The following is a 71,221-nucleotide window of genomic DNA, read 5'->3' on the forward strand; positions in this document are numbered from 1 at the left end:
TTACTAGTCTTAAGAACCTTGATATGAGTCGTAATAACCTCCAAGGCAATATTTCTGAGGTGGGATTCTTGACAAACATTGTTTCTATACAACTCTTTATGAACCAGTTCACAGGGGAGGTACCTGAAGAGATCGGGGAGTTCAAGAACCTCAGTAATTTTTCGCTCTACAGGAACAAGTTCACTGGTCCTTTACCTCAAAAGCTTGGCTCTTTGGGGGAATTTTTTTACATTGATGTTGCAGAGAATTTTTTGACGGGTCCTATACCTCCTGACATGTGCAAGAATGGTATATTGGATGCCCTGATTGTGATGCAGAACAAGTTCACTGGTGGAATCCCAGAAAGCTATGCTAATTGCTTGTCTTTGAGACGTGTAAGAGTAAGTAACAACTCTCTTTCGGGTGTTGTTCCGGCTGGGATATGGGGCTTGCCGAAGTTATCCACATTTGATCTTTCTATGAATCAATTTGAAGGTCCTGTGGCATCTAATGTAGGTAATGCTAAATCTCTTGCACAATTATTTCTAAATAACAATCGCTTCTCTGGTGAATTACCATTGGCAATTTCTGAAGCTTCATCATTAGTATCAATTTTGCTGAGTTCAAATCAATTTTCGGGTCAAATTCCAGAAACAATTGGTGGATTGAAGACACTAGGCAGTATTTATTTAGATGAAAACATGTTCTCTGGTTATATACCGGACTCATTAGGCTCATGTGTTTCCCTCAGTGAAATAAACCTGTCTGGCAATAAACTTTCAGGCAACATTCCAGCAAGTCTTGGACATTTGCCTAATCTCAATTCCTTAAACTTGTCCAATAACGAACTTTCTGGTGAAATTCCTACCAGTTTGTCATCACTGACATTAAGCCTTCTTGACCTATCAAACAACCAGTTGATTGGCCATATTCCCGACTCTCTATCCATCCTAGCCTTCAGTACCAGCTTTAATGGAAATCCAGGCTTATGTAGTCAGAATTTAAAGCATTTCCAGCCATGTTCATCAGGGTCCCGCTCACGGAGCCACCTCGGGACGATGGTATCCTGTTTAATTGCTGGAGCTGTGATTCTGCTTCTTGTACTAGTGTGTTGCCTATGTGTCAAGCTAAGACATAAAAATCTTGATAGCCCATTGAAGCCTAATTCTTGGGATATGAAGCCTTATCACATACTTACCTTCACAGAGAAAGAGATCATTGATGGCATCAAAAAGGAGAATCAGATTGGTAAAGGAGGGTCAGGGAATGTGTACAGGGTTGAATTAACTGATGGTAAAGAACTTGCTGTAAAGCACATTTGGATGTCAGATTCAGGTGACCGGAAAAACTGGCAAAGCAGCTCGGCTATGCTAACAAAAAGGAATATCCGGTCTGCTGAATATGAGGCCGAGGTGGCAACATTGAGCTCTGTGAGGCACATCAATGTGGTGAAGCTATACTGTAGTATCACAAGTGAGGACAGTAATCTTCTGGTATATGAGTACCTGCCCAATGGGAGCTTGTGGGATCGGCTGCACAATTGTAGTAGGAAGATGGAGATGGGATGGGAGGTGAGGTATGAGATTGCATTGGGGTCTGCTAGAGGATTGGAGTATCTTCATCATGGGTGTGATAGACCGGTGATACACCGTGATGTGAAATCCAGCAATATTTTGCTGGATGGGGATTGGAAGCCAAAGATTGCTGATTTTGGGTTGGCTAAGATTGTGCAGGCTACTGGAGGGGACTGGACCCATGTCATTGCTGGGACACTTGGATACATGGCTCCTGGTAAGTTTCTTCTGTCCTTTGTTGCATTCTCCCAATAATCAAAAGAGAATGAGAAAGGAAAACATACAAATGCTCATTGCTCAAGAAACAAGCAAATTTTTTAGGGAAAGGTAGTTTTTTTAAAAAGATACTAGTTTCTTAAGCAGTGTGTCCATTTTTCTTTGCCCCTTCCTCTTGATGATTAATACCAAAGTCTAGCTAGCTCTTCCATAGTCCTTTACTTTTTTAATTCTTGTATCATGAACTCCTAGTGGCTTGAAAACTTAAGATGGCTAATACAATATGAGATCTCCAAAAACACATTAGCTCTAGCATTGGCCAAATTTCTGTTCATATGAAAACTGATTGTTTTTATTCTTATTTTGGTGGTGAAGAATATGCATACACATACAAGGTAACTGAGAAGAGTGATGTCTACAGCTTTGGGATAGTCCTATTGGAGCTGGTCGTGGGAAAGAGGCCGATTGAACCTGAGTTTGGAGAAAACAAGGACATAGTCTACTGGGTACGCAGCAAAATCAGTAATAAAGAGAGTTTGCTTGACTTAGTAGACTCAACCATCTCAGAAGCCCTCAAGGAAGATGCAATCAAGGTGATGAGAATAGCAGTCCACTGCACATCAAAACTTCCAAGTCTAAGGCCCTCCATGAGAATGGTAGTTCAGATGCTGGAAGAGGCTAAGCCTTGTAAACTTACCAACATTACTGTCAACAAAGAATGCCAAAACAGTTCAAATGAGAGTCTGAAGAATACTGGCAAGATTGGAGCACTTGAATTTGAAAGTAAAATTTACTGACACCCAGGCCTTGGAGCAATGGTCTAGTACATTGGATATCATCTTGTTAGAGTCCAAATAAACTAGGTAAGAAAGTCATAGCAAAAAGGGAAATTATCATTTTGATCTCTGCTCGTAAGGGACAGAGGTACATATTTTCATTGTATTTTATATGCAATAGTCATCCTCACATTAAGCAAGTTACATCATGAAGGTTTTATTTTTTCTGCTTCTACTTTATTCAAAAATAATTTGTCAACCAGAATCACTTGCTTGTACAAAATTTTGTTTGGCATAAAATTATAGAGTATATAATATAGATTAGATTAATATAAGACAAAAGGTGGTTATAAGAGAGGCTGGAGCAATAAGTATCCTATTATCTTGTCCATAGATTCCTCCATCCTACATTGACTTTAATACTTTAATGCAGGGCTTACATATGTTGCTTCATAATAATTTTTCTTTTATTATCATGCCAAAAAACCAAATTGATTTTTGGTATTGATGGGTTTGAACCCTAAATCTCTTATTCAATAGCAAAAAACTTCACAAGTTAAATTAACTACCCCCGATTTCATCAGAACATGAGACTCACTAAACTAATCCCTTTGGATTGTTTAAAATAAATAGATAAGCTTTAGTAAATGAATTGAACTCTAGGATGTAGTAGTAAAATATAAAATGGACGCTAACGGATACTACAAGCAATATGGAAGACCTTTTTGTAAGCACTAAGCACGAATCTGGTGCATCTTAGCTTTATAATGTTGGATATGGTAAATTACTGAATTATATTGCACGCTAACAGTGACTACAAGCACTACGATGACCATTGAAATTTTTAGTGTAATCTGAATGTAAAGAATAAAGATACATATCAGATATGATCCGTGTGTCACAACTCACATGCATTGATTGATTCACAAAACATATAGAAGGCTGATTTTAGGGTGATATGGATAGATTAAAGAACCCTTAGAAATATACAGGCACGCATGTGATATGTTGATACTTAAATAATCATCACCTAATTGTTATTCCTTTTTTCATTATTTTTTTTTATTTACTTTTGTAAATTTTAATTTTCTTAGTACAACTTGGAAATGTCTATGTTGAAGGGGAAAAACAAAAAACAGGAAATGTCTACTTTGAATCACCACCTAGCCTTTTTTTTCTTTTCTTTTCTTTTTTTGAAATTTTAATTTTCATAATATAAGGTATTCAGAGGTTTTGGGAAAGAAAAGCAGGAGCCTAATTTATTGCCAAAAATGATTCACCAAGAACAATGGAAATTAGAAAGAATCTTTAAGATTGGCTCATATCCCAAAAAAAATCAACAACTCGTTTTTTAAAAGGAAAAAAAACAACTAATTGTAATGGGCTTTTTTGTTATATTGGGTTGGAATGTCTCTTGCGGCAATAGGCCTGAGTATTCTAAGTAAAGAGAGTTGAGACCAATCCAACTGTAACTTAATTTGAACTAGCTTGTGCACAAATTATGTCTCGTTTGCCAGGAGTGTGCTTATGGCAAGCAGAGCTGTTTCAAATGAGTTATGGCAGACAGATATAATAACAACAAAATAAAGCACTCTGGCTCTTTAATAGAAAATGACCAAATAATCCCTATTAATGAATTATAATCACAATAACAACAATGGCTTTTACAGAGAAAAGCAAAAGAACAAGTGGTAATATATGGGTTAATCAGAAAAGAAAGAAATTAAATTAAGTCTAATCCGCAGGAGTAAGACCAAAGAGGGAAGAATGCCTCTTCTCAATGCAGCTAATCTCCTAGGGAAATTCCTGCCATAGAAATTAATTGCTTTGAAGGAAGTGGACTTGAATGGTTGGTGCCCAAAGGAAAATTCTTTTATTTTTTCGACAGAGAGCTGGATTTAGAGAGAGAAAGAGAGGGAATCAACCTATCGGTGCATGCCTGCCGGTCTCACTCTCTATTCTATTCCTTTCTTTCTTAATTTTTTTACTCTGATCTTTTCTTTCTTTCTTTCCTTTTGTTTTTTCTACTTCCTGGTTTTTTTTCTTAAAGATTCTTGTTACTCAGGTTATGATTTTTCCTCCCCCTTTAGTACACGGCAAGGATCCCCTTTTATAGTGCCTTTCGTGACCGAATTTTACTATTTTAGCCCTTAACCGCATTTCTCTGGTCTGGTTGTACTGGTCGACCACCACTGGACCATCTGCGTGCCATTCCCCCTCACTAGACAAAGAAGAATATTTTGTTTGTTTGTCTGTCGTGGCACCCTTTCCTGCTACAGTCTGGGTTCTCTCTCATTCTCTGCTCTCATGGCATGCACCTAGTGGTTCCAGCTCAACTTGCTTCTTTTGGGCGGTATGTCATCCTAGCAAGACACTTCCCCCAAAAGAGCCTCAACAGGAACCTCAAAAATAGGTTTTTTCTCTCTCCCCATCGCCAAACTATACCCTCTTACCTCTAACCCATGACCTCACCATGTCCTGTATTGGCTGAGTACAAGCTAGTGGTGTCTGAGCCTTGCGCATGCCTTTCTTCCACATGTGTCCAAAATCTACCTGCTGCTTATTCGTCCGCCGTGGTCTGGAGGTTTTTCTACACAGTCTGCCGCCCGTTTTGACCCTTTTATGTGAGCTGCTTTTTGATTTCCCGCTCCCCTTAGAGGGTTGGGTTTTATTTGATACTGGATTTTACATTTCTTTTGGCCCATTTCTTGATTGCTCTTATTTTCTGCCATATCACTCTGTCATTCCTGCTGTAATGACTCAATCCTGCTGGGCCTCTTTACGCTTGCCGTTTATTATTTTCCTAGTGGCTTAGCATAGCCATGGGTTTTCTTACTTATGGGCTCATGTGTCCCTTTGGTTTTCCCTTAGGCATCCTCGGCCCATTTGCTTGTCTTGGGCTTTCTCGGCCCTTTTTCTAACTTTGTGTTTCCATGAGCTTTTACTAACTTCATTGAGCTTTTCCAGCCCAATTACCTCATACTCATTTTTGGGATTTGTGGGCCTGCCATCAATCCCTTACTCTCTTTGCTTGCATTACTTTGAGCCTGCCGCGGCCCATTCTTACTTTTCTACATCATACACTGCCCATAGGTTTGCTATTTGCTATTTCTCTCTTTCCGGGCTCTTTTGAGCCCATTTGCTTTCTCAAGACCCATTATTTTATGGACCTGTGATCCATTATTCCTGCCACTTGGACTTAATGGTTCTTTTTTCTATCTTTTTGCCAACTTCTTTTCGGTCTATGTTGTTGGGCTCCTTTCCTTCTCTATGACTTCTCAAAAATGACCCTCAACACAAGTTAAAGGCTTGCTTGGATTTTTTTTTTTGTCATCATTCATCACTCCTCACTCAATTTTCATCACTCATTACTCATCACTCATCACTTAAAATACCCCAATTTCTCCAACCCCACATGTTTGGCACTCATCACTCAGTTCTACCGTTACTTTTTGTTTCCAAAAAAAAAAAAAAAAGTCAAGATATGCGGCTAGGCTTTGTTTCAAAAGAAAAAAAAATTCAAAAAAAATAAAACCCAAAAGTCAAACATTGCGGCTGAACAGTGAGAGAGTTGTGAGTTTAATTACAAAACTCATCACTCAAAAATCAGAGAATTGAGTGATGGAAACAAAAACTGGAAACAAAATCCAAATAGACTTCTTAGCCATGAGTCCCACCATTTTTGAGTTATGAGTTATGAAAATAGCAAATCCAAACGGCCCCTAATAATGCTAATTGAGTTCTTAACGAGCCTCCTATTTCACTAAGAGACTAATTGATTTTTTTTCCCCTTTCAATTTGACACAATACAAACTTCTTCCATATAAAGGAATTGAGAATTGAATTTATTAAAATAATTTGAAGCAAACTATAGTTCACGGTTTATGTCGAAAGAAATAATTGTCATTCATGTAATTGCTAATTAGCTTCTTTTCATATGGGAAAAAAAATATAACTACTTTATGATAAGGAAAATTATAGAATACTTTAAGATTATCATAAATGTGTAGTACTCCCTCTCATATGAATTGTAGGTCCTACTATGAATATAATTAATAAGACCCACTATTATGTTTTTTTTTTTAGTGAAAAAAATATGCATTTTCGATACTCTTGAAGTATTCTATAACTACTTAAAGCCAAATGACACCAAAAAATGTACAAGCCATTCTCTAAAATGGACAAAATTATATCCATCCAACCAATGCACATCTTATTTTACAAATAAAAATAATATTCCTATAACACACACATATATTACACTTGTTTTCATCAAAAGAATAATTCTGAAAAATCCATATAAATCATTAGAGGTGTCCATGAGTAAGTTAGATTTGGGTTTGGGGTAAAACCGATGATCAACCCAATGCAATTGGTTTTTAAGATGCTAGAACCATTGTTGATTGTAAATATACAAGTTGTTTGCCGATTTGATGACAATACATTGGTAATTGAATTGGTCAAACTCATGAGTTGACATTGCGCTAGCGATCTCATTGTTGTTGACTCGAATTGTTGGGGCATGGGCGTTGTGATCTAGTGGAGATCTCGAAATTCCGTCAAAGGGGAATGGTGAATGGTGCAATCTAGTTATGATGACGAAGTCCAAACCTAGTGAGAGCAATTGAGTGAGATGGTAATACATTAAATGAGAGAGAGAGAGAGAGACTCTCTCTCTCTCTCTCTCTCTCTCTCTCTCTCTCTCTCTCTCTCTCTCAGAGAGTGTGTGTGTACTATTTATCAATCAAATCAATTTTGTATTTTAATGTCATAAATTATGCTGTGTGGATGGAAGATATTCCACCACAATTTTATTTTGTTTTTAGGCTATTATAGCAGGTCTTCTTTAATAAAGCTTTCAGGTTTTCTTCTAAAAAAAAATCAATTTTATATTTTGACAGGTAAAAAAAAAAAACGTTTGTATGCAATAAACACAACCTTTTTATAAAAAAAACATGACACAGATTCATCCACCTACCTAGTCATTCGAAATGATTAGTGTGTTAACGAGTTGGTCTGAGTCAAACCGCTTGGTTTCTATGGGTTTTTGGATACTCCTATAAATCATGCATGTTAGAAAATAAATAAAAATATTTTGATAAAAATAAAAATAAGATAAATAATAATAATGCAAATGACATGAAATGGAAATATTCATAAAATCAACATTATAGATATTTTCTTAGAATAATTTTAGAGATACAAATTTTTTTACAAAAAAATTTACAAACTACTAATGTAGTGAGTGATTATTAATAAATAAATAAAATGATATTAATGATGAGTCTAAATAAAAAAAAATAATCACATCAATATTTTATAAAAATATTATAAAATAGTTTAATTAGTCATCTTCTTGAAAAACATGAAAAAACATGATGGATGTATAGATAAGATTGTGAATAATATAATACGAAGAGACAGTCACAGATAGATAGACACACAAAAACGCAAGTCTGCAATTGGGCACGGAATCCATATTTTCAGCTACATTTGAGAAGTGGGTACCCTACTTTTAGCAGTAGCAATGAACAATGAATTCATTAGGGCTCTTTATTCCAACTAACACCACCATTGGCATTGCCATAAATACAACAAATACTCTCTCTTCACTCTCCCATCTTCAACTCCTCCACTTTCCCATTCCTTCATTTTCCAACAATTTCACCTCCTCAGGTCACTCTTTTTCTCTGAGTGTGTTCAATTTTTTAAAAAAAAATTTGGTTGTTTTCTATGCATGATTAATTAAAAGAATTATCTTGGTTTAGTTAATCTCAATTTCTCCTTTGATTACTGTTTTCTGTTCTTAATTAATCAATACCTGTCAGAAAAAGTATCTATCTTTATATACACACATAGGCACACATGTATGTATGAAGCAGCATGGTTTTCAAAATTTGTTTTTTTCAAATGGGTTTGCTGGAAAAGGCTAGATTTCAATTTGGTTTTGTGCAGGAAGGAAGAAATTGGTGCTACGTGCGCATAGTCTTGGTTATAAGAGTGACTGTGATCATCAGCTAATTGATTCGATGGAGTCTGAGAAGGAGGTTGTGGAGTTGAACAGAAACCTCTATCCGAATATTGAGCTGTATAGTACTGGCTTTTTGAAGGTTTCTGACATTCACACAATCTATTGGGAGCAATCTGGAAACCCCAGTGGGCATGTGAGTGGCAATTGCCAATATGGGTCCTTTTTCTCTTTACTTGTCTGACTTCACCGTTAGTTTATACATATTGGATAATTCAATGTTTATCGCGGCAAAGTTTTCATCCAAACCAGTCTGGAGGAATCTCCTTGGACTCATTATATGACAATTCAAAAGATCATTCACTTGTACTTTTAGTTGGATCATCCATTTAAGCCTTTTAAACAAGTTGCAAGTTGCATGACCATTAGATAGGTTATGAGACTAAAAGCATGTATGGACGGTCAAGTTTTGTCTAAACTGGTTTGGAGGAAAATCTTGTCCGTATTTTATCAGACATATGTGCATTCCCAAATGGTTAATCAAATATATTATCGTTCTGATATATAGAGTTATGAGGCTTGCTGTGTGTTCAAATTGTTGTGATAAATATTGCGTGTTTCAACGGAAAATGCCTGTTGGCCAGCTGATAGAGTGTATTGGTTGTACAATCACAATACTTGTGGCTGAAAAATTCAAGGAAAAGACTATCTTTGGCCTTTTTTTTTTTTGATAAGCGAAGGACCATCTTTGGCCTTTGAAGGGGACCATAGTTGGGAATTTTGTTTCTCTTAACATGAGTTCAATCTATGGCACCGTTTAGAATAAATATTATTGTGAATGTTTGACCTTTATTTTTAGCACTTAACTAGCAAGGTTGTACAAGGAGTATTGTCTCAAAGAGCTTCGTTGTCTAGCTCGTATCTCTCTACATTTCTGTGCTGATTTTTTTTTTACCTAACAAAAGAAATAAAGAAAAAGTTTTGGTTAATCTTCTTGTGAACCTTATCTTGCAGCCAGTTGTCTTTCTTCATGGGGGCCCAGGAGGAGGAACCACGCCGAGTAATCGAAGATTCTTTGATCCTGAGTTTTACCGGATCATTCTATTTGATCAGGTTATTTTGTGAATGTTTATTCTAAATTATTTGCTCCATTGCATTTGAAGTCATGTTTTAATCAAGAAATATATACTTTCTTTCAGAGAGGTTCAGGACAAAGTACTCCTCATGCTTGCTTGGAAGAAAACACGACACAGCACCTCATTGATGATATTGAAAAGCTAAGAGAACACTTGGAAATTCCTGAATGGCAGGTCAATATTTCACATCTGGTTTTTAACCTAAAAGAAAATTTTTAATTTTTAGTGTTTGTAACTGTTTGGGACAAAGCTTGGTTGTTGTTGCTGTAGATGGTGGTGGTTGTAACTATGGATAACGTTATTATTGTTATGCAGGTGTTTGGTGGGTCATGGGGAAGTACACTAGCTCTTGCATACAGCCAAGCACACCCTGACAAGGTGCGTAAGCTTATTTCATTGACCATTATTTCTTTTGTTGAAAATGGTAACATGCCATCTGTAATTAAGAAATTTCTTCCCTTATATACACATTTTGACAATCTCTGTATTTCTTTATCAGGTCACTGGCATTGTCCTTAGAGGGATCTTTCTTGTACGAAAGAAAGAGATTGATTGGTTTTATGAGGGTGGTGCTGCTGCCATATTCCCTGATGGTATGTTTTTTTTTATATAATTCTTTGCTGGTCTACTAGATTTATTGCGATTGTGCGGTATAAGCAATATAAGTTTCCTGTCAGATCTTTTCTGGAAAGTATATGTGAGCTTTAGGATTCAATCTATCCTAAGTTTATGTATTTAAATATTTTTTTTTAACTTTTAAAAAACTTATCAAAAAAGTTATATGCATTTAAAATTAAGACTGTCATCAGCACATCTGTGGAATTACTTTCATGCATTTGGAAAAATCCTTCACATTAGTTATGATAACTTTGCTCGTATTTGGTTATTCTTTTAAACATTACAAGAAATTGATATTTGCAACACCTTCCAATTATAAGATATTACATAATATTGTATGAGGTTTGGCTAATGACTATGAGGCATACTAAATCATCCTGTTTTAAAAATGATAAACCATGAGGGAGTTTTTAATTTGCTGATGAACTATACTGGGTAGTTTCATGAAAACCAAATTTGATTTGACAAAAAAAATCCGTCCATACCCTCCAAAAAAAAAAAAAAAAATTTTTGTTAATTAATTGATTTGGTGTTTTTCTTTTTGCTGGTTAAACCATTGAGAAAATATTTAATTGGTTGAATGCTTCTGCATTTTGTCTCAATGTACAGCTTGGGAGCCATTTAGAGATCTCATTCCAGAAAATGAAAGGGAAAGCTTCATTCATGCCTACAAAAAGAGATTAAACTCTGATGATTTGGAAACACAAGTAAGAGTTTCCTTTTACTTTATTGAAAATTTTATCTTTAAAGATTTATTAGCTGTGAGATCTGTGTCCTATCTCTCAGACCACAAGAATCTATCAAATATTGGTTTGCTGGGAATGGAAGTTTCAGAATTATCTAAAATCACAATAGAGGCAGGTCCTGCCCAGTGAGTGAGGCATGTATTGAGGCTTGGTTGGACATGTGAAATTTACTATTTGCTACTGTTGTGTCTATTGAGACCTTGAGCTTCCTTTAATTATCTATTTGGAGGCTTGTACCACATTGCTTGATGTGGTGTATTTGGCAAGAACCAAATGCTAGAAGTTTTGAGGGATGTGAATAGTCTATGCTTGAGCTCAAGTCTTTTTTCTTTAAAACTCTCCTACAATGGAGTTTGGTTCTGCCTTTTGTTTCTTGTTTTTCCCTACCTGTTTTACTTGATCTTTGTAATTTTGGTTTCTGACTTTTGCCCCTTTAGTACATTCTAGTGTACTATGGTTGGCTATGATTTTTAATACAATTTTATGTTACCTATCAAAAACAATTATCTATTTAGAAAAATTGTCTTTTACCTATATTTAAAAGTATGTAGCTTTGAAGGTTTCTGCAAGATGGAAAATATTTTTAGACTCCTAGGCTATTTAGGATATGTTTGATTGAAAGGATGGAAAAATTGGGGGATGGAAAATATAGGGAGATTAGAAAAGTGGGAGGAAAAAAAAAGATTTTTGTTTTTCCTTTGTGTTTGGTAAGAGCAATGGAAAAGTGGAGGGATAGACTATTATGCCCTTATTGTAGTTTGAAATACTGGGGTAATGGGGATACTTTTGTAATTTTATTTTTCATGGCCATTTTCTCCTCAGTTTGGAAGGAACAAAATTGGTGGGCCTGGGAAAATCCCCACCATCCCCATTTTCTTTCCTCTACCTTTTCTGTTTTCACCCCAATCAAATGATGGAAAATCATAAATTCCTCTTTCTTTTTCTTCCCCCATTTTCCATCCCCTCACTTTTCAACCAAACCAAACATAGCATGAAGGTGATCCTATCTTGCAGTTATGAACTTATGATTGTGAACCTGTTACCCACGTGGTTCAAAGAGGAATTATAATTGATAACCTTTCCTAACTCAATAAGTTTGGGATATGTTGCAAAGAAGGATCAAACTCAGTGACAATTCATATTACATCCAATAATCTTTCATAATTTCACGATATAATATGCCCTTCCTCAAACATGATTGTAATGGGTTGGGCATGCTGTACATTCTCTATCTACTTCTGTCTTAAAGTGAAGTTATTACTTATTTTCAATTAGTAATAATGTATTAAACAAGAAAATAATTAATTAAAAAAAAATGATTGGAATGTGATTCTGTTGTGGTATGTTGGCATAATTGTTGAATCCTAGACACTGAATCCTAGATGTAAAAGTAGTCTTAGCTACCTTGCCTTCAATGAACCAACAAACTGTAAATTTCCCAATAATTATATATTTTTATGTTGTTTTGGTTGAATGGACCTTAAAATAACAGCGAATATAAAACATGTGTAGCCAATTTTTTATTTTATTTTTTTAAATTACTAACTTGCAACAGAAACAATTCAATGAAGAGCTAATGAACTGCCTTGAAACTGAAGAAAGCACACCTAGAACTGTTTTCCTATAAAAATTGAGTTGCAGTTAAACTATGTGGATAAGCCTAAATAGCCAAAGTAAAGATCTGCGTAGAAATCCTGAACACTTTTGATTCTGCTGTTGCATATAAATGAACTGGACTCTGGAGCAAATCTTTTAAATGAAAACTCTTTTAACCCAACTATGATGTGGCATACAGACTACAGTCAATATGACATTTTGGCCTCACTAGATAAATGCTGAAAATTATGGCCAGAACTAAAAATTAAACTAATATTCATTTTTGCACAATTACTTAAAGATCTTATCTGTTTGATGGGGAAACGAACACAAGAAAAATTTGCAACTCATGTTAATGATGTTAAATAAGGTATGTCAGATCGTTACATGTTATCTTCAAAGGCCTCCCTCCTTCAAATATTTGAATTAAATATTTTGTGTGTGACACACGTGGGATAAACATATCTAGCATATGTTCTGAAGGTAGAACCTTTATTTTTATATAGATTGAAAGTCAATTAAAAGATCCTCTTCATAACAAGGTAGCACTCTCTATGTGCAGCATTCTTGGTGGGGCAGTTTCGAACTCTTCCTGGTTTGAGTTTCCATAGGCCTAAATGCTACAAAAGAGTGTGTGTCTGTTTATTGTGGAGGAAATAGGTCTTCCCATGCGCCTAAAAAAAAAATGGGTCTACATTTTTTTATTGAATGGTTGCAATTCTGTCTTGGCTGTTATACTTGAAAAATCATATAGCTCTCTTAACCCTTTCCTATTCTCTTAGTATGCAGCTGCTAGAGCTTGGACCAAATGGGAAATGATGACAGCCCATCTACTCCCAAATGAAGAGAACATCAAGAGAGGTGATGATGATAAATTTTCATTGGTAAGTTGATTCAATGATAATTATTGTCTTTTATATTTTTCTTTGCAAACAGAAAAAGGGCAAATGCCAATTTTAGTTCTTAAAGTTTGGCCCATTATTGAATTTGGTCCTAAAGTTACAAAGTAGCACGTTTACAGGATAATCCATGTTTTTCCTTAAAGTTTGACCCATTTTCCAATTTGGTCTCTAGAGTTTCAAAATTTTGTAAAATGATTGCCTTCATTTTATTTTTTTTGGTATTTTCCTGACATTTTCGCTATGGAATAGAGAATTAACGAGTTAAAGTTCAGCAATTAGAAACTTTTTTTTTTTTTTAACAATTCCATGTGACAATAATGAGCTGTCATGATGGCCATTTGATACTTTTAGACCACATTCACCTTTTCTTTATTATAAATGTGCTTGTACACATGATTTATTAGTGTCCAGAAGGGCTTCTACACTTGGGAAAGTATTAGAAGCAACCAAGTATGTCACGAATAAGTTGTTTCTCAACCTCAGTGGCATGGGATGATAATTATTCTGATGTAGTTAAAAGAATATTTTCGATGCTGGTATCAGATCATCCAATCCTCCTTTCAGGTTTGAGAATACGTAGCTCCAAGCCCCAGGATTTATTGATTAGGTGAGGGAGAGTTTGGAACAACTATATTGTAGTTGGAACAACTAGCTTCAGTCTAGTGAGAAGCTACTTATATTAGAGATTTTAGACCCATCTGATAAGGAGTTTGTATCAAATATTGGCAGAGGTACTAGCCAACATATTATGAAGGTATTGGTAATCTACATTATATTCACAAAATTCTTTTGTGGAAGGTAGATAGTAGATTCAGATTTAATAGCAAAGGAAGTCCTGGATAGCAAAGTTCATAGTGCATCCAATGGATCATTTGTAAACTGGACATAGAGAATGCTTATGATCATGTCAATTGGGATAGTCTCCTTTATTTACAACAGCGATATGTGTTTGGAGAGAAATTTAGCACTTGGATCAAAATGTGTATTTCTTCATTCATATTTTCAGTTCTCATTAATGGCAGCCCTGCAGAAAAAAAAAAAAAAAAGGTTGAGAATTCGAGAGAGGTACATCAGGGGACCCCCTAACCTCTCTTTTCTTCATCCTAATTATGGAGTTGCTTAGTAAGATGATCGATTGGTCAGTAGAGGAAGGTTTTCTGATGGGGTTTATAGTCAAGGGGAGTAATGGAGAAGCCTTGACTCTATGTCCTTTGTTTTTTGCACTTATCCCAAAAAAAAAAAAAAGTTGCCTTTGTTTTTGCAGATGATGCGATTCTCTTTGTGGGGTAGCGATGGAGCAAATAAGAATGCTGAGAGAAAATAAGAAAGGGATAATATTTTTTTTAAAAAAAATAGTTAAAAGGAATGCAAAGTATTCATTTTAGTAGACATGGCTCTTAGCTGGAAATTAAATTCATAAAACAGTTTCAGGTATTGAAAAAGTTAAGAAACAGCTTGATGATGCTCAAGTCTTGCTGCAAATCTATGGAATAGCTTTGTGAGGAAAGTTTCATACTTAAGCTTGTTGAAAGTATGGCATTTTCTTCAGCTTTATATAGTTTCTTTTTTTATCAACAATGCATCCAGTTCTTTTTGTTCCTTTTTTTTTTAACCTCATTTTTCCTGTTCTCACTTCCCTCTTCTTTTTTATTTCTCTATCATTTAAAAAAGACCATATAAGTATCCTCTAAAGCAAAAGCAAAGGGTTTACAGTGGGAGATAGATACTTGATAGTAATTTAAAACTTCTCTTACTTGTGTCTCCTTTTAATCTGCTGTCATTTAGAACAGGCACAAGAAGAAAATTGAAATTTCAAACCACCAAAGACTGTATATTTACTACAAGAAACCTAAAATTTTATTGGATTTTCCACATATGGGTTTTAAGTGGCATGGGTGCAAGATGGACAGTATGCAACCAAGTATTGTAAATAATTGCCTGTAGTACTGAGGATCAGACAGATCCATGCCATTTGCATCTTATTTCATATCTTCTGAGCTGTGGATATTTGAATAATTGAAATGATGCTTTTGTTAATGAAAAGTGTTTTTTTTTTTTTTTTTTTTTCCAGGCATTTGCAAGAATCGAAAATCATTACTTCGTGAACCAGGGTTTCTTTCCTTCAGATTCATTCCTGTTAGATAATGTTGATAAGATAAGGCATATTAACACTACTATTGTACAGGTAAATGTTTTGATTATCACCCATACATTGTGGTCATGCTATTAGGAACTATCGAAGCAAGAGTAATCTACTTGGAAGGATGATACATGCATAATGTTTATTGATTTGATATTAAACATGTGTCATGTGCTGGCAAATTGTTTGATTACCACCTCCTTATTTTTCATTTAAGCAAGCAATATGTTTTAGTAGCGTATTTCTTTTGAAGCTTCTAGGGTGAATCTCTGAGAAGCCCTAATGTTTAGAAAATTGATTTAATTAACATATGACTTTTACTTATATATAAGGTTGCCTACCAACCACCTCTCCCAAACCTTGCAAAGGCGCAAGTGTTGTGCACACTGCACTGACTATGACTTTTTTTGTTATTTTCACTTATATCTTACGTCACACTTTTAAGATAGCTGAATCTCCCTTCACATAATTGTTTTCATTAGTATGATATAAGTAGTCATTAAGCAAATCTATTAATTTTGTATTACATATATTTTTTTTTCCTAAGGTTTCATCATTAATTTCATGATTTTTTTCCCTGCACATGGATTTTGTCTATCTCTCCATAGTAATTTATACAAGGTTGTATTTCATATCTCAACTATAGAAGGCCGCATGTATGTCATGATCTAGATAAGTGCTTATTTTATACATGTGCCCATCTAGATAAGTGCTTATTGGATGGTAATTGGAAGAACGTTCATAAGTATTTGTTTAAGAATTTCTGAAAAATGGGTTGATCTAAGTACATCAGCCTATTAACTTCTATAAACAGATGGATTTTATAATAATGTCCGTGAACTGGGGGCAATGCACCCCTCTTGGACATCAAGGACAAAAGATTATAACAAGGACATCAACTTAACAAAGCTGTAAACCCAACTAATTGGGTTAGCTAAAAAGATTTGTATGCTGCGACACCATATACTATATAATAAAATATGGGTCTTAGAAGCTATGATTGTGTCAAGTGGTATTTTCTCTATGCGGCAAGTAGATATGCTCTTGGCCAAGTGGATATCCTTAATTAAAAATTTGGGTAAATTATATAATTCCCCTATAGTTTGGGGTTATTTCAAATTAAACCGTAAATTTAAAATAAAAATTAAAAAAAAAATAGTTAAAACCATTACTTTTCTTAAATCATTTCAATTCACGCTTTTCCTAAGTCTATATTAACTAAAAGCAATAGAAACTCACATAAAATGTAGCTAAAATCTATCCAAACACAAAAAAATCCTTCCATGTGAAATTATAAGACCTCTAGTATTCTATATGAGAATTTTGAAATTATATAATAATAAGTTATTTACTTATTGTTATCAAAACATTCACAGTAAAGAACAATAAGTTATTTAGCTACACACGCACGCGCATGCACGCATGTGCATTTGCAGGCACACGCAAACACACCCCCACACACCCACACCCCTGTAGATGTAGCCTCTTATTTTCTGATAGCTTAAACCAAAGACCTACTCACCTACCACAACCACAACTACTCTTTGCCACCACGGCCACCTAATCAATACACTCCCTAAAATATCCCTTCCACTGGTTCATCTGAGATGACCTCCCTCTTTTAAAAAAAAAGTGTCACCTGGCTATAGTGCCAGTGGTACTTCAACCTGCTGATATGCTGCCTGTTGGCCCTGTTCTCATAATTTTAGCTTTTAACATCCTCTGTTATTAAGTGCTTGCAATTTGATCAAAATTTCCAGAGTTTAGTTGTAAAGAGTACTCTGAGAATTGTTGATATTGCATTGTGGCAATATCTGTATCTCATGTGCTATCATATAAGTTGCATGAGGTATGCCTTCTGAGGATTCTGTAGAATTCAAAGTTTGATGCCAAATGAAAGCAATTTTTCACTCTTTAATTTTGCAGGGAAGATATGATGTTTGCTGTCCAATGATGTCAGCATGGGATCTCCATAAAGTATGGCCAGAGGCAGATTTTAAGGTAAGAAAACTGCTCAAGACCATTTATCTTGCTTGATACCAGTTTCTTTATCCTCTATTGCAAAGAGCACTGGTCTTTGATGTTTGGACAATCTGGTCAGGTTCTACTTGTTTTCTACAATTTGAAGAGATAAGATAGACTTTTTGTCAATCTGAATAAGCAGTTGATGTAGGCGGACTGCCCAGGCATGTCGGCAAGTTTTTAAAATGTCAGTATATGATAGAGAACATGTCTTGCATGTGTTGCATATTGGTGCCCCATAATTGGTCTGTAGATAATCTTGTGGTGGCATTATGCAGTTTCAGACAGTGCAGTTACAGAATAGAAATGCAACATAGAAAAAGTGCAAAGCCAATGCCCTTAGTATGTTACTTAAAAAGTTTCTTTTGTCATCTAGTCGCATCTTAAATTACTTTTCCTCATTGATCGTAGTAAAGCCATCATGTTGTATTTGTCTGATAAGGAGCAATTCTTAAAAGCAATTAGTGGACTCGTTTAACATTTTGACTAACCCTTGTGGTTAAAAACAGCAAAGGATTCTAATAAGTTTGGCTCTAGCACAGGCTTAGTACTTTTCAATCCATTTGTTAAGCATATAGAGATTTTCCTTCCCCAAATATATAGGGTGCTCTCTTTTTGGGCTATCCCAAATTTTTTTGGAGTTTCCAAAAAAGAAAGCATCCGTCCATTTAATTTCCCCTATTACCTTTAAATATGAGATCACATTTTCTCAAACTTTAACCCACCCTCTTAGCCTGCTTAAGGGCATTTTAGGAGGATTCTGTTGTTTACTTTGTTTCATTAAAATGCATTTGGTAAATGCCGTCTATTTTCAGATGAGGGAGTAGACTTTGGCGGTATGTGATGTTATCTGATTATGTTATAATTTAGCTTGTGTGTGATAAAACCAGAAAGTTTCTCTCAAAGTATATGTGGCCGTTGAGATCATCGATTTCTTTAAGACCTAATTGTTATGAGGGTGCAGAATATTAAGATAACTTATCAAATGATGTGGTAATTCTATGCCATTGCTACAGAAGTAGTGCACATATTAAGGTGTGGATAGTTCATAGTCAACATATCTTCAAGGAACCAAACGTCAACTTAAAATTATGGGAAAATTTTCCTTCATTCCAAGCGTTATTATGTGTATAAACTGGAATGAGGTTGCAGAAAGAGGAATCATGGCCTTGAACTAAGGCTGTGGTTCTACATAAGTTAAGTATGCTTGATGGAAAATTCAAATTTTCATTAAAAAGTTTCTTTTATCTTTTTTCCTTTCTATTTAGTATTGTTTTCCTCTCATATCCAAGTATGAAAAGTAGGGCAAACTGTTTAGAATTCTTCATTTGCAGATACCCTGATTAACTCAGGGAATGGAGCTGTTGTTATTAGTTAACGTATAATTACTTGCTTTCAATGTTTCATATATGCCCTTGGAGTTCTGATCCCCCACACCCACATAAATAAGCAACATAATAATGTGCATCACTGTCAACAGGTTGTCCCAGATGCTGGACATTCTGCTAATGAACCAGGAATAGCTGCAGAACTTGTGGCTGCAAATGAGAGGCTGAAAAACATCATCAAGAATGGACTTTGAAAGGACTTGCACATGAGAAACAAGCTTCTTGTTTGATGTTCCTAGATGATGACATCTAGGAGAAATAAGGTTTCAAATAATTGAAGCCAGTTAAGAGGAATATTATGTATGTTGGGTTTAATGTGTTTTGAGTTTATATTTAAGATTGTGTATTGCTCTGCGTTGACACTGCTCCTTTCACTGGAATGAAGACCTTGCTAGTCAACAGAGCAATGGTTTGCCCATCCCACCAGCCTTATTTCTTGAAACTCGTAATTTGTGGTTCCATACACTGCAGGAATGTGCAGGGGCTATAATTTTATTCGAAATTATTCCTCAGCTGCAACCTAGGTGAGCACAAGAAATGGTCATTTGACCGATGGACTTGAGGAGATCTCTTGAAGATAATAATGCATTAATCTTTAGCCTTTGGTAGAATTGTGTATTGCAAAATGGGGCTTAAGGTGGTGTGTTTGGAGTCTTTTGGACAGTACCAAAATTACAGATACGGAAATTATTTATCTTGGAATAAATTTTTATGTTCATATGAATTTATTATTCGGTTAGAAATTTGGTAGTAATCATGTGAGCTGGACTGTGAACGTATTACTGTTTTTGTTTCACCAAAACCACTTAAATGGTTGGCATGCCCTTTGCTGAAAGAAGCACTATGGCAAGCGAAGCAGTACACCTATTTGCCCAATCGAAACCTAAGGAGCTGAGGACTTTCCTCTCCACTTGCGCTGGTTTTGCTGACTTAGTCCTTCTAAAGAGGATAAACTATATATGAAGGCTCACTGGTCTCACGCTTTGAACGTGAAATTTTTTGGCCACTGTGGAACCTAGTGTGACAAAGCTGATGATCTTATTAGAAAATTACCTTTTGATGCGGCAATGACCATTAATATCATTGGCTTTGTAGGGGGTTGTGGCCACTTTGGCATTCCGACTGGGTGGTTGTGGAAGTTCTTTCCTTGATGAAGCAGGAAATTCATGCCTTGGTTAAGGTAAAAGACTCTACTGACTCTTGGCTCCTAAGTTATAGTTATGCTAGTCCTAGATTTTTTAAAAGATGTCTGTTGTGGAAGAACCGTGGTGAAAGGTCCTCATAACCTCACTTGGGCCATTGTTGGAGATTCTAACGATGTCCTGGAGAAGATAAATATGGGGGTCGTAATATCTGTACTAGAAGTGTCTGTACATATCAGAGGATTGCAACAAAAATTTACCTACTCAAAATATGAAGGCTGCCGGATCTAACAAGAAAGAATTGGTGCTTAACAAGAATCTCTGTCATATGATAGACCATGCGTCTTTTGGACAAAAAATTACATGGTAAAAAATGAAGAGGTGTTTTCCTTAAGCAAGACTTCCTCTTTTATCACTGTCCACTTCTTGTGAACCTTTTTCCCAATGCTGGTCAAGCGAGGAGAGGTGTTTTCCTTGAGCAAGACTTACTCTTATCACTGTCCACTTCTTTTGAACCTTTTTCCCACTGCTGGTTTGATCAGGCCATAAATCCTCTGGGAAGGTACTTGGGCTTTCCCATCCAACATATAGCGAGAGAGAGAAATGATTCAATTTTGAATTTTTGATATAGAAAGCAAGCAAAGTTGGCAGGTTGGAAGTCTCATTGTCCTCATCAACTCTACCTCTTCAACTGTGATTAAAAAACTAATGAGTACGACATTTCTAATAAAGTTTGCGGGACCTTGGCCTGTGTATTTGTGTTTGAATTTGGATTATGAAGGCATTATGCTGCTATGTAATGAGTCTCACATAAGGCTTATAGTAGGTTGATATGAGCTATATAAATTATTACAAATAGTTTCAAATATGGTAAGTACATTGCGTAAAACTTTTACTAGGGTGACATGAGACGATCTCATGAGACATCTTTTTCACAATAGATAGGACTTATATATGTTGTGAGAGGGATGTTTTATAAGATCGTCTCATAAGATAATTTTCTTGACATGGGGATCCATTGCTGAAAAACCTAACTATATCCCCAATCAGTTTAGATGCTACTCTTTGAAAAATGATATGCCATTCAATTTGAGGAGAAGATATTTCTAATGGGGAATAATAGCTGTAAAGAATAATCGATGGGACATATTGTTCATGTAAAACAACACAACATATTTAATCAGGAAAATTAGGTGGCTGCAAAAGAACGTCTTTAAAGAACAACGTTGACCTTCTATATTAGTTCATCTACTATGATCTAACAAGTTTCATTTTTATAAAAGCAAAACAGTAACATTGACATGAGTCATAATCTCTCTTTTTTCTTTTTTTTATGGGACATGAGTCTTAATCTCATTCTTAACTTTGGTTACAAACACCAAAGCACCCTTAGATAAACCTGACGAAGAATGAGATTCTTTACAATATTCCTACTAGGGGCACACCAAAAAGGCACATATATGTTTTTTTTTTTTTTTTTTGAGAGGTTTGATATTTAGTTAATTGTTAATATAAACCTTAAACTCTCACTTAAGTTGCAATGTCCTCTTGTTATTATTATTATTTTTTTTTTTTTTGGGTGGCACATTTATATAATGCATTACTCCTATGCTCCATCTGAAAAATGCTTAGTTTGATTCAACGGAAAACTTTGTTTAATATAATTTCGAGTTTTCTAGCTGTTTAGCATGAGAAAATATGGATCAAAGGAAACTAAAAGTTGATCATTAGAAAACCTTAAAATTTGGCTTATTTCCAAGAGGTTGTTTTCCGCTTTTATTTTCTAGAATACGATGTCTTTTTTATAGTTTGCTTTTCATTTTTTGAATTATACAAGAAATGTTATGAATTTTACGTGCGTATCAAACAACAAAAAACATTTTGAACTCATTTTCAAGGTCACAATTTTTCAAAAAATATATTTTTGGAAAATGACATTAGAAGAAAAATAAATTTAAGCATTAGGGGAGGCATCTCCACTTCAGTGACATTAGAAGGTTAAATACTTAGTCTTAAACATTAGGCGAGGTATTGCCACTTGAGTGATATAAGTTTAGGGAAAATACTTGAAATTTTTATAGGTATCAGTAATCTGAAAGAAAATTCATTATAGGTGCAGTGAATCTGTGTTTTCTATATTTCTCCTCTTACCACCTTTGTCGTAGTACTCATAACTAAAAATGTCCAAATTCAGGCTGCTTTCATCTATTTTATCCATTGATATTTTCAGGAAAAATAAAAAAGCAGACTCCATGTGTCCTTCATGAACTGGAAAAGATACCTCAAAACATTTATTTAAATATTGACTATGTTATTCAAATGTTCTCCCCCACTGTCAATAAAAGAAATATGTCAAAACATAGATGTAGGAAAATATTCAATTAAATTGCCTCTCTCTTTTTAAATGAATAAATAATTAAATGCTAATCATTTCTGAATCTCAAATGTTACAACATACACACATTTGCTTAATTGAACCAATTCCTAAAAGCAGGAGACGGTAAAATTTAAACAAGAAAATACAATTCAATGATATTATTGAACAACAGGATATCATACCCTCAGAAGTTAACTTTGATGGGAATCACCTTTCCTTGTGCAGCTCTTGGGCACATGGATGCTATGAAAATTTGGCTCCTTTGGAATGGTTAGAGGCCTTCTTCCCCGTGACAATGACCGTGAAGTAGTTTGAGTAGAAGCTTTAGTTCCTGGGGAAGCACCACTCTCACATGGCTTTGCCTCTTCTTGGGGTGTTAAAACTGTTGATGAGGTTTCTTTAATTACACTGAGTTGACCAGATGTCATGCGGGAAACCATTTCTTTCCCGCTTGACGTAGCTCTGCAAGAGAAGGAGAACTCAGCTAAATTTATCTCAGAAGTCCACATAAATTTAAGTCATGAAGGACTGGAAATTTGATATAGCCTACAACTTACCCTCCAGGCTTTGCAAGTTTTTGTGGCGTCATTGGTGATTTAGTCTTTTTCAAGCTGACCTTCAATTTTTGAGCTGCTCCATGTTCCACCAGTGAAGTAGGAAGGTTAGCTTTCTGGTATGTAGAAACAATTCGTCCATGCGTAGGAGATGATTTTCGTTTCACATCTACTTTTGTAGCCTTGATGCAACTACTTCCAATCCTTATCTGTATATTGTCACTATAGATTTTAGTCTCAACATAAAAAAAATAAAATAAACTTCAAAGAGTAGTATGTGGGACATAATTTTTTCTTCTATTTACTTTCTTTATGTATTAGAGGCTTACAGATTGATCATCTTTTGTTATTCTTTTTACTTTCTTTTCACCACCTTCACGCATATCATACACACGTTTACTCATTCCATGGGATTTTTCATTTTTCTGAGATCAGAAACAACTTGTCAATTTAGAGGTGTCAGAAACAAAGAATCCCCATAATGAGGGGGAAACAATAGTAAATAAACAAGCTTACTAGGATTACATTCTGATGCATTCTTTCTGAGTTTCTAACAAGAGGCCTTGGAGCTGTTGTAATTTCTTTCAGGGGTGCGAGTTTTTTCTCCAAGTTTGCTTCCTTAAGAATCCGTCTTTCCTAAAATAACTTAGTTGGCATCAGATGTGAAGGAAAATACTGTAACTGTTTATTTAAACAAAACAGGGCTGAAAAAGTTCACATACATCAGTTCTTAGCCTAAAAGGCTTGGGATTTGTGAGCTTTGGTTTCCTATACTTCACCCCTTGTGCAGCGGAGATGGAACTGTCTTTTAAAGTCTTACCTGCTACTCGGTTAACCTGCATCATTTTTTAAGTAAGGAAATGAGACTATGATGAACAGTTTTTCTAGAAGCAGATGTAACCAAAAATAATAAATAAATAATATGATGTGCTAATAAAGAGGCAACCTTTTGTGAAACTTTTGAAGTCTCATGCTTCCCCAGAGTTATACTTTCACGGTGGCCATTATTCTGATTCTGCACCCTGCAGTCATTTCACACAAAAACATTGTTGATACAAGAGCTACAAGAAAAGAAAAAAAGACCATCATGATAACAAGAAATATTGAATGCTCAAATTCAATACCTGTTTACATCTGATGCTAAAGCATTTTCCTTGTCATCAATATCTATGACTTCACAGTCATTTTCTGTATCATCACAGGGTAGGAGAGCATTTTCCTTATCGTCGCTTTCCTTGACTTCATGGACTTCCCTTTTCCCTGAACTTGATTTTACTTTCTTCTCACAATCACTTCTTTCACTGGTCCCTTCAGCTGCTCCACTAACAGATTGGGAGTTGGGAACATCTTTTTCTACTGAATCCCTCTCTTCAGAACTTGATAGGGCGATATTGTCACCTCTTGAGGAATCTGAGAAAACATCAACTGAATTCTCACCTTTCTGTGATTTCACAGTTTCCAAACACTCTTCACGCCCATTTTCTTCACTGCTATTAGAAGTACCTGATGCAGAGCACCCTTCAAAAGAACCACCCCTTGATTTCTCGTCTATATCCATGTCACTATAATCATCCCCTTCACGGGGCACATGATCATGATAGGGTTGTGTGCCTATTTCATCGTTCTTTCTCTTCAAGGCTCTTGAAGATTTGGCTTCTGGGACCTTGCGGTTGTGAGAATGCAAGGAATTAAAAACCCGACTTTTAACTTCTCTTCCTCTTAATGGCTTTTTGGAAGGCAGTGGTTTGTTATGGCCTAATACTTGCTTCTTTCCACTGGCGATCTCAAGCTTCTCCATTGCTGCACACATTGTTCTCACAGAAGTATTCAATTCTGAAAAAGGCTTTGCCTTTACTACTTTCTTTGGTGAGTTAAAGACTAAAGCCTTTGCTATGACTCTATTCTTTGGCACAGCAATTGATGTTGCTTTTGGGTTCCGAACACTTCTAAATGTATTAGGATTTGAGAGGGGCTTTCGATTCCTTGGAGTAGTAAGAGCCTTAGCCACATCAGAAGATTGCTTTGCCTTTAAATTTGGGGTTGCACTGAGTTTAGTAGGTGGCCTGGCTTTCAATTTGGTCTCAACCACTTTTTGAGAAATTGAAGACATGAGGGCTAATCTTGATATTCTAGACTTGGATGATTTCGAGGGAGCTGTATGTGGGCATTTCACATTTGCACTAAAAATTAAAAAGAGAAACATGTTAAAATCCCAAGTACAAAAATCGAAATAGTTAACAACTAAATTGGTGCTTGTCTATATATTTATGTACATTGGGGCTTTTCTATTTAGGGCTTTTCGAAGGCGTATATTGGGACTTCTTGCTGCCATGACCTGTACAATTAAAAAGCCATCATCTCTAACTTAGATCCAACAGAAGAACTACTTTTGAGGAAGAATTAAAAACTGAACAAAAAACGAGGACTAACCCGGAGAACAAAACTTTTGTAGATGGCTTCACAATCGATTTCTTCCTCATGCTTCTGGTCACATCCTAAGACACAATTAACATAAACATAGCGCAACTCAAGTCAATTGAGTAAAAATTGTGAGACATATATTGAGCTCAAAAGTCAAATCAAATTCCATTAAAAGACACACTAAGCACTAAATTAAGCTATTAAAAATGATGATAAGGCCTTGTACAATGTGGCATTGGTAAATTTCAACATAACCAGGAAACCCCATTAGCTGCATGATCCACCAATCCTTGAAAGCCTTGGGAAACAAGTCAATTTCAGCTGTTCATTTGGTTCATAGTCTTATTCTAGCTTATTTGGCTATACCCAGTTTTTAAAAATCACTTTTTTTGAAGCATAACGATACTTTTATCTACTTGTAGTAAATAAGAACTAAAAATTTTAAAAGCCTTGAGATGAGTAGAGAATTAATTTAAGAAAAGTGACAGACCGACACGTAAGCAGAACCAGAAGCGATCGTCGTGGTCGGGGCGGTAGTGATCGGGTTTGGTGAGGTCAACGAACTTCGGCGCCTCGATCATCTCGTAGAACTCGTCTCCTCCGCCGCTGCCGCGCCATTCTTCTTCTTCATCACCGTTGATCTGCATTATAATTGCCTGTGGTTCCTCCATTGAAACACAGAGAGAGGGAGAGAGAGCTAGGTTTTGAGAAAGTTTTGGAGAAAAGGAGCGTGTTTTGAGTGAGTAGCACTCTTGGTTTGGGTCTTGACTCTGGGAGATTGGCATCCCGAGGAGAAGAGGATGAGTTTTAAATTTCTTGTGGGGAAGTAGCCGTTGGAGAAAAAAAAAACTTTTTTTTTTTTAAAAGATTCGGACAGGTTGGTAAGAAAAACGGCATTTTTATGGGCGTTTTCGTCATTTCAATTGCCCCGACCCCATCTAACCGGATCTCTTAGCTGGCCGGCCTACTAGCCTACCTGACCAAGAGCTCCACTACAAACCCAAGCCCAACCCAAGCTCGGCAGTGTATGTTTTTTTTTTTTTTTTTCCTTCTCTTACTTGGATTTTTTTTTTTTTTAATAAAAATTTACTACAAACCCAAGCCCAACCCAAGCTCGGCAGTGTATGTTTTTTTTTTTTTTTTTCCTTCTCTTACTTGGATTTTTTTTTTTTTTAATAAAAATTTTGATTTTAGATTCAATATATTTTCATCCTATGCCATCTACTAAATGATGATTTGCATTTTAACTTTAAAGGCTTTTGATTAGACTTAAGGTTGTAAATGAGCCAAGTTTTATCGAGTATTGAATATTCAAGTTTGGCTTGGTAACAAATATAAAATGTTCAAACTTGACTTAAGCTTGAGCTCACCATGGCTTGACTTGATTCATTATTCAAGCAGAGCCCAAGCTCAATATCAAGTTCATGAGATCGAGATCCAATACAAATATATTACTAACTCATACCAAGTATATTATGATTATTAGGCCTATTTGGTTTGGACAATTAATCTCAATGCCCAATTAACTAAAAGTTTAGTAATATATGAGTTAATTGTTCAAACTCATGTCAAACTTATTACAAAGTACATAAACCAACCTAAGCTTGATTTGTTTCTTTTTTAGCCTTATTGTTAACAAGCATATTCATGAACAATATTTTTTGCTTGGACTCAGCTCATTTATTAAACAAGTCTAAAATTAAAGCTCAGGTTTGACTTTTTGCTAATAAACATACAAACATGAATAAGTATTTTATTAAGTCAAGCTTGTGCTTTTTATGAAATGATTGATTCATTTACAACTCTAAATTAAACTATTTTACTCCCTATCTATGAGATATCCTGGAAACACCATTCACCAATAGTACGATGGATGAAATTTTTTTTTTCTTTGTTATAAATTTTATATGGAATTTTACATATTGTCTAGGATAACATTAAAAAATCGGAATATTTTTATAATAAAAAATAATTAAAGGTATTTGTTATTGCGTGATAACTTAACTTTGGACTTCTATCTTTTAATCAAAAATAATAATTAGTCAAGCAAAGATAGAGAATTTTTAAGTTTTCTTTTTTCTATTTTGGGAGTTACCAGTTCAAATAATATTTGTTTCAATTATCAAATTCCCCAACATTATAAATCAAGTTGGATTCAATGGATTGTTCTAAAAAGAATATCAAGCCTTTTTTTTTTAAATAGAAATTTCAATATTAATTAATGGCTCTTGTAGCAAATGGTGTTAGGGCCTGCCCTATATGCTCAGTGCCCGAATTTCCACTGTTTGTTAAAAAAAAAAAAAAAAAAAAAAAAGAGTTTTCATTGAATACAATAGGGGGAAAAAACACTCATGGTGAATTTTTTTTTTTTTGGGCAAATCACTCATGGTGAATTGTTTAAAGAATGTGACCTATGAGATGTTTCACATTCTATTTTTTGATAAGCATGTTTCACATTCAGATAATGACGTTAGAGACCCAACCAAAATGGCTACACCTTTTCGAGCTTACTCTTTGGGACTCAACTGAGGCCAGTGTTTTTAATCCCGGGACCACACTTCACAGTTCACACTTTGACAGTGCAATGCTTAGGGGAGAGAGCAGTGAAATACAGTAGCTTATAACAATAGTACTCAGTTTTAAAACTTTTCATTATTGTTTGAAAATCTTATAGTAATATCTCTCCATCTTATATAGAATAAAATTTCTAATTATTAATTCCCATTTGACACTTTGCTTGTTTCCTAATTTCTGATTTGGATATTCATAAAAGTATTATTATTATTATTCTTTTCTTTTTCTTTTTTGCTTCTAAATCTTGCAAAATTCTTATCTTTTGATAATGTTAATTTACTATTGTTGAAAATTTGAAAAGCTTGAATGGGACCTTGAAAATCTGGTAATACAATTAAATTACAAGGCTCTTAACATCATTACAAATATTACAAATATTAATAGAACTTAGATAATGTATCAATACAAATATACAATAGAATCTAATTGTGCCTTGTGGTTTAATAGTACCTTTCAGTTTCTTGCCCGAAGAGAACCTATACAAATGTTCATCCTGACTTATTAGATAATAGTGATTGACATAAAGATAAATTATGTGCTTAGTTCTTATTTTTTACACTACATGTCAATTTAATCTCAATTTTTTAATTATGTTAATTTAGTCTTTTTAACTTTTTAGTGCTGCATTAATTTGATTCTTTCTGTTAAGTATTGAACGAAAAATACAAATATACAATGACAAATGATACAAATAAAATTTGCCCCCTCAATAACACTTAAAAACAAAAACCTTAATGGAATGTCAGAAACTCATGTGCTTGCAATAAGTGATTGACAGACCAAACCAAAGGCTAATAAGAGCACACATGCTTCAAGCCTTCAACACCCATTTACTCTTCACCTCTCCAGACAATTCCATTGTAAACGTTGAGCAAACTCACAACCCAACAAACTTCCTCACCACTACCCAAAAAACTATCTCCCGAACCACGGCACCACCATCGTCCAAATCGTCGCTTAGATCGATCTGGCGCTTAGCTCGGTGTTGGAGTGAGAATAGGATCTTTGCCCAACAAATGGATCTTCGTCAACCTGCGTGGATTAGATATGAGTTTTTTATGGGTTTCTAATGGGTTTGACTTTGATGTTAGATTTAGGTGATTGATGTGTCTGTGTTTGGGTTTTATTGTATTTGGTGATGTCGTGCCGTGGTGGTTGGCTGTTTGAAGCTTTTCATGTTTAATCTTCAAGTTTGGACTGATAGTTCAGTCTAGAGTGCAAGCACGTGAATTACTGAACTAAGGTTTATATATATATATATATATATAAAAGTATATGATGTGGTTGTACCATTGTTATTAATACCATTTCGGACCCCGTTTCGGTTTGTTCAGTGGAATGGAATATTTCGGTACCGGCCGATTTCGGCGTACCGTTTCAGGGTGTTTCGGGGTTCTTAAAAAATAATTTATATATATTCTTGTTGAACATAAAATTGTCAATTCTAATAAATAAATAACTAAATATCAAATAATACAAATTATTTAGTCTTAACTCTTAAATCTTAAACATCAATATAACGTCAATTTAACATCACACAATAAGAATATTTACAAGACAATAACTAAATATCAAAAAATACAAGATTTACTCCTCTTCCTTATCATCATCCATGAGAGAATGATCAAATTCATCATCAAAAGAACTCTCAAGAACTACTAGCACCCATTGGACCTTTACTCTTTTTTCCTTTTTCTTTTCTTTTTTCTTTTTTTTTTTAATAATAGGCCAAGTCCGGTACCGGCCGAAATTTGCATCTCGGCTGAAATTGGCCGAAATTGACCGGAATGGCCGGAATGGCCCGGAACGGCCCGGAATTTGACCCGAGGTGGAACGTGGGGTATTCCGGTACCGGTTTGCATACCGGTACGAAAAATTCCGGCCGTTCCGGCTGGAACGGAACAGAATCAATAACAATGGGTTGTACAAGTGCCTATATACGTGATAAAAAAAAAAATAAGAAAAATATTAATGAATATTTTAGAATAATTATTAACAAATTATTTTAAGAAAGTTTTTATAAAAAAAAAAATATTAATATTTTGACAATTTTTTTATAAAAATAATATCAAAAGTTTATTAAAATGAATTATTATCTATTACCTTGAGACACGTATTAACGTGACCCTATTAATATCAAATTAGCATTTTCAATTTACTAAATCAATAATTTTCATCTAAAAGATAAAAATTAGTTTACCCTTTATATATAATTAGGTGGTATTTCAATACTTCTCTCTCTCCTAAAACAAGTACGAATGTTTTCATTTTAAATATTTAAATATAGATTTTAACACGTTGTAAGGATTATTTCATCATTTGTAAACAATATTAATTTATAAGAATATGAATATGAAAATAGTGCATGACAAACTATCAGTATTTAAATAATAATTTTCAGTATTTAAATAACAATAACACTTCTAATACATATTTTTATAACACTCAAATATATTTTTACAATACTAAAAACTGAATTACAATACTAAAAATCTCCTACTAAAATGTTAGACGCAAATGCTGCAAGCAGCACGAGATGGTAATCGTAAATACGCAAAGTAATGGAAGTAGTTGGGATTCCGTCATACTATTGTTAGACGCAAAAGAGGACACAGACGGTCCTTACTGGCAGACCTTTTTGTTTGCGTTTTGGTCATATCTTGCAAGCTGCGGTTGCTAACCACCATCTCCAATGCATTAAATTCTCCAAAATAGAGTCAATACCAAGCTCCACTAACACAGCCGCTAAATTTATTATATTGAGTTCTACTTCCATAATTTTTTCACATTATTTTCATAATAAATTTTAATTAACAAATCATTATAGGTTTTTAATTTGAATCTATCATTAAAATTAATTTTTTACCCACTAGTAACAACAAGTAATAACCTACCACATAAAATTTGTTATGAAAATGTTATGAAAATGTTGTAGACATATATTTTTCATTTATCATATATATATATATATATATTCTATTTTATAAAAATAATTATTGGCAGTGTAGCTAGGTCAATAACTTTTCCTTAATTTGGCACATTAATCCAATCGAAGTAATTAGAAAAATTAAAACAGAAAAATGAAGGAAAAAAAAATGTTTAAAGGAAACTACACAGAGTGGATTGAACTCACTCTACTTGTGGAGAAACATACATACTATCTGTATTGCAGAGGTTTATAATTAGAACAAAATTTAGCTACAAAATTGATTGTAACTTTAGCCTATAATCTTACTTAATTTTTTTTATTAAATGTGAATTTCGACAAATCCACCATTGGATTATATTTTTCTCTTATATCCTCCATGCTTGTAAAAATTTTAAAAAATTAAAAATCAATAGTTATGTCATCAATAAAAAAATTTTAAATTGTAAGTTTTTGTAGTTTAAAAGTATGTATAAAATATAAACTTATAGATCATATGGTAAATAATATTCAATTGACACAAAATTTGACATGTATATTAAGAGCGTAAAAAACATGCAATTCAACGGTTGGATTTTCAAAATATATAGTAATTTTTATTTTATTGAGTAATATTGTAACCTTAAATTATAACCAATTTTGTAGCTAAATTTTGTCCAATTAATTATATATAAGAGAAGAAAGTTTTATTAATTTAGCCAAGAGATTTACAACTCAGTGCTATTAACTTGCTTATTTCGTCTTCTCAAAAAAAAAATTTGTTTATTTCATGTGGATAACATAGGTCCACATTTCCTATTTATTGTAGACAACAAAAGAGAACCACATTTCATGTGTGACACTCTTGCCAGACTATATTATTGTAAGAGTGTAACTAAAACCTACTTTTAAGGCCCACCTGTAAGTCAAATTAAATGCATGACATGAAAATATACGCGTTCATATTACCACCAATGGTAGGTTATCACCATTAATCTTAATTATTATGACTAAGATGTTTTAATAGAAATTTTCTATCCCACTTTAATGTTTCATTTTATATACTCTACTAATTACATTTATACCATACCCCACTAATTATACCATACTCTGTTCGTCTTTTTTTCTTTTTTTTCTTTTTTTCAATTTGAAACTTAGCTTATTATATAAAAAAGAGAAATGATATGTAATAAGATGTAATTGATGAAACATAAAGTGAAACATGAGTTTTTATTTTTGGTCCAAATTGGAAGTTTATATATATTATCCCCTTAGTGCTGACCCAATTTGTGCAAAAGTTTTCTTTTCAGTACAAATGGATGTCTAGTCTGTAGAATCTTTTACAATCGTAAACAAATACAAAAACCCATGTGTGTGGGTGTGAGAGAGAGAGAGAGAGGGGAAGGTGAACCACCTAGCCATTTGACCCCAAATCCAATGGTTGCACAACAGGCTTCTGCCCTTGGCTATGCTTGAGTTATACTTGGCACTGCCATCCATGTTAAGCTTGACAAACCCATTAGGAGGAAATGCCAAGGGATTGTTGTGATAAAGAATTAATGGACGTGCTATGCCTGGGTGAGGAAAATCCATGTGTCAGTATTCTATGGAGTGATGTTAGTTTCTGTTGTTGGGTTTTTTTTTTTTTTTGGATGGAAAACATGATAACTTTATTAAGGTGAAGAGAAATACATAGCATCTTGAATCACTAGAGACTCAATAATGGATGGATTTTCCTCTATCCAAGTTACAAAATTTGTTAATTCCTTTGGCATATTTTGCCAGAGTATGAGCTGGTTTGTTGCTTCGTAATACATGGACAAGGAGAGTGGATCTGAAGGAGTGCAATTTGTCTTGAATGCCGACGATGAGGTTCGCAATAGCTATTGAGGGAGTGATAGTTCCACTAAGTGCGTCAAAATCCGTGAGTCAATCTCAAAGATAACGTCCCTAATCCCAATTGGGTTTAGTGTTTGGCAAATTCTTTTTATTTAGTCTTCCACATCATCACAATGGCATTATTGGTAATGGAGAATTTGTTAATATTACATCATTCAATTTTTTTTTATTGATTTAATTATTCAAAATCATACTGTTGAATTACACAATATAATATATGACCAATAATTCCACATTTATTTTTATCAAAAGAATGAAAAACGAACTTTTTAAAGTTTAAGGATGAAACACAAACTTTTGGTAAAATTTAGAGACCAAAATAGCAATTTATCTTATAATATAAGATGATTCCCAAATGTAATCGATGACATGCATAAGGAATATTTTACGTGAACCATAAAAATATATTTATTAAAATTTTCAAATGAACCAATAGCTTATACATGCATTGCACAGAACATCAACCAGTGGAAAAAAAAAAATGGAGGTAGCTAGAGAACAATAAAAAACTCAAAAGATTTTTTTTTTCCTTTTCTTTTCTTAAATCAATAGAACCTAAAAGTCAATAAATATTTTTTTTTTTGAGGAAATAAAAGTCAATAAATTAAGTTTGAAGTTATTGACAAAAGAAAAATAATTATAGTAACTAAAGAAGGAGAGGAAATTGGCAAAACATTGCTCTTGAGAGAGCTGACTTGACCAGCCTCTTCTTTGGCAAACTTCATATGTTTATAAGTTTATTACAAGCGGGTGTGGACTGATTCTATAAAGTGTCTACTAGATATATATTAATTGTGAAATAAGGGAATAATCCTTTTTATCACCCCTTGTTTGGTTCCCATTGTTTTCAAAAACCTTGAAATTTTTTTTGACCCTACTAAAACAATTTTATAGTCATCGGCCATCATCCAATCCTCCCATATTACCAAACTATCTTTGACCAATTCATTATTACTTGGAAATCCATTTCCAGTGCAACTCTTTTGACTTAGGACTATTTCACACTGAACAACATGTCTCTTATTTTATGATCAGATTAGGCCCAAATGACAAAGGCCTTGTAACTGAATTAGCACATCTTTATGTACAAAGTGTTTGGGAATCTAAAGAGGAAATGGTTCAAACTGCGAGATTAGCATGTTGTAATTATCTCTCAAAAAAAAAAAAAAATAGGCCCAATATCATATATTCATGGTAACTAATTGATTGGACAAAAAAATTTAGACTAAAATATTTTTTTATCCTTAAACTTTATCAAAAGTTTGTTTTCATCCCTAAACTTTAAAAAGTTTGCTATTCGTCCTTAAACTGTTGTAATATTCGTCTCTTGTCACTAAAATATTTAAAAAATTTCACTTTTCGTCCATCAACTTTAAACAATTTTTTTTTATCCCTAAATTATTGAAAATTTTTAATTTTTTTCTCCATATTTTTGTCTTTAAACTATTGAAAAAAAAAATTCATACAAAATTTAAAGATTAGAAAAGAATTTTTTTTTTTTTTTTTTAACTTTAGAGACAAAAAAATAAAATTTTTAATAAAATTTAAAGACAAAAAATAATATTTTACCCAAAATTTTAATACTATATACCTGGAGCAACATCTTTTGTTGGTGTGATATTGTCAGGTGTAAAGATCTACGATTAGAAAGGGTAACAAATATATATATATATATATATATTATATATCTTAAATTTTAAAATATTTTTATTTTAACCTTTTACGTTTTGAAGTTTTCATTTTATCCCTGATTCTGTTTTCATACTATCAAAAACACATGCTATTATACCTAACTTTCTTTTTCTTTTTCTTTTTCTTATCTTTTTTTGGCTAAATTTTTGAAGAAAAAGTTAAAATAACAGTACTAATCAATGGGTACTAAAATATCAAAAGAAGCCCCAACAGGCCAACAAAAGCCATTATTGACTAATTATCAAACCAAAAAAAAAAAATCATTATTGACTTACAAAGCTTGCGTTACTTAACCATTTTTTTTGGTAGAATGTTGCCTTACCACCTTCTATTTAAACGCATTCCATTTCACTTGCAAAACACAAGTCACACGTAAAAAAAAGTTATAAGTACAAAACCTGTGAGGCTAAGAGAGCGCTTGCACCCCAAGACTGTAGAAAGTTCATCGTCATCTAACCTTTTTTTTTTCTTGTTCCTATTCATCTTCTTCATCATCCAATCAGTCACCAATCTTTGAAGATGATCTACGAGTATATAGTCGGTGGAGTAGTTTTGGCTACTATGTTGGGTTTTGTTTTGTTGTACGGTGTCAAAGGAAAGAAGACCACAAGAGCTTCAATGGAGATAACAAGAAATGGGTTTCTAAATATTTTGGATAACGGAATTTGTCAGTCTGAGATTAATAGAAGCACCGACGTGGTCATAGTTGGTGCTGGAGTTGCCGGTGCAGCTCTTGCTTACACTCTTGGGAAGGTGATTCTTTATTTTTCTTTACATACTAGCCTTTTTTCTTTCTTTCTTTCTTTCTTTTCTTTCCTTTTTTTTTTCCTCCGTCAAAAGAAGAGAAACCCACAACTCCTTTTGAAAGTTCATGACTTGAATCTAGGATGTCACAACTTTTTTTTTAACTAAGTCTATAGTTGAGAGAACGGAGATATGAATCCGAGCGTCTCTCTTGAAAATGGTAAAAGGTGTTAGATGAATTATGAGGCTTTTACAATACTTTTTTTCAACTTTTTAACTTTTTTTTTTTTAACTTTTTTACTGTTGTTCATACTGCATCAATAACTTTCTTTTTGGCATAAGTGGTACTTGATATGTTATTTTTTATTTGGCCGCATACTAGTTCAGATAACTAAAATCCATATAAAAAGAGATATTTTTATTAGTATACGATGACAGTTTCTTTATTTTTTTTTAAGAAAGAATTTTTTTCCTATTTGATTTTGTAGAAACAGTGCTTTAAATCAATTCATAATAGTAAAATACGTAGTCAATACCTTAAAAGTCAATTTAAAATTTAATAAAAATTAAAAATTGATAGTTCTCTTCTTTTTCATAATGACGGAACAGTCTGTTGACTTCTTCTTGTGAATTTTTTTCTTTGTTTTGATTGTATTTTACAATGAATTCACATATGCAATTATAAAGTTTCACGTTGAGAAACTTATTAAAAAAATGAGAGAGGTTGGTTGATTTATAAATCTATCAAAAATTTGTATCACTTTTCTTCTTTTAGTTGGTAGGATAGTGAATGGCTCTCATTAAATAAAGCTGAAACAAAATTTGAAGTTTTGGCTAAAAGCCTTAAACCAATAGGCCTTTTGAATGCTTTATACCATTTTTTAAAAATAATTTTTATAATAAGATGCTATTCTGAATTGACCCCATTGAGGATTACTCGATGCTGATGAATTACTGCTTTCAGTGCAGTCCGAAATCCAATTTGTCAAGTCCAAAATTTTATAAGCAGAGGACTTAGATTTTAAATTGTACCTTGGAGGCATGCTATTATAAAGTGTGTAATTGTTAATCATGTTCAAAATAACTTGGGATGATTATAGAGTGAAATAGAAGACGAACTATTTGCTAAGGCGGGTTTCTAATTTGTGGAGAAATTTATTAATTTGATGAAAATAGAATATGCCTTTGTGCCCTTTTGTTTTCTTAGTGTGATTTGATCAAACTTTGTATTCTGCTACCTATTGTAGGAAGGACGTCAAGTGCATGTGATTGAAAGAGATTTGAGTGAACCTGACAGAATTGTTGGTGAGCTGCTACAACCAGGCGGCTATTTGAAACTGATTGAGTTGGGTCTTGAAGGTAAGGAAGCTATCTTGCAATTTGTATGATAGCAAAAGTTTGCTATAGTTTATGTTTGTATCAAATTAATTTGATATTAATTAAGTAGAACTGTCCTTACTTGTCTTGCAATAGCCTTCCATTCTAATTGGTAAGGAGTTTTTGGCTGCAGATTGTGTCAATGAAATCGATGCTCAGAAAGTATTTGGATATGCTCTTTACAAGGATGGGAAAAATGCAAAACTGTCCTATCCATTGGAAGAGTTCCCTGCAGATGTTGCTGGGAGAAGCTTTCACAATGGCCGTTTCATACAAAGATTGAGGGAAAAGGCTGCATCTCTGCCAAAGTATTCTTCATTTCACTTTGAACTCATCTTTGCAGGAGTCAACCTAGTTTCCTATTTCTAAATATTGATTATTACGATAAAGACTTGATACATATGCAATCTTAAACTGTACATTTTTTTTTTTTTTGGGTGAAATTTGTTGTGTCTATAGGATTGTTGTTTGCAAATTTGTACCAAAGTCTGAATCTTAACATTGTCCTCTGACTCATGTTTTGGTTCATGAATTCTTTAAAGTACACTGCCTTACATGTCAATTCTTTACTTTTAGAGTAACTATGAAAACTTTAGGTGATTGCAATGTTGTTTGTATGACCGATCAATCCCCTGCCTCATTATGATACAATATAATTATTTCAATAGTTCTTATTTTCAATGGTTACAATCTCTCTTTCTTAACTTAATGCAGTGTCAGATTGGAACAAGGAACGGTAACAGGTTTAGTTGAAGAAAAGGGAACTATCAAAGGGGTGCACTACAAAACCAAGACTAGTCAAGAGCTGACTGCATATGCTCCCCTCACAATTGTATGTGACGGTTGCTTTTCAAATTTGCGACGCTCCCTATGCGACCCTAAGGTAATTTTTTGTTCTTATAAAATAACAAGAGAATTTGTTTAAACCTATCAAGATTTCAAATTAGACACTATTGATTAAAATAGGAATTTGTGCATTTTTAAATCTACAATAAAGTTACATTCAATCTGTCCCCAAAGCCTGGGGTTTAGACGGCTAGTAACTCAGTATTAGAACATTCTAATTTTACTTAACATTGCTCCACTATCAACTCTGCAGGTTGATAACCCCTCCTGTTTTGTTGGTTTAATCCTCGAAAACTGTGATCTTCCATATGCAAATCATGGACATGTTATTCTCGGAGATCCTTCACCTATCTTGTTCTATCCTATCAGTAGCACTGAGATTCGATGTTTGGTTGATGTTCCTGGCCAAAAAGTGCCGTCCATTTCTAATGGCGAAATGGCCCAGTATTTGAAATCCGTGGTGGCTCCCCAGGTATCCATAATCTTCTTGGCATGATTTCTGTACATTTATCTAGGAACCACAAGACTCGAAAGAAGTTTTCTTTGCTAATTGGGAACTGTTTATGTTTGTCTTGCTTTTTACTAATATGATTTCGATCAAGTATATGCATTTTTCTATGCACTTATTGTGACTAAATCAATCTGGTTTTGAAATCCCAATCCTTTTTCAAGGATACTTTTGCTGATCTTTAGTGATGGGCTAAATATACAGTCTCATGCATTTAAATTCTTATGATTTAAAAGAAAAAAATTTATTTTTTCGTTCAGCTATTGGTTAATCACTCTGACTTGGAAATTTCATCTTTAATAGTTGTTGTGATATCTGATTCCTACTTGACTGATTTTTCTCACTAATCAATGAAATTTGTGTTTCAGGTTCCCCCTGAGCTGTACAATGCTTTCATAGCTGCAATTGATAAGGGAAACATAAAATCAATGCCAAATAGAAGCATGCCTGCCGCTCCCTATCCCACTCCTGGTGCACTTTTAATGGGGGATGCATTCAACATGAGGCACCCTCTAACCGGAGGAGGAATGACTGTGGCTCTATCAGATATTGTTATACTAAGGGATCTTCTTAGACCTCTGCAAGATCTGTATGACGCATCTAGCCTTTGCGAATATCTTGAATCCTTCTACACCTTACGCAAGGTAAACTGCACTATATGTTTGCTATCTGATTTCTTTAGTTTACATGAAGTACAAATGCCTATTGGTTTTGTACCATTTTTACGCATATAAAACACGAACACCTTCATGACAAATATTTGAAATTGTAGGTGAATTATCAAATTAATTACTAGATTGCACTTTTTTTTCCCCTTTTTGCAGCCAGTGGCATCTACCATAAATACATTGGCAGGTGCCCTCTACAAAGTGTTTTGCGCATCACCTGATCCAGCAAGGAAGGAAATGCGCCAAGCATGTTTTGACTATCTGAGTCTTGGAGGTGTTTGCTCAACTGGACCTGTGTCACTACTCTCTGGTCTAAACCCTAGCCCATTGAATTTGGTTGTCCATTTCTTTGCTGTGGCTGTCTTTGGTGTTGGCCGCTTGTTACTTCCATTTCCTTCGCCAAAACGCATTTGGATTGGAGCTAGATTGATTTATGTATGTATTTCCATTTACCACTTTGTTTTCAATCAGAGTCCATTCCATATGTCTTTCAGCTTATATTGCTCATATTGATTTCTTCCTAGTACTTTTGATAAGTAGATGCATATTAAAATTTCTAATCTGTATCATATTCTTTTCATTTTCCAGGGTGCAGCAGGTATCATTTTCCCCATAATCAAGGCTGAAGGAGTTAGACAGATGTTTTTCCCTGTAACTGTTCCGGCCTATCACAGAGCTCCTCCTATTCATTAGCATGATCAAAAGAAAAGTTTTCTAAATATAAGGAAATGTAATAATAGCATGTGGACTTCATTCCTGTAAGGGAAATTAATTTGTAAATCAGCAATCCTCTCTTTGTAAGAAATAAAATGAGGTCTAGGCAACAGTTAGCAGAATGAAAGTGTGCAATATGTGTGTACTAATCAGAATCTGCTTTATTTGGGAAAAAGATTTCCCACAAACTTGTACTTGGCAATTTATGTTGAAATGAAGCAACATTGCAATAAGTTTTATTGTCCAATTAGATTACAAGCTTAATTCCAGACTTTTGCAATCCAATCCTAACTACCCTACCTGCTAGTGCTTCACTAGAGTTTGAAAAATACTGAAACTTAATCCTGCAAGTTTCAGCTTTGAACAAGTAACCCTATTATTTTACCTTTCGCATTGCGTGATTGCTTTCCCTTGCACGAAAAATGCACATAGCTTGACTTCTAGTGCTTTAACTAATACAACTATCTTTGTATGTACTAATTTCTTTCTTTCTTTTAGTCACGCATTTTAGACGAGGGTAGTAAATAAACCAAGTTTTTCATAAACAACTTAGGCTTGCTTGACTCAATAAAAGACTAATTCATACTTGTTTGTTTATGAATAAATCAAACTTGAGTCTTAGTTTTAAGTTTGTTTGATAAACAAGCCAAACCCAAACAAACAAACAAAAAAAAAAAAAAAACTCTTCGTAAACAGGCTTTTTGAAAATGGATTATTCATGTGATAAAATAAAACCCAAATAAATGAACACAAAATAATGAATATATTTTATTAAAAATATGCACATGACACGCGTAATTAGGTTTGATCTTTTCTAATTAAAATTAAATATGTTTCTTTTTTTTAATAAATTTTCTAATTTGATTTTCTATTATTAATATTTTTAATAAAATATATGTGCTATACTGATATATAGATTGTTCTGTCAACCTTCTCAATATAAATTATATAATTGAAAGACAATACCAAACATGCAAACCAAAGGCCAGCCACAAACAAACAGATGGTTGGAGTTGAAGCAGAGGAGACAGAAATAAACATTGCATTTTTGCGATTGCATTGACCAAAGATATGATTTGTCAGTACAAGGGTTGCAGGTTCTGCTCTTGCTTATGGTCTTGGCAAGGTGAACATTCATATAACTATCACTTTTTTAACATCCATATAGATACGCCTATCACATGGGAAATATTTCTTGCACACGCCACTTTTGCACAAAAATGGTAACTTGATTTTCAAGGAAATCGTGACTGCAAGTCACGACGTGTAAAAGTGGCATGAGTGTACGGTGTGTGTAATATACCTTGTCGTACATATCACTTTTTCTTTCTTTGTTCCTGTTTCCATGGACATTAGAGAAGTTGTTCATTGACTAAGTATAGTTTAATGCATGCCTTGTTCCTTCCCTGTATTGGTTCAGCGCCTTGCTAGTCGTACAATAATAAGAATGGGAAATGTTAATAAGCGCCATGCGGTATTTGTTAAGTTTCTCTATATGGGTTCCATTTAATAAAAATGACAAAAAATTATTAAAAGAGTTGTCAAAAATGATATATATAAAATTAAAAAAAAAATTTAAAAACTGTTAAAAATTGTCAAAAATAACAAAAAGCTGCAAAAAGTAGACAAAAAACTGCAAAAAAAGTTATTAACAGGACCCTAATAAGAAAACAGTTTCAAGCATGCCTTTGAAAAAAAAAAAAAAAAAAAACAGAATCATACATGAAAAGCTATAGAAGGTAAGTTGGGATATATCGATATTTTTTTCCCTACAACAATGAATTTCATGCATTCTCCAATATTTTTTAGCAAGTATTTCATGAAATGGTTAACACATGAAGTACAAGTAACGAAAATGGATGGCAAAGCCATTATAAAAACGGAATTAAACATGAAGGAAATTTTGAAATGTAAAAGAACCACCACAAACTTTAAGAATTAAAAGTGTACTTTAGTCTTTTTTTTAAATAGGACCAACAATATTGAGAAATAGGATTCTCAAAATTTTATATGATGTAGTAGTTTGTACACCTTTAGATTTATAAAATTTAATTTGAAACATCAAATAGATCAATTTTAAATAAAGATGATTGTTTCTATATATGGCATGGAAGAGTAATTTTTTGAAAAGGATTTGTCAACGAGCATTGTTGTTTCTAAGTTTGATTTCCTGTTTCATTCATTTTAGGATGGTCACCAAGTTCATGTGATCGAAAGAGACTTTACAATGCCTAACAGATAGTTGGTGAACTTCTACAGCCTTGGGGCTATTTGAAATTACTTGAGTTGGGTCTTGAGGGTAAGCATGCAAACCCCACAACTTTAATTTACGCCATTGTAAAATATTCCTTGCTCTCTTCTATTGAAATGTTGTCTTTTTTGCTAACTATATCATGTGTCAATATGTAATGTACATGGTTACGGGACTGCAGATTCTGGAACAGAAATAGATGCTCAACAAGTGCTTGGATATGTTGTTTACAAGGATGGGAAACACACTAGAGCATCTTATCCCTTAAAAGATTTTCATTCTGATGTGGCTGGGAAAAGCTTTCACCATGGCGTTTCATTCAGAGGATGCGAAAGAAAGCTGCCTTTCTTCCTAAGTATCTTCCTTTCCTATCAAAGAATGAACTTTTCTTTAGTTAAAATATAAGGATTTCAATTACAGCTTGAAGGAACTTAAAAGGTCCATTTGGTTAGAGGAATGAAAAAGTGGGGAGAATAGAAAATGGAAAGGGAATAGAAAAGTGAGAGAGTAGAAAAAATTTAGTTTTCTCTCATATGTGTTTGGTTGGGAGAATGGAAAAAGTAGATAGATGGAAAACTATAAAAAATGAAGTTGATATAAAATTACAATTATATTCCTATAAAATAAAACAAAAGACAACACAATTTTTTATACACTTATTTATTTAAAAAATTATATATGGACACTTCACTTTTTTCAAATTATTATTTTAAAAGGCAGAAGCCAGATCCAAAACTGGTGAAAAAAAAGAAAAGAAAAAAAAAGAACAAGAAGGTAAATATGGAAGAAATTGATGAAAAACAAAAAAAAAAAAAAAAAAAAAAAAAAAAAAAAAAAAAAAAAAANCTTTTTAACAATTGGTCTAGATACAAAACATGTCAAGTTTAGGTTTGTTTATTGACTTGGTAATAAAATTGATATAAGCTTGACAAATAAGTTCATTTCTTACTAAGCCTTTAATTAATTGGGAGTTAGTACCACTTGTTTAAACTTTAAACCAAAACTAAAGCGCTTTAATTACATTTTTTTTTTAATCTAACTAGGCCAGTGAGCCAGTGCCATGCGTCCATGTCCATCATTTTCTTTAATTATGTCTATTTCTTCTTTCTTTCTTTCTTTTTTCAAATTTTCTTAAAGGACTTAGAAACCCTATGCGTCTCTCTCTATTTTTCTCGTGAGGCCAAGAAATTTCACCTAATCTCTGCATTGGCCTTTCTGCCCAAGGTCTGTTCGTGCGGGTTTTAATAGGCACTTCAAAAAGTGTTTTGTTGACTGATCAATGCTTCATCAATATCGACCCACTAAATTAGAATTTTTAATTTAAAAAAATTATATCCGTCTTTTTACTTTTTAAAGTAAACTTACATATATTACAAACTACTTTCTATGTAACTAATATATAACATTCACTTGTAGAAGATCATTACATCAAGATCAAGGTTCGACGGATATTTTTAATTTTATAAATTTTCTCTGTCTTTTTACTTTAATAAAGTATTCTATAACATTTATCCTAATAACTCTCAAGCCTTACATAATTCGAATTTTTATTAAAATAATACAAACTACTTTATACATACCTAACATATAACCTCTCTAAGACCATTACATCAAGGTTCGAGTGATATTTATTTATTTAAAAAATTTATCTCATCATCATCTTTTACTTTTAAAGTAAACTTACTTACAAAAATTATAAACTATTTTGTATATATCTATATATACAACTAATCTCTCTTATAAAAGACCATTACATCAAGGTTTGAGGGATACTTCACTGATTTTAGTACCTCTTGCAGTGCCTAGGCACTGGAGTTCAAACCGCACCAACCCCTTTTCCAATTAACCTATTTTGTTAATAAAAAAAAATCATCACATCAAGCTTTTTCATGGCACCATATAACATATAACGTCAACCTAATATAAAGGAGGTTACGTGTATTTAAGGATAGACAAGTTATATTAATAGCTAGTTTGGATTGAGGAGGAAGGAGGATGAGTAGAGTAGAGTTTATCAAAAATTTGTGCAATTTCGGCCAACTCTACTCTATTCCCTTTCAATCTAAACTGATCATTAAAAAACACATATTCTATCATATACAAAGGCGGAGTCAGGAGGGCAATGCCCCTTGGCCGCCCCCAAAAAAAATCTTTAACTAATAAAATAACTACACTTTTGTTTTTAATTTTTTTTCCTTTTTTTTTTTTTTGAATTTCTTGTTGATATGGACACATAGTTAAGAAGCATAAAACAATTATAATAGCATCTATCTCTATTTTTTATTAATTTATTCTCCTTCATTAAAATTTGTGTATAATACATTAAACTATATATGGTGATAATTATTTTAAATTATTAAACATTTAATGAGTCTATATTAGCCAAAAATAACAAAAATTCACATATATTTTACTCTATATTTATCTAATTGCTAAAAATGATTCCATTCATAACTTGAATTTCAACTTTGAAAATTTTGAAAAATGGATTATTCATGTGATAAAATAAAACCCAAATAAATGAACACAAAATAATGAATATATTTTATTAAAAATATGCACATGACACGCGTAATTAGGTTTGATCTTTTCTAATTAAAATTAAATATGTTTCTTTTTTTTAATAAATTTTCTAATTTGATTTTCTATTATTAATATTTTTAATAAAATATATGTGTATACTGATATATAGATTGTTCTGTCAACCTTCTCAATATAAATTATATAATTGAAAGACAATACCAAACATGCAAACCAAAGGCCAAATATATATATATATATATATAGAAGAAGACAAAAAATGAGATGAGCAACAAAAGAGAGAGAGAGAGAGAGAGAGATCCTAAACAACGAAGTGAATGAACAGTGAATAGAAGAAACAAAAAAATAAAAAGATGAAAAAGACAAAAGATGGGGCGAAAACAAGAAGAAGAAAAAGAAATAATAATAATAATAAAATGAAAAGAAAAAAAGTGATGAACCAAACTAACGTGAACCAAAACACAAGAAAATATTATTAAGTTGGTTGAAGTAGAGTATAATGCCAACAACCACCTAAGATTTCCATGTTTAACGTTATAAAAAGAATAGCAAAAATGTAATTAAATGAGTTGAAATAAAGTTCCCAAATTTTCTCTCTAAATTAGAGAGATAGGATCTTGGTGGGCCAGGAAAGAAAACACTTGGGCCCTACCAAACTTTCCTTTCACTTTCCCTCCCAACCAAACACCTCTCTCACCTATTTTCTCTCCTTTATTTTTCATCTCCTTATTTCATCTACAGCCAAACAAAGCCTAAAAGGTGTTGAAGGGGCACTTTGACCAAAATTTACAGCTTATTGTTGTCTGACAATTTTGGAATTGCATGTTAGTTTTAGTCCAGATTTCCTGTTTAAATCATATGTGATCATTTTCTGGCTGTGATATGAATACACTGTTAATCATGTATGCCATTGCCTATTGCCTACTGGGCAATTGAATTCGTGCTCAATACAATACCGTCATTATACCTAGAGACTATGAGTCTATTTAGCTTAAAATTATACAGCAGGCCATGGTTGTCAGTTTGAAATGATCTTCCATACTCAGTTCATGTCTGCTATTAACTCCTTTTCAGTGTGAGATTTGAACAAGGAACGGTAACATCTATGATTCAAGAAAAGAAACTTTCAAAGGGGTGTTGTACAAGACTAAGACTGGTCAAGTAAGCGAAGCACATGCTTCTCTTACAATTGTATGTGATGTTGCTTTTCAAATTTGCGATGGTTTCTCTGCAAATCTAAGGTGAAGAGATTTGTCTCATTATGTACACAACACATATTACAATAAACAACACAGCATTTTTTGTAAGTTTTTTCACAATGGTTCATATGGTTTGGTTTGATCGACAAATAATAAAATAAGTGCTAAGTGCTAACTCATGTGAAAGAGATATTAATTCAATCACATGTATAAAAAAACGCTTCTACTGTATGACAAAGAAGAAGCCTCAGAAGAATGCTCAGGTGGACAGTTTGGAATTTGACTTGAATAAGATGGACATTATTATTCTTCTGGTCAGGTGTGTGTGACTGCTCATACGGTTGGATGGCTTATGGAAAACTGTCAGCTTCCATATCCAAACTATGGACATATAATTTTAGCAAGTCCTTCACCCATATTGTCTTATCCAATCAGCAGCACAGAGACTCGATGTTTTGTTGGTGTACCAGGGCAGCATTTACCTTCCATTTCTAACGGTGAATTGTCTCACTATATGATAACCGCGGTGGCTCCAAAGGTACTTATAATTTGATGGACATGAATCCTTTACAATCATCTATGACAATCCTTTGGAGTCTGGCAAACAATTCAATGGAAATTTCTTATATTCTTGCAGATATTATCATTTCTTCTCTACCTAATTTAAGTTTTTAATTTCTCCAAACTTGACCCTATATAATCATTCCACATCATCAAAGATTATCTCATGTCAGTCCTTTGATTATGTTTGGCCTATGTTAACAGCTGTGTCTTACATATATACAGTGGCCAAGAGCCTTATAGCTCAACTAACATTTCTTGATGTTTCCAACAAGGACATTCAGGGTTCAAATCCCCCTTCCCCAACTATCAAATTATCCACACCAAAAAAAAAAACAAACAAACAAACAACATAGATACATACATACATACATACATTCAGTGATGCATAGCAGACTTCAAACACCCAGAACAATGAAAGAGAACTGTTTCAGTTCCGTTTTGCTGCCATGTTTACCTTATGTTTTCCAGTCCCACCCCCCATTCAAAGAATCAACTGGATTATCTAAAATACACTTCTGATAAATTACCATATGTCTCAGAAACATAAACTAATGACTTTAATAACATGATAAATTATCACTTGTCCCAAAAATTTAAGATGATAAGAAATGGTGAATTTAATCATCAAACCATTATTCTAATATTTTCTTTGGTCATTCATACTTTTGCACTAATGAAGGAATGTGTGTACATTTAGAGTCCACCTGAGCTGTATAATGCCTTCATATCAACAATCAATGAAGGAAACGTTAGAACTATGCCAGATTTGAGCATGTCAGCCATACCTAATTATCCTACTCTGGGTGCAATTCTGACAGGGGGATGCATTGAACACACGGCATCCACTTACAGGAGGAGGAATGACTGTGACTCTATCAGATGTTGTTGTACTTTGGCATCTTCTCAGGCCTCTGAATAATCTAAATGATGCATCCGCATTGTACGAATATCTCCAATCCTTTTACACCCTGCACAAGTTGGCAGCTTTCCTTAATTTTCTACGTATAAATTTTGCAAATTCAATTTTCAATACACCATCCAAATGCTAGTAAAAATGTGGGATTCTCATTAAAAAGACGATAGCTTCAAACTTTATATGTCTAGATAACAGGCATTTTTAGAACAATGAAATATAAGATTAGTACATCTTGGTGTGAGCCTAAATTAGATACTAAGCTATTATAATCCAAGACTTGCTTAGGCATTATCAACTAACTTTCATGTGACTTGGTTTTGTTTTCAGCCAATGGCAATTACAATGAATACATTGGCAGCAACCCTCCAGAGGGTGTTTTGTATTCCACCTGATAATGAAGTAAAGAAGGAAGAAAGGCAAGCAATTTTCAACTATTTCAGCCTCGGCAGTAATTTTGCTAGTGCACTAGTGGCTTTTCTCGCAGGCCTAAACCCACAACTATTAAGCCTAGCTTTTCTTTTCTTTTGTGACTATCTATAGCATTGGTCGCTTTTTGCTTCCATTCCCTACACCTAAAAGCATATGCTTGATTGCTAAATTGATTTGGGTACATGTGTATATATGATTTTCCTCCTGCCATTTCTGTCATTTTTTTTTTAATAAATAATAGAAATTTTCTTATACATTTATCTTTATCATTCCAAGGGTGCACCATTTTTCTTTCTTCCTAGCATCAATGCCAATGGAAATAGACAAATGTCTTTCCTCACAAAGAAAGTCATTCTATTGAAAAAATTACTGGGATTAATGAAGTGTGAAAAACATTGATGCAGTCGCAACTTTATAGTTGTCCAAGAGAAGCTTTGCTAGCACTAATCAATAAAGTAATTGTTGAACCTTCAGTTGTAAAAATATAGTAAAATACATGTTGTGTGCCTAATACTCCACTTTCTCTTCCCACACACACACAGGGAGATGGACACGTACATTTAGAAATATCCCCACCATGGGTAGACACAGCTAACCTCAATTTTCCTAGATCCTATAACAATAGATTCTTTTGTTTTATCATAAACTAATTAATATGTGGAAAGAAGGGGAGGAAATTGAAGAAAAGGCAAGAGGGGAAAAGGTCAAAAATCCTAGTGGCAATGGAGATAACCAGAGTCGTTAATGATGAAAGGTGAATGAGAAGAAAAATCACTTTTACGGCTTCACTTTTAAATTATGCATCAACTTTTATAACTGTTTAAACAATGCTAACTTCACATTGAAATATTTACCCTGTTACTTCTACAACATACAATCAATTGGGCCTATGGGCTATGCAATGGGTGATAGCCACTCACATTTTAAAAAATTTTCAAAGTGAAGGTAAGATAAGGTATGTGTTTTATGTATGTGCCTATGTTCATATGCATGCCAATTGTATTGGAGCTCTCCACTTTGAACCTAGGAGTATTTAGTTTTCCACAGAGAAGGTAACAAAGGAAAGCACATTCAAAGAACAACCAATTGCTATATACCAAAACAATATTTTGCTAAAAAAAGTGGCAAATATAATTCTTAATGAAATTACTAATCACTAACAGGAAATATCACAAGAAATGTTTATTAACACTCATGAACATACAAATCACCAGCCTATGGTGCACTTCTGAAATTTTCAAATGCAAAGACCTGAGATTTTAAATCTTAAAAACACACCAGATAAGTACAAATAAAGGCAACAAAAAGAAAAGAAAATTAGTAACTTGGATTACCCAAAATCACTAATCTCTAAACACTCACAATGGCATACTTGCTTCATAAGAGATGTTGAAAAACAAATCCATCTTAGACATAGTATTATTATTTAAGACCTACATTATAACTAGAAACTTAATTTACATACCATTGCATGAAGTAACTAACTCCTGATATAAGTTACTGGAAGAAGTAGCACGCCTGCAACACAAGACAGAGTAAAATTAAAAAATATAAACACAGGTGATATCAGAAACTAAATCAACATGTTGGATAAGAAATAAGAACCTCATCCTCACGGAACTTCCCAGCCAGCATTGCACATCCTTGAAAGAGATCTCCTCCAGACGCATATTCCATCACGATAGCCAGACAGGTAGGTGTCAAATTTTTTTTTTTTACTACATTCGAAGTGGGGAATGGGGGGAATTGAACCGAGTTGACCTAGAGATTATTGGAACGTTTGTGTTAATATGACCTATAGTAACATCATCATTATGTCATTGAACTTCAGAATACTGCCATAAGATGTTGGAATTGAACAGATCTCTTTGAATTTGACAATGACAGAATGGTTTACAATTTCCCTTTGTACATTTCATCTATCTACAAACACAATATAAAATTTGGTTCATAAAGATCATAACTTTATGTGAGACTACTACCATACAACTTTGAGCAATACTATGCAGAGTGTTTCCATCGGAGCCGTCCCAGGTTCAAATCCCCCAACTATCGAATTATCAAAATAGGTTTGCAGAGTTGATGAAACTCAAAACAAAACAAAATTAGAGATTACAAAAGCAGTTTCTACCATTCAGAAATTAGATAACCAAAGCTAAAAATATAAAATTTTACCAATATATAAACAAATTTTTTTTTTTTTATCTAATCCAATCACTATTAAACTCTGGGAAAATCCCATCCAAAATTTGAGATTACAAAAAGAACCAACAAAATGAACTCAAAATCGAAATGAAAAGACATAAATTGAGAATTTTAAGATAACAAAAGCGACTAGTTTTTCTTCTTGTTGCCGAGCAAATCATCAGGAACAACCTTGAGGAGGTTCTTATGCTTAGACTTAGCGATCTTCTTCAAGGTCTTGGGATTGGTAATCTTCTGAAGCTTGGTACCAGACCTAAGAATGTTCTCCTTCTTCTTCTTCTCGCGCTCCTCTCTCTTCTTCCTCTTCTCCACCTTGTTCTGCCTTATCGTCTCCTTCAGCTCCGTCATTCTCTCCTTGTACGCCTTCTTTATCTCCTTCTCCTTCTGCCTCTCCTCGAAGTTCGAGCCCTTCCTCACCTGAGTCGACGACGCCCTGTGCTTCCTCGTTTGCTTCCATTTCCTGCCGGAGACTCTCCCGGAGATCACGCCGTCGTAGCTCGGCTTCCCGATGATAGGTTTGTCGGGATTCTCCGGCGACGCCACGGCCGATCGTTTCGCCACTGGCTGAGATGCCTCGTCGATCTCCATCGAGGCTGAGGCCGAGGTGTAGTGAGCTTCCGCTTCCTCTCGCTTTCGCTTGTAGGTCTTGCCGCCGAAACCTTCGTCGAGGCCGCGGAAATCGAGCGTGCACGCCATGGTTGATTGGCTCGCGACGCGAGCTACACAAAGAAGTTGGGGTTTTAGGGTTTTGTGAGACACAACAGAAAGAGGCGTTTTTTATATTAGTATTTATTTAGACCAGGTAACGGGTCTGGTAGATTGGTTCGGATCGGAAACGGGTTGTCATAAAAGGGTTAGAAAACCTATGACCCGTTTGCATCAATTAATACAAAATAAAAAAAATGTATCAATTTTCCACAAGATATTTCTAGTTTTGTTAGTTGTGATGTTCTTATTAATTGAGAATAATATTGTTCAGTCTTTTTCCTAAATAAAATTTTTTTGAAAAAAAAAAAACTCTGAGAATCACTCACATCAGTTAAGCTAAAAATATGTAAATTTGCAAAATTGCTATAGTAACGGTATAAATTTATATTGACACTATTCACTTTACATATAGTTTTTTTTTTTTTATGTATCTCGAAACTAAAGGAAGAAATTGGATGATGGTTATTGTGTGTGAAAGAAAGAGAAACTATTTAAAAAATCAAGAAAATTTGATATTTTAATATAATATAGTATAAAATAAATAATTTGATGTGAGATGTTTGAAAAATTGTGTTTGTAAAATTTAAAAAATAGGTTCTTATACCAAAATAGACTAATTTTTTTGCAAAAGCTAATATGAATGCTCTACATCCCTAACCCTTACTTTTTTTGGGTCAAGGTGGTATTGGATTGACCCTAATAAAGAGGCATTTTCTAGTTATACAAAATTAGACTTGACAAATGGGTCGGGTCATCGTCACAAAACCTATGACCCTTAAGGTTGACCTGTATTTTTTGCATTTAAAAAATCTTTTAAAAATAAAAATTTTAAAAAAATATACGTAAATTCTTAAGGGATTTGTGTCAATTCTTAAGGGATATATATACATATATATATATATATATAACTCGATAGATGGGGTGAGGAGATTTATATCTTGATGTATTTGTTGAAAACATTGTTCTCCCTCCAAAGTACACAACAATGGGAAAAAAAAGTTTTTACACATTAAAGAGAGATCACTCCTTATAAGAACATTCTCATGTGCTTTGTTAAGTGATATGAGATTTCATGAATTGTATACCCCATTTTTTAGTCTTTATATTGTGAAGGATCAGTGGGAGAAACAATCTTGGAGACTCACTCACCTGGAGAAGATATGCACTTATAATGAGTGATCTTCATTCAATGTGTAAGGACTTTTTTTTCACCATTGTGTGCTTTGAGAGGGAGGGGTGGGAGAGCAAACTCGTGAAGGGTATAGACGCTTTCAATATGCTCAATCACCACTGGTGGGAGTGGGAGCAACTTTCTTGAGAAAGCTTTAGATTAGAAAGCTAGACTCCATTTGTTATATTTTGGTACACGAAAAGTGAAAACATGGGTATTATAGTGTAGTCGTTAATAATTTTATTTGGTACACGAAATCAAAGATGAATGTCAATCATTTTTTTTCTTTAGGCAAAACCTATAGATTTAGAAAGGCCAAAAACTTGAATCACAACAATCCCTCACTTTTCCTGATGAATGAGAGTGAAGTTTCCTTCACTTTTCCAGATGAAGGATGACTGGCGTTTCCTTTTATAAACATACTAGATGACCATTATGTTCAATGGGAATGAAATTATAAACATTTTATTCATGTATTGTGGAGAGAAATCAGAATTACTAGCATGGGCGTAATACCCACCTACTCAAGAGTGGCAAATTGTTCTGCCACACTCATTCTTTTACAATCAGTGTGAAATAACTGATACGTGAATATCATTGCCAAGACTATTGCTCACAAATTGGGGGATTCCCAAAGTACCAAAGAAAATAGAAAACACAAAAGAAAAATACTACTTCCCACAAAATCAGAAAAAGAAAAACATTGAAAACCAATTGCTTCAAAATTAATCTCTAAACCAAACCTTCTTAACGTTGACACTACGATTCAAAAAAAGAAACCTGACTAACGCAAAAGACTACGACCATCCACAAGATCAGAAAAAGAACATTGAAACAAGAAAAAATAACAATCCAACCTGAAGTCCTGCAATTGCTTGAAATTAAATTCAATCCCTGGACCAAATCTTCTTGGCTTGAAAACTTCTAAGAGTAAAAGAAATATGCTAAGTTTTGGCAAAATTGTAGAAATAGTTGTGGTATCACACTTTACTTAGTAACGTGATACAAAAAATAACACAATTTTTATTATAATTCACCACGTAATGAGTTATAAGTGGTGAAAATGTAGACCCACCATTTGACATTTACTGTTCACAACTTTTCGTATGGGTGGAGTTACGGTAAAAGTTATGATTTTTTTTTTTTTTTTTGTGGGTGTCTAGCATTTTATTGTATGCGCTTACGTGGCATCGCAATGTCTTGGAAATTTACAAAGCACCCTCATTGGACAAAGGTAATGTCAGAAATACCCTTTACTGTGAGTCTGTGACCCAATCCCTAAACTTTCGTCAGAATACCAACAATGCTCCTCTATCATCTCTCTCCTCTCTGTGTTTCGATACTCAGTCTCAAAAAATCCTCCAAGGTCAGTACTTTGAATTATATATGTTTGATGCATTTATGTAAATGGGTTTGTTTTATTTTGTTCATGCTTGAGCTCTATCTTGATATTAAAAGGTTTCCCAGCTCCAGATCTTAGGACTCTTAGAAAAGCTGCTTCTTTGTTACTAAATTTCCTCTTTCACTTCTTTTGTTCTTTTTATATCTGGGTTATTCTCAACATTAACTTAATTTCAATTTTAGCTTAGCTCTGTTCTTTACTTTACTTTTATTTTATTTTTATGTTTTAAACTTTTCATTTGTTTTTTGGGATTGGTTACAAATTTTTCGTTGAGAATAAGGTTTTTTTTTTTTAATAAATAAATAAATAATAATAATAATTGGGTCAATGGCAGGAAATGAAATCCCATTTGATTTACCTGTAAAGCAAAGTGACTTTAGTAGAATCTTTTTCTCTCTCTTTTTTTTTTTTCTAATATATTGTAAATAGCATTTTTCTTAATGATATTCTGGTAGGTGAAACATCACAGTAATTTGAGGAAGGAAGATGCTTTTGATTTCAACAAATTGTGCTTTAGAGAAGGGGTGAAATATTTAACATGGATGCAACTTTCTTGTAATTGTCATTGTGGCATTACTCTTGCAATTGGATTTGATTTTTCAGTAGGATGAACCCCTCTATTTGATGCTATGCTTTTGTTCTTATATTTACTGTCCTTAATATTTCTATTGAATATGTACTAGTGTAATGAACTTTTAAGCATCTCTTCTTTTGCACAGAGCTCATCTAACGATGATATATATATATATATATATAGGCAAACACACACATTTTCTTGCAGTCGCCAATTTTTGTTACCCGTTATGGAATCTTCCCTTGTACTGACTTAATGCCTTTTTTTCTTTTTTATTTCAAAGCAGTTGGTTATTTGCTTTAAAAGAAAATGAAATAAAAATTATTATATGGTTCTTGTAACTTGGACAACTTTGATTTTACCTGATTATCCTCTAGAGCTTTCAGGGTAACTCCAGCATAAAGTTTCTAAAATCCTATCCATTCATTTTAAATGAGTGGATTGAATTTTGTCACGTAATGAACAATTTAAATAGATACCAAAATGGTAATATTCCATGTTTGTTTAAATGTTGATGATGTGACAAAATCCAATCCTTTCAATTCAACATAAATGGATAGGATTTTAGGAATTCCATAGTGAGGTTACCCTAAGAACTGTAGACTATCCTAATCCAGTTTTACTAATTTGAATTTCATGTCATTTTCCATGTGAATAATTACTGTAGTTTTTGACTCTCAAAGGAGTGTGATGTGTCACCTCATTTCAAACATTTCAGGATGATATTCAGCTAAAGCTCCTCAGATTTTTTTTTCCCCCCATTTTAATGAACCTACTTGGCATTCAATTTGAAAATACTGAAAATTACATGTATGCTTGTGCAAATAGGAGCATGCCTAATGATATGGGGAATATTCATCAGTCTACACTGGCAGAATTACTTATATATAGATACCCTTAATAAGTATATGTGTGTATGAGCATGCCTATGTTTGCATCAATACATATATGTTTCTGTGGTATTATTTTATTTAGGAAGCCATTGTCATTGTTTTCATTGTGATTAATGGTAATCACTTAGAGAATATTGCTTTCTTCCTTGAATGAAATTAATTTTTCCCTTTCTAAGATTGTAAACATAGCCCCTCGGCTTCTTGCAGACTTTTTTTTCTGATGAGAAAACCTATTTCTGAGCTTCCAAGTCAGAAGTATGTATATATTGCAAAGATGATTCTTTTCATAACTTCTTTGCCTTTTTGGGAAGCAAAATGTTGGAAGAGTTGATCATATACATTGAAAAATAGGACTTCTGAGTTAGTATTTCTTACCACATGGAGGACCACTCTTTTGTTGTTGGTCAAGAGTTTCCTGATGTCAAATCTTTCCGGAATGCAATTAAAGAAGCTGCAATTGCACAACACTTTGAGCTACGTATTATAAAAAGTGACCTGATCCGTTACTTTGCAAAGTGTGCTGCCGAGGGTTGTCCATGGCGCATCCGTGCAGTTAAGCTTCCTAATGCCCCTACTTTCACGATAAGAAGCCTTGAAGGGATACATACCTGTGGGAGAAATGCACAAAACGGGCACCATCAGGCTTCTGTAGATTGGATTGTGAGTTTTATAGAGGAACGACTGCGAGATAACATTAATTATAAACCAAAGGATATACTGCACGACATCCATAAACAATATGGGATCACCATACCATATAAGCAAGCTTGGCGAGCAAAAGAACGGGGGCTTGCAGCAATTTATGGCTCTTCTGAAGAAGGATATTGCCTACTTCCTTCATATTGTGAGCAAATAAGAAAGACTAACCCTGGGAGCATAGCAGAGGTGTTTACCGCGGGTGCTGATAACCGGTTCCAGCGGCTTTTTGTTTCATTTTATGCATCCATCTATGGGTTCCTGAATGGGTGCTTGCCTATCGTGGGGCTTGGTACTATCCAGCTTAAGAGCAAATACCTGGGCACCTTGCTTTCCGCAACTTCATTTGATGCTGATGGTGGGTTATTTCCACTTGCATTTGGTGTTGTTGATGTAGAAAATGATGAGAGTTGGATGTGGTTTTTGTCAGAGTTGCATAAAGCACTGGAGATGAACAGTGAAAATATATTACAGCTCACATTTTTATCAAATGGACAAAAGGGCATTGTAGATGCAGTAAGAAGGAAATTCCCAAATTCTTGTCATGCATTTTGCATGCGCTTCTTGAGTGAAAGCGTTGGCAGAGAGTTTAAGAACTCAAGGCTTGTTCATCTTCTGTGGAAAGCTGCATATGCCACCACCAGCATTGTTTTCAAACAAAAAATGGCTGAAATCGAGGAGGTTTCTCCTGAAGCTGCTAAGTGGATGCAACAGTTTCCTCCTTCACACTGGGCATTAGTATACTTCGAAGGAACTCGGTATGGTCACCTCTCTTCAAATTTAGAAGAGTTTAATAGATGGATTCTTGAAGCTCGAGAGTTGCCCATAATCCAGGTTATTGAGCAGATTCAAAGTAAATTGATGACTGAGTTTGAAGATCGACGCATAAAGAGCAGTTCTTGGTTTTCTGTACTTGCCCCCTCTGCTGAGAAGCGTATGATAGAAGCTGTAGACCGTGCTTCTACATATCAAGTCCTTCGATCAGATGAAGTAGAGTTTGAGGTTATATCTGCAGATCGATCAGACATTGTGAATATTGGGATCCATTATTGTTCATGCCGTGATTGGCAGCTTCATGGAATACCTTGCTCACATGCGGTTGCGGCTCTCATCTCCTGTCGAAAGGATATATATGCCTTTACAGAGAAGTGTTTTACTGTTGCTAGTTACCGTGAGACATATGCAGAGGAGATACACCCTATCCCTGGAAGACTTGAATGGAGAAGGGGAGATGTGGCTTCCATGGATGATGACCCTCAACTTGTGCGGCCACCCAAGTTTCGTCGACCACCAGGACGCCCTGAAAATAAACGAATCTGTGTAGAGGACCTTAATCGCGAGAAACATACTGTGCATTGCAGTCGGTGTAATCAAACTGGACATTATAAGACAACTTGCAAAGCAGAGATTATGAAGAGTATTGAACAGTTTTAGGTGACTAATTTTGTACTTTGTAGATCACCGTGTATTCTCAAGGAGTAGTGTAGTGTTGCTGTATGTAGGCCACACTTATATGTCAGGTCATGTAAAATATAGATCTCGTAGTATTTCCGAATGTATGATAAATGCTAGGACTTTTGAGGAAAGGTAGGTAGTTCATTGTCATATTTAGATGCTTAAAAAATTTCAGTTTCATTCTAGAATTCCATTTACGTGTACCTTCAATCCATGCCTTTTGCAGGAGGAAGCACAATCGTATAGCCAACCTATCTCGTAGATGGAGGTCAGTAGATAATGGTCTTCTCCTCTCCTCTTCTTTCACTGTCTCAAACAAACCTAGCAGTTACATTGTTCTTTCAAATACTAGGATGTTTGCAAGCATGAACTTATGCTTTTTATTGGAAATGTGTGAAACAAAACCTGTGGAGGTAAAGCCCGCATGAATGATACAAGAAGTTTAATGAGCTTTTTAGCTGCCAAGATAACAAAATAAATTGAGTTGAAGACGGAGGAGCAGCTTTACCTTTAAAATCAAAATCTTTCTTTCTCCTCAAATGTTTTTGGTGATCGGAAGAAAAATGTATAGCTACTGCCAATGTTATTACAAAATAACTTGACAATGAATTTAATTAGCAACATATTAATAACATAAAAAATAAATGTTCAGCAACAAACACAAGTTTAATATGTTAAAAACAATTTTATGCCAGAGAAACTCATATGTGATACAGGCCATGCTAAAAGTTGAAGCACCAGAATTACATCCTTTATTTATAGCAAGGAAACAAAGGCTTTCCAAGATCTTCGTAATCAACGTGGTTTTGTGGGCCGTGGGAGCTCTTTTCTTTTATGGCAACAGAAATTTATACATACAATGCCTCTTGCGAAATATAGGTGTAGCATCTTCTACTACAATAGATGAATATAGCCCACGGTTTGTCACTTGCAATTTTAGAGCCAGTCAACATCTTCGGGCCACCCCATGAGACCTTGTGATATTCATGAGATTTTGGGTTCAAAACCTCTTGGCAGCATCTTGGGACCACCCTTATAAGATTCCTCCTTTTATTATTCTGAATGCATGTGAGACGGGAGAATTGCATACATCCAAAAGAATAATCAGATATTTGAAGAAGACTAGATACTCTCATTTGTCAAAAAATAATAAACAGTGCAATTTTACAGTCAACAACATTCAGTACAGTTCCACCCAAGGAAGATAGGTAAGGGTTAGCTCTAGTGCACTGGAGCCAATATGACATGGGCACTTGGCAAAAAACATGACAATGAATTTAATTAGCACCATGTTAATAACATAAAAAATAAATGTTCAACAACAATCATAAGTTTAATATGTTAAAACGATTTTATGCCAGAGAAACTCATATGTGATACAGGTCATGCTAAAAATCGAAGCACCAGAATTACATCCTTCATTTATAGGAAGGAAACAAAGGCTTTCCAAGATCTCTGTAATCAACGTGGTTGCGTGGGAGCTCTTTTCTTTTATGGCAACAGAGATTTATACATACAATGCCTCTTGCGAAATATCGGTGTAGCATCTTCTACTACAATAGATGAACATAGCCAACGGTTTGCCACTTGCAATTTTAGAGCCAGTCAGCATCTTAGGACCACCCTCATGAGATCTCATGATATCCATGAGATCTTGGGTTCAAAACCTCTTGACAGCATCTTGAAACCACCCCTATAAGATTCCTCTTTATATTATTTTGAATACGTGTGAGACGGGAGAACTGCATACATCCAAAGGTACAATCAGATATTTGAAAATGACTAAATATTCTCAATTGTCAAAAAATAAAAACTGTGCAATTTTAGAGTCAACAACATTTAGTGCAGTTCCACCAAAGAAAGATGGGTAAGGGTTAGCTCTAGTGCACTAGAACCAACTTGATATGGACACCTGGCAAAAATCCAATACATGTCTGTATCATGTCGACTACAATGCACTGAAGCACTAGAGCTAAACCGTGTCCAAGAAAGATAGCACCGAAAGACGACTTCCAATACTAAGTTATACATTAAGATTCTCTAAAGTTCTCAAGTAAAATTCATAAAATCTTATTCATTTATGTGAAATTAGTGAATTAATCTTACCATGTCACTATCATTAAACAAATACTATGGACTGACACAATTTTAGCATCTATTTTAAAGTTTTGATGATGTAACAAAATCCAAGCTTTCATTTTGTAACAAATGAATGAGATTTTAAGAACTCCACAAATTAGATTATCCTGAACTCTAGAGGATCTTAGACGTCAAATACATTGGTCAAAGTCGACGATGGCATAGAAGCACATCACCATGATGGCATAGAATCTCATCACCAGAGACATTACCAATATTACATCACCGAAACTGAAGAAGGGCCATTCAGGGACGCAGTGATTGAATTTTACTAACTTGAAACGGGCAGACTTCACCAAAGACTCGTAGTAGCTGGTCATCTTCACCAAAATCTAGAATCAGCAGATTCAAGGAACCTCTCTGAACACCTTGCTAATGAAACCACCACCACCACCACCAACTTCGGCCAAACCCCCAAAATTAAACTACCAAACACCAGACTTTAATTCATGGCAAAAACAAAGGAATTGGAATACATGGCCTTTCCTAGACTTCACCATAGCTCAATGCTTCAAGGCTCCAGCTTCATAATTTCTATTTCAATTATTTTTCTTGTCCTAGGAGCGTTTTTGGCTATTGATTGGATCTCCCATATTTTACTAACACAGATTTCTGACATTGCAACTGCACTGTTCTTGGACATTAGTAGAAAACTACAAAATATTACAACATCTGCTTACAATTTAAAATGAAAAGTAAACTCTATTTCTACAACTGACAAAATGATTTCGCAATTTAAAAATACAAATCCAAAGCATGAAATACACTAATGTCGGACAATTGCAGAAATCAATGCAACTGGAGGCAGGTGTGTCCATTTCTGCTCCAAAGAAGAGGCAGCAGAACAGGTTGGATCCCTGGTTCACTTGTAAAGCTGCTTGAATCTTTTACAAGCCTCCAAAACGTTTTTCCTGTGACCGAAGGCGCTTACCCTGATGAACCCATCACCAGCAGGTCCAAAACCACTGCCTGGAGTGGTGACAACGTGAGTTTTCTCCAGAATCTCACTGAATACATCCCATGAATTTCTGCCAGGGAAGTGAACCCACACATATGGCGCATTCTTCCCACCATACACTTTAAAACCAAGTGAATCAAATGTCTCCATTATTATATTACTATTTTCTTTGTAGAAACCGACCACATCATGCATTGCCTGCAAAAGTATAAATCAATAGATCTTATTATAACCAGAATAGGTAACGTTTTTCTGTCCTTTTGGCTGTTAAAGAGGAATGTTAAAAACAATATTAAATTGCTCTATTTTTACCATTAAATAAATGATGATAATAATAATAAAGTCTAAACAAATAAAGAACTATAAATATTTAATCACCTATAATTTTAAAAAAGAACAGGATATATGATGACAAAGGTTCCTTAAAAAAAACCTATTCAGTAACCCCAGCGATACACCTGAAGGTTTATTAAAAAAAAAATGTTTATATACAATATATAGTTTAATAAGTAAGAAGCCAAATCAGAGAATTTGTAGAAAAGAGAATACATAATTAAATTTCAATTTGTTTAGAGAAGACCAAACATAATTAAATTAGAATTTGTTTCTTGTTAGGTTGCTTTATTCTAATAAAACAACAAATTCTAATTGGTTTCAACTAATATGTAAGAAATTAGTATTTTTTATAGCTTCGAAAATCATATCGTTGACATGGAAAAGTCAAAAACTTTTAAAAACTAATGTAGCAGCACCGGAGGAAGTTCAAAAAACAAGTCTGAATGCTTTCAGTTTTCTATTATATCATTAGATAAAGAGGTAACCAATCAGTGAAAATGAGACTACAAAACAGACCTTAAGGCCCTCTGGTGAAAGGCAAGCCAGACCACCAGCTTGGGCAATGTTGGATGCACCATTGAAGCTAGTACAAACAATACGGTTGAAGTCGTTGGCTACCGGAAATCCATCTGAAAATAGCAGTATCTTTGGAACTACAGTCCAACCAAGACGAACTCCAGTGAAACCAGCATACTTGCTAAATGATGATGTCTCAATTGCAACCTGCAACAAAATATTTAAACATAGAAATTATATATTTATGAACATTTCTGTCCACAACACTGATCGGTGGAAATATAGGTCAACCTATCCCTAACCATAACGTAAGCACCCTCCTTTTGCCCAAATCACAAATCGTTGTTACCAGCAAAAATATAAAATGACAGCTGTGGCTAGGTACGGTTGATATCAGTTTGCTTTGGTCAGTGTGAAGGGGAACTTTAATCCTGAAACAAGGGCCTCGGTTTTGCTTTTGGCAACCAAAGCCAGCTGATACACCCACAGAACTGCACTATACCAACTGAGCACGCAATTGGTTCGGTGCAATTGGTTTTTTCCCCCCTTAACAAAAAAATATATATTAATAATAAATTAATAATAAAAATAAAAATTAAACCCTCAACATCTATGTTCTTAGCAATCAAACAAAATAAAAATCAAGCAAAAACATCACATATAAACAGATCAGAGGGGGGAAAAAAACCCAAAACCAAATTAAATGAATGGCAAAGCTCAAAATAGAACCTATAAAATTAAAGGAAAAAGGAAGGGATCCACCTTGTCCATGGAGGAGGAAGAAAAAAACCATCTGATGTTAAGGGAGGTTGATTAGAAGGAACTGTTCAGCATATATGGATTAGTGGTGAGGGAGGTATGGGAACTCCACATTCATGACAAGGATGATATGCATGGAGGAGCCACTGAGGCCCATGTCACCATATGAGATGAGGATTTAGGCAGAGTGGAGTGAAGATGAGAGATGAGTTGGGGGGAAGGGGCAATTGAAGAACAGACGAGGAGAGAATGCATTTATGGTTTAGGGTTATATAGAAGATCTAAAACGGCCTTTTTTTTTTTTTTTTTTTTTTTTTTGTAAAAGGAAAATAAATGCAGAAATGAGCTTGATGTGGCTTGAACTTGGGACAAAGGTTTGAAAAGTTGGCGCCTTCATTAATAAGTTACAGACTGGAATAAATTTTTAGTAAGGACATTTCTGCAAAGAATAGCTCTCAGATACAGGTCTGGCATAATGTACCTTTTTTTCTCACATAGGTGTCCAATGCTCTATCAACACCGAGTAATCCCCCACTTGTGCAGTACCCCCATTTCACACACTCTAGGTAAATCAGGGAGAATCACTAACCGAAACCCAAGGTGTTGGTAAAATACTTAAACTCAGGACCTCATGTATCACATGGAGCTTAGGAACCACTAGACTAATTTCTTGGAGTTGTCTAGTATAATGTACTAGAAATGAGGAGATAAAAGCCAAACGTCTTATGACTCAATGAGATTGCCATATCCTCCCATTAGGGAGAACATGAGTTGAAATCACCCCACTTGTTGCAAGCAGAGGAAAAAAAAAGGAGATGCATCAGCTACCCCATGAAAAGGAAACATTTTGAGGTGCCATAAGGCACAAATCCCTTGGAATTGTCTAGCATAATGTACTTGAAAGGAGGAGATGAAAATTGGTGACAGTGCATCATCTGCCTTCATGCAAAAGACACATTTTGAGGTGCTATACCTATATGACACAGATTCATTTTTTAACATGAGGTCATTTTAGAGAAAGTTATAGCAATCAACACCACTTATAACCAAAGCAAAAGTAGCAGAATGCAAGACATCAAATCTAAAATATGGCATCTAAATCAGGATAAATTGAAATTTTTGAAACTTTTTGAGAGAATTGATCTTCTGAGCTATATTCAGGTGGTATATGGTGGATAGACTAGACCCTAGCAAGTGAAATGTGGGAAGTGGTAATGAGTTATTTTCACCGGAAAAAAAAAAAAAAAAAAAAAAAAAGAGTTCACTTCCTCCAACAGTATGGTAAGCATGAGCCAGATAGCAAGTTTATTACTAGCACTTCTTAAAAATGGCCTCATGCTCAATAAGAAATATGCTTAAATTGGCCTTTGGAGCAAGTGGCACCTCCCCCACCCACAAGCATAGAGTAAGTAACCCCCCAGGTGCGAGTCTTTCCCTAGGAAAGAAAAATAAATAAAAAGAAATAAGCTTAAATGCTATGAAAAATATATTAAAATCTGAGTTGGGACAAATTGGGGAATTTGTCTACATGTGGTTATGGTGGGTTTAGTTGTGGATTTTGGAATTAGAGTTGTTGAAGAAAGGGTTATGATGTTGCATTAGAAATTAGAAGGCAGTTTGATGAGTAATTTGATGGCTATTTATTAAAAGAAAGCACATGGGAATTTAGGGTTTTGATGGGTAAAACCATAAAAAGAAAGGACTTGATTGGGGTTGCAAGGAAGAAGGAAAAGAGTGAATTTTATGGTGTTCAGGGGCTGTATGAACAGTATTCGTGAACAGTATCACAAGAAAGAGATGAATAAGAAAAGAGAGAAGAGAAAAGGTAAAAATAACCCTAAAAGACTCATGCATAGACCTTTAAAGCCACATGCCTTTTACTTCAACTGGAATTAGACCCCTTAAAACAATTCTCAAATAGGCAAATTTACAAAGTAATAGCAAATTAGTCCTCCAAGACTACATCAAAATCATTCAAAAGTTCATTTCAAAGATGTCCAAACATACCCTCAACATAAAAATAATTCTCTTATAAGTATGGATTTTGAACTTCAGAAAGAAAATATTTTCCAAATTACATAACCATAACCTAAGAAGCTTTCCAAAAGTGCATTTATGGTTATAGGTAGACAAATTGAAACAAAATCAATTTAATAGAGATTAAATTTGTCAATTGTGAGCGAGGAAAGTACACCCAGCCATATTTTCTAGGACATATTATTGATCTCATTCATCTGAAATCACACAGCATCTCTCAGTGTTGACCAATGCAATAACAAGGATAAAATTAGCAAAACAAAAACAAAATTAGCATCCAAGGGCAGATTTGCTGAGAAAAAATCTAAAAACAAGTCCAAAGTTACCTCTTTGGCTCCAGGAATTTCATAGATGGAGCGGGGGTTGTCCTCAGACGTATACATGGCATAGGCAGAATCAAAGACTATGATTGACCCATTTTGCTTAGCAAACTTTACCAGCTGGGTCAGTTGCTCCCTGGTTGCAGCAGCACCAGTAGGATTGTTTGGTGAACAGAAAAATATGATATCTGTTCGAGGAACACTTGATAAATCAGGAAAGAAGTCATTCTCTGGAGTACACTTCATATATTCAATCCTCTGAAACTTCTGGACATCCTTCTGAAACTTTCCAGTCTGGCCCATGATAACACTTGAGTCCACATAAGCCTGCAGTTTCATCCATTTCTAGTAAGAAATTGATCCTGCACACCTTTAAAAGCTTAATCACTCGAAAGACACCCCAGGTAGCGAATACCTTATCTAACAGACCAGCCCAGTGAGAAAATCATTGTTTTTCTATTTTTCTGAAAGCAGGGTGGATTGTCAATATGGTGAGAAATTATGAATTAAGTGGTAGGACTGCCTAAACAACAACCAAAGTAATTGTCGAAATTCAAAGTAGCCCAAATAAAATAAACCAGATGTCAGATCTACAATACTTCTCAACTGTAAGTGAATTACTAGGCATAATCCTTATTAGTGTAGTCAAAGGTAAGCTGGGTGCTTGCCCAGGCGCTCAAGCAAAGGCAAGGAGCCACTAAGATGCCTGTGAAGGCCTGAGGAAAGGCACCTTTAGTGAGGTACCTTTAAAGCCTAGTGAGCACCTGAAACAATCTATAAGGTGCTTGAGGTAAAAGCCTCAATGAAATTCAGCCAAAAACCAGAGAGAGACAGCAGTCCTGCAATTATGAATTTTAATTATAGTTTATGGCTCTTTCCATCCTCTCTCCCTGCCCTCATCAATTTAGAAACAGATTTTTATTTTTATTTTTATTGGTAACATACACAGACACACCCAATGGGACTTGAACCCACGACCTCAGCCTCCACCTAGACTTTATAAGGGGAGGAGGTGCTAGTTGAACTAGAGGCTAGAGCTCTTTGTTTTTGCTTTAAAGTTTCAATCATATAAAATTTTTAACTTTGATAGTTGCTCTTTCTCTCATACATAAGCTTGTTTTAAAGCCTAATCTTGGATTTCCTAAAAGTCTCCTACCAATTTGAAAAATTCAAACTCTGCCTAATAAGCATTAGATACATATGATATGAGCTCATTATAGGTACAATACTGATATTTAGAATTTGGCACCTCATTACACTTGGGTTAGCGCCTCTTTGGTGCCTCAAGCCTCAGGCTATACAAGGACTTGACCCCTTAAAGTCATTCATCCTCGTATTACCTAAAAACTAACTTCCCAAGTGAACCTTGTTTTATCCAGCTACAAAATTCTACATTAAAAATAAATAAATAAATAAATAACAAAAACAACTTCAATAGCGAATGATTAGTATGTATCACATATTATTTATCAAAGACATTAATATGTATCACATGCACCATGTCACTTTTGTGTAAGATATTGCATGGGTTGTTCAAAGAAAGTATAAATGAAAGTATATAAAACATGGGAGCCTTTGACTGGTATTTCATGCAAAAACAAACTACAGAAATAAACAATATAATCATAAAAAATTACCGAATGACAACATAAAACAATACGACCAAATGAATGTTACCTACAAATAAAATAAAATAATAAATAAAAAGCACGACCAATTGAATTTTGACAATACTGACTCAAACCGTTTCATTAATTATATATATCTAGGTTCAAATTACACCTAACAATAATATGATAATTTTTTATCGGATCTGCATTTTGACAAATCCACCATTAGCTTATATTTTCTTCTAATGTCCTCCATGCTTGAAATAAATTTAAAGATGATCAAAGATCAATAACCATCTCATCTATAAAAAATTAAAAATAAAAATAAAAAAATTTCGGTATATTAAAATTATACACAAAACATGAGTGTATTAATCAACTAGTAAATAACACCCAATTTACACAAATTTTGGTGTGTTAAGAAGGATGAGAATGTATAATCCAACCCAATGTTGGTAAAAGCATAAGGTGTTTTTAAGCACAAAGCTCAAGCGCACACTTCGTTGAAGTGAAGCACACATTTTTCAAAAATAATGTAATAAATTGGAAATTACTTATTAATAGACAATATAACAAGCAAGTGATCAACTAATCATTTTTTTTCTAAGTTATAATGCTTTTATTGCAAAAGACTACTCCATGTACAAGACAAAAAGAAGCCAAAAGAATTATAATGAATAAAAAAATTATGTACAAAGTCTGAGGGACTCTTTAAATTCAGCTATGGAAATGCAAGTGAACAACTAATCATATAAAATTGAAATATAACATTTTATATAATTCTCTTGTGCTTTACAAAATATACACAAAATATGATATTTGATAGCCATGCTCAAAATGAAGACATGAAGAACATAGTTGAATCACAATACACCCAAAAGGAAAAGGCCAAAAGCACTAGAATTTTAAGTAATGATTTCTATGCCTAACAAAAACAATTCAATGCAATCCTAAAAAATATATAATCATCATCCTCATTAAGCATTAAGAATTGGAACATTATCACTATCATCATGAGATTCGTAACCCTCATCACCTTCCTCATCTACTCCATGTAAATTAATACTCTCCTCATCATCTTCCTAATGCACTTAATCTAAATTAATAGCCTCTCTCTCGTGAGAAGTATGTTGTGAAATAGAACTTGAACTTGTTGCCCTCCCTAATGATCCCATTCTTGCTTAGGTCTCCTTTGGTGAGGAAGAGCAGTATGTGGAGTGTGCTCCCAATGGATTTTTACTTTCTTGAATTTGTAAAAGTGTGGAGGGGTGGGCTTAGGTGTAAGATATGATACTATAAAACTGATTTTTGTATAATAAATCCATGGTGAATATCAAATGCAGCTCACTTTACAGGCAAAAAATATTGAGCATCCGGTGCATTTACCAACCTTAATTTTTTTTGGATAAGTAATAGAGATTTTATTGAGAACCCAACAATGAATTTTTCTAAAAAAGTTTAGACCAATAAAAAGTTATTGAGTAGTGTAACATTAGCAAAGAGTTACACAAGTGTAACTTGATCCTAAACCTATATATCATATGAAAATAGAAAATTTAAGAAGAAAATGGAAAATGACAAGTCAAATGCAACTGACTAAACAAAATTTCTTTTATTTTGTAGAATAGTGAATTACCGGGTATGATGGGTCTTGCACTGCCATTGTAACATTAGCTCCAAAAAGAACCTGCAAGTGTAGAAAGAAAGCAAATTCAGATGGTGTTGAATAATAGATTACTGATAATGATACAAATTATCACTAAGTACAATAACCAAGTATAACCCATCAATGGTAAATAAAAGCATCTCTCGCATGCAAACAAATATAAACAGAGGCAAAGATTAATGTAAGGATTTTAAAACCAAAGTGTGAAAAATTAACCAAACCTGAAGGCGGGAAATATCAGATTTTGCACCATCTGAGACAAATATGTCATCTTGCGTTACATTAAGACCATTATAAAATGTTGAACAAATTGCAGCTCTCAGAGCCTGTACCAATCAGCAATAATTTTAGTCTACAGATATCATGAACTTTATCATCACGAGGAAGTAAAAAATCTCAATTAAATCTCATATTAAAATAATAAATAAATAAGAGACTTCCATTCTTTGGCTTTGCTAATCTGTTCTTAGTTCTGTCTTGAGTCTATGTGTGATCAAATCAGATTTGAACCTAAAGGAGGGGTGTGTTAGTTCAAGAGCCAAAATCTAAATTTCAGCCAAACCTTGATCATCAGCATCAATCTCGATGTTTTGATAGGTCAAAAAAGTACGTGTAGCATGTTTATGAAACCATTTTAGCCATTTGGTTTATTGAGAATACACTAACAATTAGAAGCACTCAAAAAATCCAGCCATTAGAAAATGGACCGGTCACAATAACTTTCTAAAGAGATCACATAAGTTACATTTAAAATTATACATTTGAACTCTAGATCCATCGCTTATATTATGCATACTGTCCATGTATGTTTCAAGCTCATTTTATGCCATATGAACATGCAAGGGAAACTCTAAATCTTCAGGACACATTAGAGACAAGACAATCTGTTCAACATTTGTAATAGAAGTATCTAAAATTAACAGTGAAGTTCAACTCCATGAAACAGTCAATTAGGAATCAAGATGCCACATACTTTTTCACCCTGCTCATCCCCATAACCACTGTAACCCTCTAGTGTTGACAATTCATGTGCTCTCTGCCAAAGTAAAAACAATTTGAATCAATGATAAAACAAACAAGGGGTCTGCTCAATCGTAAACCATATAAGATATCGAACTGTGCTAAAATATCATCAAAACATACAAGAAACCAGATGATAGTTTTAATTATGTCAATCAAATAGCAATCCTAAAAATGCTGTTTGGGTTAGTGCTTGAGCAAGAATTCTGTGAGTCATAGAAAATATAAGGCCAAATCAACAATTACAAGGAAGAGAGATCCATCTTCACAAAACTATCAAGCATCTCTGCATGAAGAGATTTCCTTAAAGAAAAGAAAAAAATAAAGTAAAACCAGAAGCATGAAAAAAAAAACAAAGACAACAGCATCCAATGATGTAAAAAATGCCTCTAGCCATTCCATGATATGGCACCTTCAGTGCTCCAATTTCAACCTCAAAACAAGCAATGGCCCTAATTGAGTCCAAACTGAAGATTGTAATTAAGTTGTGGATTGGAGATGTCAGATGCCCAATAAAATTATTCTTTTTAAAGATTATAATCAAATTGATCCCAACTTAGAGACAACCAATCTGGGTGGAGCATGATGTCTGAAGAGGCAATGCAATGCCTTTAACCCCATAATAAGCAGTAGCCCCATTTACACAAGAGCCTTAAACCTAGCTCAGATAAATGGTACAAAACCACACTTGTTTTCAAGGTCACTTTTCAAAAAGCATCCCAAAGAAATCCATACTCAACACCTATGAAAGAGAAAAAGAGCAGCTCACAAATATAAATAAATAAATATATATATATATATAAAGGGACTTCGATACTTCATACCTAAACACGCAATCTTCTTGTTATTCACCGTGCACAATTATATGCCCAGTGAACAGCTTTATATTTCTTTTGTTAAGATAACAGGGATTAACTGTGAACAACCCAAATCTAGTTTTCAAAAAAATTAATTTAGTTTTCAAAAAAATAATTTTATTGGCATGTTACACAGTACACACACAATCAGCTGGTTTTAAATTCACCAACCCACCCTCCACCTTGTGCTTATAAGGAGAGGTTGTGCCATTTGGGCTAGACTTCATTGGCTTTCACCAGATATATCTTCAGCCTAATTATAAAAACTGCTCAAATTGGCCACTTAAATCACTCTTCTACTTTTTACAAATAAAAGCACTGTTTGAAATGGAAAAAATAATGTTCCTAAAAATTTCCTTTTTTTTTTTTTTTTAATATGAGTACAATGTTCATAAAAATTTTCACCAGAATGAATGTAAGATGCTCTCCTTTTTGTAACGTGAGACATGGCAAATGCAACAACAACCATATGGTTGCAGGAAAAGGAAGTGAAACATGTCTAATTTTTATTTGTCCCAGAAGCCAGAAACTGCACTTTGATTTTGCATAACAAAGCTATATGGCCAAATTGGAATTGGCATCACTTTTTTCAAAACCTAGAACAAATATAAATTAAATTATTCAAAATGTCCATACATTTTAATTCAGAAATTTCAGCATTTTTCTCTGTACATATTCTGAGCAATGAAGAACTGCAGAAACATCAAGAAATTAAAATTTTAAAAAAAAAAAAATTCAAACATACCTTTGCCATTGCAGAAGTAATAACTTCCGGAATAGGCTCAGTAGTGTCACCAATTCCAAGGCTTATCACCTGTGCATCTGGGTACTTCAGCAAGTGTGCAGCCCTCCTCCTAGCAATCTATTTGCAAGAATTATAAGCACAATATAGGATTACTTATAAGTTTATTTAAAATAAAGATAATGAAAAAGATTTGTGGCTTGGGTAAGGTTGGGAGGCCAAGTATATACATACAAGAAACTGACAAAACAATATAACTAAGCAATATTATTTTCTCTATTTCCTTGCCTTTCTTGGTCATTTTTTATATCAATAAAATGTAAAATGAAATTCCAATTCAGGGTGATAGAGACATCCAAAGCACCATTCTGCTTCAATTTCATAGGAACTCTGATGCAACAGGCCATTATATTAAATTTCCATGAAAATATATCTAACAGAAAGAGATGGTGAAAAAGAATTTTTCAAAGTTTCACTTAAACAAATGCATCATTAGATGGAGATCTTGAACAGAGGAAGATACAGGAGTTGAGACTGGTTTATATTTTTGGTAAACAATAGAAGACGTCAGGGAAGAAACATAAATATATAGAGAGGAAACTATACTCCGACATCCAAGCTTTATTCCTCTATTATTATTATTATTTTTATTAATAAGCAACAAGTTTCCTAAAAAAATGAAAAAAAAAAAAAAAGAGGCTCGGTACACAGAAGGTATACTCAAATGTGTCAACCATGCAAAAATAAAAGATCAACATAAACTAGAAAAATCTGAAAACTCCTAAATGAACACAGAGGAGAAAAATCTTGGATACTGGAAATCATAATCTATGGTCCTAAGAAACAAATGATTTACCGTAATATCAATCACAGGTCAAATAAATGAAGTTTACAGATCAACAACAATAGCATAACAACATAACAAGTAAGAGCACATGCCATCACAAACCTCTGGAAAAAGGTAACCCGCTTGAAGTTTGGCCATGTTTGCATTGCGAGAGACCTTTGTCGTGTAAGCTTCACAAAAACAGCAAAGGTTTAACTTGTTTCCAAACCATGAAGTTTTAACACCGTCAAATTAATGTCAATGATGCAAATATTCAGTTTTTTTTTTTTTTAATTTAAAATTGCAGGCAGTAATTTTCATTATACACATGGCCAAGAGCCTAGAGGCTCAATGGCATTGCCTGATTCTCTCCCAAGTATAGAACTTTGGCTCGAATACCCCTCCCCCCACCCCCCCCCCACCCCCCCCCCGGTAACTTGCCAGAAGGAGAAAAAACAAATCATTAAACGCCTGTTCTCAAAACCACCACAAGACCACTGCCTATACTCTGTAATGCACCAACCACTAACTATTAACAATATAAACCTTACGCACATAATGTACATATAGGCACTGCCAGACTAAACATGTGATACCAGGGCTACTACCAAATCTTACTACAAGCTTACAACCTGATGTATCAACTTTTATACACAAAATAAAACAAAAAATAACTGATTAATGCTAGGAATACTACAAAATTTACAACATAAGTTTTACAAACTGACGTATCACCAATCACAAAAAATTAATTTAAACAGACATTTCTCATGTGTTGAGGTGGCACAAATCACATTTACTCCCGCATCATCGTAGGCTTTTTCAAATAGATTTAATATTTTCCAAAATAATTATGAAATTTATTTACTACTAAGTTCCTGAAGAGGCACCATTCCTATAACTATAAGTTGCCAAGTCAGTTTGTCAAGGAATTTATTATGTAGTAGTA

General features: G+C 34.1%; 7 protein-coding genes across 10 annotated transcripts in view; 4 read left to right on the forward strand and 3 right to left on the reverse strand.

Moving 5' to 3' along the window:
* The window catches only part of LOC111990234 (receptor-like protein kinase 7), a 3,884-nt gene extending 1,104 nt beyond the window's left edge, over positions 1–2,780 (forward strand). Inside the window, exons 1-2 of the mRNA XM_024022021.2 lie at positions 1–1,770; positions 2,145–2,780. The exon at positions 1–1,770 is cut by the window's left edge and continues 1,104 nt beyond it. Coding sequence (XP_023877789.1) covers positions 1–1,770; positions 2,145–2,566 — 2,192 coding nt within the window. The 3' untranslated portion in view covers positions 2,567–2,780. The remainder of the gene's footprint in view (positions 1,771–2,144) is intronic.
* Positions 2,781–7,980: 5,200 nt separating this feature from the next.
* On the forward strand, positions 7,981–19,785 carry LOC111990235 (proline iminopeptidase). Its single transcript, XM_024022022.2, has 11 exons — positions 7,981–8,221; positions 8,501–8,709; positions 9,528–9,626; positions 9,713–9,823; positions 9,965–10,027; positions 10,149–10,242; positions 10,877–10,974; positions 13,392–13,493; positions 15,583–15,696; positions 17,578–17,652; positions 19,154–19,785. Exons 1-11 carry the CDS (start codon positions 8,080–8,082, stop codon positions 19,253–19,255), a joined length of 1,209 nt encoding a protein of 402 aa, XP_023877790.1. The 5' UTR covers positions 7,981–8,079; the 3' UTR covers positions 19,256–19,785.
* A 2,768-nt stretch (positions 19,786–22,553) lies between these two features.
* On the reverse strand, positions 22,554–26,332 carry LOC111990241 (uncharacterized). Of its 4 annotated transcripts, none has more exons than XM_024022030.2 (10): positions 26,046–26,332; positions 25,565–25,629; positions 25,408–25,469; positions 24,259–25,314; positions 24,081–24,156; positions 23,857–23,970; positions 23,660–23,770; positions 23,464–23,559; positions 23,138–23,343; positions 22,554–23,042 (listed from the first exon to the last, which is right to left on the reverse strand). In XM_024022030.2, the coding sequence occupies exons 1-10, from the start codon at positions 26,224–26,226 to the stop codon at positions 22,772–22,774; spliced, it is 2,238 nt and encodes a 745-aa protein (XP_023877798.2). In that variant the 5' UTR covers positions 26,227–26,332; the 3' UTR covers positions 22,554–22,771. The 4 variants fall into 4 exon arrangements, with proteins under 4 accessions (XP_023877798.2, XP_023877797.2, XP_023877800.2 ...); XM_024022029.2 differs by having other exon boundaries at positions 23,651–23,770; XM_024022032.2 differs by lacking the exon at positions 23,464–23,559.
* Positions 26,333–34,970: 8,638 nt separating this feature from the next.
* LOC111990232 (squalene monooxygenase SE1) lies at positions 34,971–39,712 on the forward strand. The gene is made up of 8 exons (XM_024022019.2): positions 34,971–35,378; positions 36,617–36,728; positions 36,880–37,054; positions 37,461–37,629; positions 37,846–38,064; positions 38,469–38,744; positions 38,925–39,203; positions 39,357–39,712. The coding sequence occupies exons 1-8, from the start codon at positions 35,145–35,147 to the stop codon at positions 39,459–39,461; spliced, it is 1,569 nt and encodes a 522-aa protein (XP_023877787.2). The 5' UTR covers positions 34,971–35,144; the 3' UTR covers positions 39,462–39,712.
* A 9,826-nt stretch (positions 39,713–49,538) lies between these two features.
* Positions 49,539–50,363, reverse strand: LOC111990238 (protein pxr1). The gene has a single exon (XM_024022024.2). The coding sequence runs from the start codon at positions 50,281–50,283 to the stop codon at positions 49,717–49,719; it is 567 nt and encodes a 188-aa protein (XP_023877792.2). The 5' UTR covers positions 50,284–50,363; the 3' UTR covers positions 49,539–49,716.
* A 2,342-nt stretch (positions 50,364–52,705) lies between these two features.
* On the forward strand, positions 52,706–56,677 carry LOC111990217 (uncharacterized). The gene is made up of 2 exons (XM_024022007.2): positions 52,706–52,832; positions 54,543–56,677. Exon 2 carries the CDS (start codon positions 54,714–54,716, stop codon positions 56,463–56,465), a length of 1,752 nt encoding a protein of 583 aa, XP_023877775.1. The 5' UTR covers positions 52,706–52,832; positions 54,543–54,713; the 3' UTR covers positions 56,466–56,677.
* A 2,557-nt stretch (positions 56,678–59,234) lies between these two features.
* The window catches only part of LOC111990228 (LL-diaminopimelate aminotransferase, chloroplastic), a 12,871-nt gene continuing 884 nt past the window's right edge, over positions 59,235–71,221 (reverse strand). The window contains exons 3-10 of the mRNA XM_024022012.2: positions 70,396–70,463; positions 69,450–69,566; positions 67,801–67,863; positions 67,049–67,153; positions 66,798–66,848; positions 63,558–63,878; positions 60,436–60,642; positions 59,235–59,781 (exon numbers count right to left, since the gene is read on the reverse strand). Of these exons, the coding sequence (XP_023877780.1) occupies positions 59,488–59,781; positions 60,436–60,642; positions 63,558–63,878; positions 66,798–66,848; positions 67,049–67,153; positions 67,801–67,863; positions 69,450–69,566; positions 70,396–70,463 (1,226 nt within the window). The 3' untranslated portion in view covers positions 59,235–59,487. The remainder of the gene's footprint in view (positions 59,782–60,435; positions 60,643–63,557; positions 63,879–66,797; positions 66,849–67,048; positions 67,154–67,800; positions 67,864–69,449; positions 69,567–70,395; positions 70,464–71,221) is intronic.

The sequence above is a fragment of the Quercus suber genome, unplaced genomic scaffold, assembly GCF_002906115.3.
Source record: "Quercus suber isolate HL8 unplaced genomic scaffold, Cork oak 2.0 scaffold_3B, whole genome shotgun sequence".
NCBI lineage: Eukaryota > Viridiplantae > Streptophyta > Magnoliopsida > Fagales > Fagaceae > Quercus > Quercus suber.

What these genes read in the sequence shown, in the direction of transcription:
- LOC111990217 (XM_024022007.2), top strand. Translation starts at nt 54,714, where the DNA reads ATGGAGGACCACTCTTTTGTTGTTGGTCAAGAGTTTCCTGATGTCAAA.
- LOC111990232 (XM_024022019.2), top strand. Translation starts at nt 35,145, where the DNA reads ATGATCTACGAGTATATAGTCGGTGGAGTAGTTTTGGCTACTATGTTG. An exon ending in GATTGAGTTGGGTCTTGAAG is followed by an intron (nt 36,729 to 36,879) that starts GTAAGGAAGCTA and finishes TTTTGGCTGCAG; the next exon opens with ATTGTGTCAATGAAATCGAT. An exon ending in AATCCGTGGTGGCTCCCCAG is followed by an intron (nt 38,065 to 38,468) that starts GTATCCATAATC and finishes TTTGTGTTTCAG; the next exon opens with GTTCCCCCTGAGCTGTACAA.
- LOC111990235 (XM_024022022.2), top strand. Translation starts at nt 8,080, where the DNA reads ATGAATTCATTAGGGCTCTTTATTCCAACTAACACCACCATTGGCATT. An exon ending in GCCAAGCACACCCTGACAAG is followed by an intron (nt 10,028 to 10,148) that starts GTGCGTAAGCTT and finishes TTTCTTTATCAG; the next exon opens with GTCACTGGCATTGTCCTTAG. An exon ending in TTAACACTACTATTGTACAG is followed by an intron (nt 15,697 to 17,577) that starts GTAAATGTTTTG and finishes TTAATTTTGCAG; the next exon opens with GGAAGATATGATGTTTGCTG.
- LOC111990241 (XM_024022029.2), bottom strand. Translation starts at nt 26,226, where the DNA reads ATGGAGGAACCACAGGCAATTATAATGCAGATCAACGGTGATGAAGAA. An exon ending in CTTCAAAAGTTTCACAAAAG is followed by an intron (nt 23,971 to 24,080) that starts GTTGCCTCTTTA and finishes AAAATGATGCAG; the next exon opens with GTTAACCGAGTAGCAGGTAA. An exon ending in AAACTTGCAAAGCCTGGAGG is followed by an intron (nt 23,043 to 23,137) that starts GTAAGTTGTAGG and finishes CTTCTCTTGCAG; the next exon opens with AGCTACGTCAAGCGGGAAAG.
- LOC111990238 (XM_024022024.2), bottom strand. Translation starts at nt 50,283, where the DNA reads ATGGCGTGCACGCTCGATTTCCGCGGCCTCGACGAAGGTTTCGGCGGC.